General features: G+C 40.9%; 3 protein-coding genes and 1 long non-coding RNA gene across 5 annotated transcripts; all 4 read right to left on the bottom strand.

Moving 5' to 3' along the window:
- Positions 1-9,180: 9,180 nt before the first annotated feature.
- Positions 9,181-10,059, bottom strand: LOC139353746 (uncharacterized). The gene has a single exon (XM_070998068.1). The coding sequence runs from the start codon at positions 10,057-10,059 to the stop codon at positions 9,181-9,183; it is 879 nt and encodes a 292-aa protein (XP_070854169.1).
- Positions 10,060-21,407: 11,348 nt separating this feature from the next.
- LOC139353562 (uncharacterized) lies at positions 21,408-23,318 on the bottom strand. The gene is made up of 2 exons (XM_070997917.1): positions 21,900-23,318; positions 21,408-21,840 (listed from the first exon to the last, which is right to left on the bottom strand). Exon 1 carries the CDS (start codon positions 23,156-23,158, stop codon positions 22,055-22,057), a length of 1,104 nt encoding a protein of 367 aa, XP_070854018.1. The 5' UTR covers positions 23,159-23,318; the 3' UTR covers positions 21,408-21,840; positions 21,900-22,054.
- A 2,985-nt stretch (positions 23,319-26,303) lies between these two features.
- Positions 26,304-27,541, bottom strand: LOC139353657 (uncharacterized). Of its 2 annotated transcripts, none has more exons than XR_011604870.1 (3): positions 27,330-27,541; positions 26,668-26,769; positions 26,304-26,470 (listed from the first exon to the last, which is right to left on the bottom strand). It is a non-coding gene; the product is annotated as an uncharacterized lncRNA (long non-coding RNA). The 2 variants fall into 2 exon arrangements; XR_011604871.1 differs by lacking the exon at positions 27,330-27,541 and adding an exon at positions 27,008-27,053.
- Positions 27,542-41,258: 13,717 nt separating this feature from the next.
- On the bottom strand, positions 41,259-41,971 carry LOC139353745 (uncharacterized). Its single transcript, XM_070998067.1, has 2 exons — positions 41,745-41,971; positions 41,259-41,514 (listed from the first exon to the last, which is right to left on the bottom strand). Exons 1-2 carry the CDS (start codon positions 41,969-41,971, stop codon positions 41,259-41,261), a joined length of 483 nt encoding a protein of 160 aa, XP_070854168.1.
- Positions 41,972-72,089: the final 30,118 nt, after the last annotated feature.

Below are 72,089 nucleotides of genomic sequence, written 5' to 3'. Positions count from 1 at the left end.
AGGCATCTAAATTAAATGTTTCAATATATAAGTTTTCTAACTCGTAAATGCTTACTGAAGTTGGTGCAACTAATTGCAGAATTCTTTCTCTAAAATAGATGTCCCTATCAAATGTGTTTGCAATTGCTTTTAGCGTAGCCATTTTTAATTAATTTGTTTTTATTTATTTATTTGTTTTTTATTCCATTTTCTTTAACTTTTTTTTTAAAATTTAAATACAGCAATATTTTTATAATAATGTTGTTTGTGCCAAAATGTTTAAATTTTGTCCAGATCATTTGCCTGGCTCATATATTTTTTTTTTAGACATTTATTGTGCAATTTTTAAAGTTTATAGAAACAGTTTGCGCACATTATTACAACAATTATTATAAGCAATGTATGAATCAATTCTAAGTCTATGGGGTTTGATTCTACCTTATTAATAACATTTGCAGTGGAATCCACTGTTTTTGTATCTATTAAACCCATCTTTGGGGTTGGTGTTCTTAATATATATCTTGGTCTGTCAAATTCTTTGGATTTTTGAATCAATTCGTAAATGTTGTTAATGTTATTCATAAACAACTAGTTTAATATTATTAATTTTGATTTTACTTTACTTTTACTTTTTGACCAATTATTATCTTATTTTACATATAATTTCCTGCCTATTTTGTGTATGGTTTTCAGGCCATACTTTAATCGGGCAACTTTTATGTCGCTCAATTTTTACAATTGTTTTTATAATATAAATGAAAAAATATGCATCGCAGTGCAATTAAAAAAATTTTTGCAACGCAGTGCAAAGATAAAAAAATTATGCGCTCTTGGTAGCGCTGTCGGTTCACACTTCCTTGGTACCGGTGCTGGCTGCACAGGTGTACTTTATGTTGGGGCACCGGTGCTGGCTAAACAGGTGTACTCGCAGAACGGGGAGCACAGTGGTCCCTCGCAGTCATCTGCGCACGTCTTCTTTAGTTTTGGTATGGCAACTTTATCTGGAGGAGGCAATGTGTTTTTATTTTTTGAAATATTTTGGATTACAGGGTAGGTGGATGTGGCTGTAGCTGTGGTCTGATTTTTTCGTTCTGATAGCAAATTTTTTAGGTATTCGACTTCGGCATGTATTTTTACCGAGTCGTTCCACTGTATTGCTTTGCCGCTGTTGAGCAGCTTCAGTAGATGAGCCTTTCTGGCTTTTAATCTTTTGACCACGCCACTTCTTTTGGCACACATCACACTCTACTCACTGCGTTTCTTCTCTTGTTCCTTTTGTTGTTGCCGTTTTTGTTGCTGTTGTTGCCTTTGTTGCTGCTGTTGTCTTTGTTGCTGTTGATTGCTGCTATCGCCTTAGTTGCTGTCTACTTATTTTTCGAAGTCCCGATCCATGTCCAGATCCAGGTCCAGATCCTTTAGGACCAAAGTCACGGTCGCCATGTTGTGAGGAACTCCTTGTGTTGGTAGTTTTTAAGATTCTTATCCATTTATTGAGAACGCATCTTTTATGGTAGTTTTATTATATTCTTTATTTATTTGGTTTGCATGATAGGAGCAGCGTTAATGCCGCTTCCAACGTAAAGTTGTTTCTGATTTTACAATTTGCCTTAGGATCTAAGTAAGCCTAATTCTCGTAGCTGCGCTGCTTACAGTTGGGCGGCAGAGAGACGGCTATGTATATCTTATGTATATAAAGTGTATTTAATTATGCTCTCTTTGGCTGGAGCGCGAGGGCATGTGTATGTACTTGAGTTTGGCTGAGCGGCCGGCGTGTGCAACAGAATGCTGACACTTGCACTTTCTTTAAGCGCGCCGATCGACTCATGTTTCGGCCACTTAGGGTTTTTGACCGAGCCTTTTGTTTATATAAACACTGCAACAAAGTGTTACAGTGTGTTTGTTTCAAGTACTCTTGGTACAGTAGATATTCGATATAAGTGCATACTACAACATACTTTCCGACGAATCTAGCATACCCTTTTATTCTACGAGTAACGGGTATAAATAACAAGGAAGAACTCTATAGTCGAGTACCTCGACTGTCAGATACCCGTTACTGAGCTAAAGGGACCAAAGGGAAATGGAGATATGCTAGCAACAAAGCGAGATTGAAATGCGCCACCAACCGGCGGTAGTGGGCGTGGCAAACTTTTTTTTGGGTCAATCGATAGGTATCGATACCAACAGAATGAAACATTTCAGTTAAAATTTTTATTCTAGCATCAAAACGGTAGGAGCCGCCGTTTTGGGCGGTTTGTGGGCGTTAGAGTGGGCGTGGCACTCTGCTGAAACAAACTTGCGCTGCGCAGGAATCTCAGGAATCTGCATGCCCAATCCCAGTAACGTAGCTCTTATAATTTCCGAGATATCAGCGTTCATACGGACAGACGGACATGGCTAGATCGACTCGGCTAGTGCGCTCATCAAGAATATATATACCTTATGGGGTCGGAAAGTAGTATACCCTAGTATACCCCTTTTCTCTACGAGTAACGGGTATAAAAATTAAAGTGAAAAGAAAAAGCTGAATTACAAATTCTAATACAAATGCAGGAAGATCTTATGGCAATGTCTCCCTAAGCAGTTACAACCACAAAATAAATCGAAGGGAGAGCTGAGGGCCATCCCGCTTCACACATATTAAAATAACCAAGAAAGAAGGCCTAGCATGAACAATAAAGGAGCACTGAAGACATCCCATTAAACCAAGGAAGAAAGAAGACAATTAGTGAGCGTTTACTTTTTATTTTCTTTAAGCATTTAGAGGAAAAGTTTAATAAAATCAAATAAGGGGAAGACCTAATTAACGATTTTGAAAGCATTCTCACCATGCCTCAACCCCAACCTGCAATGGCTTCTAGCAGCCAAGATAATAACCAAGTGAGCGATTTAATTACAGATATTTTCAAAAATAAGTTGAACACTTTAAGGAATAAGATCGTGAGTATAAAAGCACAACTAAATCATAATCGGGGGTCTCACAGAAATCCCTTTTAACCAAATTTCATTCGTGTTACAGACGTAATTATTGACGGTTTCTGAATCCCTCTACTTTGACAGACGTTTTGATAAAATAAAGGAACTTAGAAATGCTTGCCAAGAATAACACTATAATTAAGACAGCACTAACGAAATCTGTGAACTATCTTCATACTCCAATTTTTATATTGTCGAAGACACAAAAAAATAATTATTCGAACGTTCGTTTCACTCGACAGTTCACACAAGAATGCCTCTCGTATCGATTGCTTAGAAACTATCAATTCGTCTCTCTTACCAGAATTATCGGTAATAAATTGACCATCCGATGAGCCTACTACAATTCGGCCATCCTGCGTATTGGGTCTCTTGATCCTTATGTACGTACTTAAGACTAAAGTTCAATCTAATTACAATATTCTTATGTTTCCTTACATGGTATATTGAAGCTCTGCATTACAATGATTTTCTTTTACCTATCCACGGTCTAATATTTTGAGCAACATCAATGTCTTTCAATAAGAGCCTGGCGTTGCGAAGTATCTTTGCTATAATGCTAAAACGTAATCCCCCTTTGCATAATCCTTCGCCGTTTTTTCATTGCTTTGTCAAAATAAGTCTTATTGTATGCCTGCGCTTGATTTTGATTATATACGTGTATGATCGCATAGCCTTTACTTGAATCTCTTCTAAGCTTTATGTAACAATTGTATCCTGTATATCTTCCAATCCTTCTCTAAGCTCATCTACAATCTCACTTTTCTGTTGTACACCAAATAGCATTTTGCTTGGGATCTATTTACTACTTCTGTGTACAGTTTAATTAAGTGTATACTCTATTTGCTCAAATACAGGTTCAGGTTCCGTAAGTTTTGCGATAATAGGACCAATGCTATATGCAATGGTTGAAACGGGTTATCCCCTTTCGGGGAAGGGTTTAAGAAACCTTCTGATTTTGCAGCTTTCGGGAAAAACGCTACGCATTTCAAGCAATTTTAAATACGACTACAGCTTTTTTCTTTCATGTTCTTAAACCAATATGTTTTTCAAATCGCATCTATCATTTTATCTCTAACGATGGCCCAAATACATTATGGTATTTACTTAAAATGTGACTTTCCATTTCTTCAGGGACATAAAATATCAATCTGTCGTTCTGTCGTTTTTTTGTAGACAACCCCGTTCCTTATTTGAAGCTGATTTTTTTCGAATTGATCCCTTACTTGTTGTATATTTGAGTCCTTTGATTGGCAGATTAACAGATTATCTTCAAAACTATTAGCCTCAACATGACTTGACACCATGTCAACAGATTGTATTTTTTCCCCGATCGGTGAGCCACTTCGTAATCGTAATTTTGAAGTTCGAGTGCCCACCGGGCTATTCTAGGGTTTAGTTCGACCCTATTTATTGTAAAAGTACCTTAAAATGCTTTCCCTTAAGGTATATTCGAAATCTGCGAAGAGCATATATAATAGCCTAGAAACGTTGGCTATTTCGAATATACCTTCAGGGAAAGCATTTTAAGGTACTTTTACATTCTCTCAAAGCTGTGGTATTTTGCCTCCGTATCTGTAGTTTGCTTTGAGAAATAGAACACGCGATGAAATTTCCCATCTCCTTTCTTTTGTATTAACACCGCACCGAAACCTAAAGAGCTCGCATCGCAATGCAAAAAACAGTTCAACTCTCTCTCCTTAAATGAAAATTCTTTGTCTTTCCCTGTCATGTCAAGTGGATTGGCTAAAATAGAAAAGCCTTTTATGAATCGTCTGAAATATGAGCATAAACCCAAAAATCGTTGAACATTTTGCTATTTTTCTGGAATTGGAAAGTTCCTAATTGCATTAAGATGTTTATCGCAGCTCTAACTTATTATTTACTAATCGGATAAATACTTATTTTAATGTTTATAAATGTTGTTCTACATTCATGCTTGCTACCATAATATCATCCATATATACAATAACTTGGTTCTCTCTAATCAAACAGGCAAAAAATGTTTACGAAAGTTGAAATACTGCTGAAGCATTTTTTATGCCCATAGGTATCCTCAAAAATTAAAACTCTTCTAAGGGAGTTACGAAAGAAGTTTATTTTACAGATTCGTCACTCACAAAAACGTGAAAGTATCCATTTTTTAGATCGAGCTTTGAGAACATACTTTTATTGACTAGCTTGTCCAAAAGGTCATCTATTAAAGGTAAGAGATAGTTGTCTTTTATAAGAACTTTGTTTAGCTCCCTAAAGTCTATGCATAATCTAAGATCTCCATTTTTCTTCTTTACTAATGCAACTGGAGAAGTGAATTCCAAGTCGCATTTCGGATAATTCCTTTCTCCAGGTATTCGTCTAACAATTTTTGGAGCTGTTCGTTTTCACTATATGATAGTCGTCTGGGTGAACAGCTGAGTGGCTTGATTTTTCTAAGATAATTTTAATTTCACATCTGGTAAATGGTATTTCTGGTCTTTAAGCAGTAATATATAATTCCTTAAACATCTTGCCAAACCTTGATTTGGTCTCATAGTTGATATCTTTATCATTATATCGTGATGTTTCACATATCCTCCTCAAATCTTTCTTGCAAAACGCTCCTTGGCAGGCTATTAATCTGTTTTCCGAAAAGTTTCTGTTTACATTTCTCTTTTGCCAACAGTCGCTTCCTAACAGTCTCTGAAATAGAGGGTGGCGGCTTTCCTGTGTTCTTCAAGCTTGTAGTGGGGAAATTCCTGGATGAAATATGCTTCAGGGCACAGAAAACTGACTTGGACTTCTTTTCACTTGAAATTCACTTTATTAGCCGCAGCGTGGGCTTTCTTGGAGTGGTAACTTAGAACTGACAGCTTGAACTTAACTCTAATGTTAGGAGAGCGGGGGTGGAGACTGTTAACAGTCCGAGAGCGAGATGAGAGACCATCTGGACGTAACTGCTGTCGTCTGTTAACCACTAACGTTCACAGTAGCACCTCCTTGGCGCGGATATTCTCCCCCCCTTGCGACGACAAACGTAGTTACCAAATCAGACCTCGTCGGGCACCTTAAGACTGTCGACATGATCCGGAGACAATCCAGCCGAACACAGTGCTTTGTGCCACAGGCTACCCCTCATGCAGATTCAGGAACCCGGGCTGGATGACGTCACGGTACACGTCAGAGCCCAACACCAGGGATATAGTCGCCGGTCGATGAAATTGTTCGTCAGCGAGGCGGATATCGTTGAACTTAGCGCGAACATCGTCGGCTAGGGCGCGGATTGGAGTGCGAGTCCGGAAGTTGGGTCTAACGTTCAGCACCACGTCGATTCTGAAGGTGCCCGACCGTGACCTTATAGTTGCCGAACAGACCGTCTCGTCTCCGACGCTCGTAGTGGAGAGGCCGAACGACGCGGCCAGCGACCGGTCGATGGTGCTCACTGGTGTGCACGGGTCGATCAGGGCCCCGCCTCGTACTTATTGGTTCCCGTGTCGAGAACCACGATGGCCGTCGGGATGATTTGCACACTCCGATGCTGCAACAGAGACGCCACAAATGGAGCTGCAGTTGGCTGGTCGGAACACCGGGAATGGTTCCGCGAGCTTGGCGTTGGACTTGGCGAGCGTAAACCTGAAACTGAAGGTCGTGGTGACGTCATCGAGGGTCGGAACGGAGAAATTGATCGGCAGCGCGAACCAGAAGATTCGCGCAAATATAGCAGCGTGTGGTGGTCCTGCCCGCACTTTTTGCACGTGTCTCCGCTGCGACATACTTCTTCGGAATGCTGGTGGGCCAGGCAATTTGCACAATATTAATTTATGAGAACGGCGCGGAGTCGCTTCTCAGTGCTGACCCTCAGGAAACGGTTGCACTTCCGTAGAGGATGGATTCCCCGACAGACTCGGCAGCGGTAGGATCGAGTACCTCGTGAACGTCTGTCGTCCACAGTTTGGGCGCTGCGAGGACGTGAAGCCATGGTTTTAATGCTTCAATAAAAAACAAGGAAGAACGCTATAGTCGAGTACCTCGACTATCACATACCCGTTACTCAGATAATGGGACCAAAAGGAAATGGAGATATGCAAGCAAAAAGCGAGATTGAAATGCGCCACCTACCGGCGGTAGACAGATTTAAGCGTTATGGGCGTTAGAGTGGGCGTGGCAAACTTTTTTTTTGGGTCAATCGATAAGTATTGACGAGAACAACACATTTCAGTTAAAATTTTTTATCTAGCATGAAAATTGTGGGCGCCACAGGCTTGGCCGGTTTGTGGGCGTTAGAGTGGGCGTGGCACATTGCTGAATCAAACTTGCGCTGCGTAAGAAGCAATAGAATAAGTTAGCCGCGCACTTTGCTCTCTCTGAGCGCCGGCAGTGCTTCTTTCTTTGCCGCTAAGTTCGGCCGGCAACTATTTACATACACACACATACACGCGTAAAAACATTTCGCATTGTCTGGCTCTGACGTCATAGCTTTTTTTTCTTGGGAGGTTTGTGGGCGTTAGAGTGGGCGTAGCAGTCTACTGAAACAAACTTGCGCTGCGCTTTTTTTGGGTCAATCGATAGGTATTGACAAGACTAATACATTTCAGTTAAAATTTTCTATCTAGCATCAAAACTTTAGAGTGGGCGTGGCAGTCTACTGAAACAAACTTGCGCTGCGTAAGAAGCTCAGGAATCTCTACGCCAAATCTCAATAGCCTAGCTCTCATAGTTTCCGAGATCTCAGCGTTCATCCGGACAGACAGACGGACAGACGGACAGACGGACATGGCTAGATCGACTCGGCTAGTGATCCTGAAGAAGAATATATATACTTTATGGGGTCGGAAACGCTTCCTTCTGCCTGTTACATACTTTCCGACGAATCTAGTATACCCTTTTACTCTACGAGTAACGGGTATAAAGACAAGCGCATTTAGTATTAATTGTGAATGGATTTTAAAGCACTATTGTGGAAGAGCGGAGGTTGCCTTGGCCTCCATAGGAAGAAGTACTAGCTTGTGGATGGGACGCGTTATAGTCCCTCGAGCGGTAAGGATTTTCTGGAAAGACAGATACAACTCTGCCGAGCCGCCAGTCGTTTGATGGCATATTGTCTTCTTTGACGACCACCATATCATCGACTTAGATGTCTCTGGAAGGATTCTGTCACTTATTGCGCTTGTGAAGTTTCTTTAAGTACTCCTCTTTCCATCGCGCACTGAACTGCTGATGCTGGGCCTTTAAGTATTGCCAGCGATTTATAATCGACATAGCTTCGCCCTTAATTTCGGGTTCAGCTGTGTAAAGGATCGGACCCCCAATCAGAAAGTGACCTGACTTGTAGAAAAGTGCCTTGAAGCTTTTCACTCCAGCCTCGCACAATCCACCCATATGTGCAGCTCCTGGAGGAATGAACCGCCACAAGATCCCCTGATGGCTATAGGTATCACTCACTGAACTGAAATGTAATGTTCTCATCAATACCTATCGATTGACCCAAAAAAAAGTTTGCCACGCCCACCCTAAAGCCCATAAACCGCCCACAAACTTAAAAAAATTGTAGATATGAACGTGGATATCACGGAAACTATCAAAGATAGAGAATTGGGATTTCAGATTTAGATTCCGTAGCCTTATACGCAGCGCAAGTTTGTTACGCGAATATGCCACGCCCACTCTAACGCCCACAAACCGCGAAAACATGTGACGCCCACAATTTTTATGCTAGATAAAAAATTTTAGCTGAAATGTATTAGTCTCGACAACACCTATCGATTGGTCCAAAAAAAATTTGCCACGCCCACTCTAACGCCCATAACGCTTAAATCTGTATACCGCCGATAGGTGGCGGATTTTAATCTCGCTTTGCTTCTTGCATATCTCTATTTAGCTGAGTAACGGGTATCTGATAGTCGAGGTACTCGACTATAGCGTTCTTCCTTGTTTTTTATCTCAAACGGGCCTGCATAATCAATGCCAGTATATGTAAATGGCCTGGAGAAGGAAACTCGATAGGTAGGAAGATCGCCCATTAATTGCGTCTGTACTCTCTTCTTGTAAATAGTGCACACCTAACAGGAGTTTAGCACAGCTTTTACCAGATTCTTGATTTTAGGAATCCAATACTTCGATCGGATGAGGTGTACCACTAGTTGGTTGCCTCCATGCAGGGAAATCTGGTGAAAAAAGGACGAGCAGACGAGCTAGTCGACAGTTGTATGGCAGTATATTAGGATGCCGCTCGTCATACTGAAGGGCTGTTTAGGCTGTAATGCGACCACATGCCCTTAACAGGCCTCGCTGGTCAAGAAATGGAAACAGGTTGGCTATCGGGGTGGAAACTGGAATTTGACGCGTATCGTTTAGGAATTTAAGCTCCTGGGTATATTCCTCCCGCTGGGCATATAGAATCAGAGCTCTTTCAGCTTCTCGGACCTCTTCCTTGGTAGGCCGATCAGCTAGGCCCCTCGGCCTCTTGCTGCAGCGTTGAGTGAACCGTAACACGTACGCAAGGACCCGCAGAGCCTTGTCCAACTTGGAGAACCGTTCCAGAAAATCTTCGGCTGGGGCCTTTGCGAAATTGACCTTCACAGCACGCTGCTCTATGTCTGTGACTGGAGGTGCAAGCCCCAGTGTTGGCCACTTGTCTTTTGGCTGTTGTAACCAATCCGGTCCCTCCCACCAGAGTTGGCTATGAACCAGCTCCCGCAGCGACACGCCTCGACTGGCTAGGTCCGCGGAATTGTGCTCAGATCGCACATGCGCCCAATGCTCAGCGCTTGTCACCTGAGTAATCTTGGTCACTCGGTTGGCTACAAACGTGGTCCAGTGGCATGCCGGTTTATTCAACCATGCGAGGACGATGGTGAAATCAGTCCAGCAGAAAATGTCGGAATTGGAAATTGGAAGGGACACCATTTTAACAGGGGCGACTCGGGTTTTGGCGGTAAGCAGACGTGTCATAATGTTATGGCCTACTTCAACCCGCAAGTATATTGCGGCTCCATATGCCTTCTGCGACGCATCACAAAAACCATGATGCTCTACCTTTACCTCTGGCTGGAAACCAACCCACCTTCGAATACGGATCTGTTCAAGCTCGGAATAGCTGCGCAAGAATTCTTGCCATCTTTGATTCATTTCTGCGGGGATATTTTCATCCCAGACCAACTCTTGCAACCAAATCTCTTGCATAAAGATTTTTGAGCGGACAATAAACGGGGACAGCCATCCGGCTGGGTCAAAAAGTTTCGCGATTTGGGAAAGTACCTCTCTCTTCATATAAGTAGATGGCGGTGGGACAAAGTAGAACTCATCCGAGGTCGCATTCCACCGAACACCAAGTGTTTTGGCAAAACTGTCGGACTTAAGGTCACGAAAGTCGTCGTGGAGTAGATCCTCGTTTGGGATATCTTCGAGTATGCTCTCCTGATTAGCTGTCTACTTTCCTAATGGGAAGCCGGCGCGATTAAAAGCGTGGTGAAGTTCGCTGATCGCAAGTTGAGCCTCTTGAATGGAATTGGCCCATGCCAGAACGTCGTCTACGTACATAAAAAGCCGAACAATATGGCTTGCTTTAGGGATGTCCTTTTCTACGTCATCTGCCAATTGTTGGAGTACGCGGAGGCCTGAACACGTATTGGAAATAACGCCACTTCAAGATCTGAATGGTTAAATCAGATTGTAGGATTGGACCAGCATGAAGAATATCGTTCAAGCTTGTCCCATTTGCTGAAGGGCTATAAGCATTGAATACCACGCGAAGTTTGGTGGTGGTACTCTCAGGTTTGACCACCGCGTGGTGTGGAAGATAATAGCTTGGAGAATCGTAGGACGGGGGGACTTCTCTCATGTGACCCAGATCCAAATACTCTTGAATTACTGAGTCATATTGCTCTTTTAATGGAAAGTCTCTTTTCAAACGGTTTTCATTTCTAAGAAACTGAGCTAGGGCAATGGATCGAGTACCCCATTTTGGATCCGAAATTTTCTGGTTCGCGAAACGGTAAAGTTACCAAGTATCTACCGCTTGCGTCTCTAGTGGTGGTTTGGAGAAAATTGCTCTCGCAATAGGATAACCGAATCGAGTGACAGGGGCTTGGAAAACATACCAACTACCGGGTATGTTTTCCAAGCCCCTGTCACTCGATTCGGTTATCTGGGTCGTGAAAGCTGACACCCGCTTTTGGCTCGATGTACTAGCAACTGGGCCGAAAGGACACAGCCGAAAATAGTTTCCTGACCCAGGAGAGAACCGCAAATGTTTTTTAACGTGCCGCTCAGCAACACGGACGGTAAAATGTCGGCTCCGATCAGAACACCTATCTGGGAACTCTCTAAAAATGTTGGATCTGCCAGGGGAATGGCAGGTAAATAAATCAACGCATCTCGTGGGATTGGGTAAGATGGTAGCTTTCCGGCCAATTCAGGCAAAACGTAAGCTGCTGAGAACTTTTTAAAAATGTTGGATCTGCCAGGGGAATGGCAGGTAAATCAATCAACGCATCTCTTGGGATTGGGTAAGATGGTAGCTTTCCGGCCAATTCAGGCAAAACGTAAGCTGCGGTTTCTAGCTGGAGGCCTGGCTTATTAGGGCCTCGAATAGAAAAATGGCAGAGCCTGGTCGCCTGAGCGGAAACGGTCTGATTTAGGCCCGAAACTTGGGCTTGGATATGGCGGAACGGCAGCTTAATCAGATTGAACAGGCGTTCCGTAATAAACGTAGCTTCAGAGCCCGAGTCTATCAGAGCGCGAGCCCTGTAGTTCGTTCCCAAGTGGCATATGTCAATAATGGCCGTGCCTAGCAAAACCGCTCTAGAATCGGTTGCTAAATAGTTCTGCACACGGGGCAGATTATCTGAACCGCCGGCGGCTCCCTGTACAGCTGGATTTTGTGGGCCTGCTGAAGAACTAATTGCGGAAGTGGATCCACGGGAATTGGGGTTGCCTTTATGCAACAGTGTCTGATGCCGCGCTCGACATGTGAAACAGCTGTGAGTGCTAGTACATTCACGTAGCTGGTGGCCTCTCGCGAAACAATTTAGGCAAAGCTGCTTTTTTTGATGTAGTTCGTTCGTGCATCCACAGAATTCTGGAGAAAACGCTGGCATAAGCGCACTGGATGACTCTCTTTTGAGCACAGATCGCAAGTCTTTGGTTTTGTGACCACCTTAGCTTCGAAGGAGTTAGAGTTAGAGTGACTGCTTTTGCTGGGTTTCATATATCGCCTCTAGCGTTCGGTACCTGTCGCTAAGAAACGTGTTCAATTCATCCCAGGTTGGAATGTCAGATTTGGATGAAAGGGACTGCTCCCATAAGGAGAGGGTCAATTTTGGTAACCTGCTGGCGCACAGAAATACCAGGAGACAGTCCCAATACTCTGTGGAAACGTTGGAATGAGCCAGAGCTATCAAACACCCTTGGATTGTGCTCTGCAGGTCTTTCAAAGCCTGGCCACATTCGGAACTTACGGAACTCAAATTAAAAAGGAGTTTGAGTTGGCTGTTTACTAGCAGTCTCTTATTTTCGAAACGGTCTCGAAGCGCTGCCCATGCTGAATCGAAACCCTCATTTGTGAGAGGGGACTTGGCTACGATTGCCTTAGCCTCGCCGCTAGTTTTAGCGTTGAGTTGAAAAAGTTTTTCGATCGACGTCAACCTAGAATTGTTGACATAAACTGCTGTAAAAAGATCCCTAAATGTTGGCCATTTCAGATAGTCCCCTTCGAATACTTCAGTATCGCATGGCGGTAACCGGCACTTAGATGGAATGTAAGTGGACTGATTATTGGTGCTCGTGGGCGGATGCTGAGAATTGGCTTGGTCGATAAGCTCACTGAGCTGAACCGCTAGCTCCTCGTACACTGAATAGCAATATTCATATTTTCGATGCAGAGTCGCCAGAATTTCTTCCGCCCCTTCAGTCGTCATGCTGGAAATCGTGTCTAGACACGCTTCAAATTCTTTCTCGGCTTTGTCCCAGAGTGAGCGGACTTGTTCCTTACGGACTTTGCAGGTGTGGACGGACGGAGATGACGACCCTGGAGTTTCAATCGTCGCTCTCAAATGGCTCATACGGTCGGACACCGTGATGAACCGCGCGAGGGCTGCAAATGCAACTTCGTTACCCATTTTTTCCTGAGAACGAGTTGCTAGCGACTTTACGGACTTGGTCTGGACTTGTGGCCTAACCTTTGGCGTGAGCGGACTAAGAGACGATCGTTTCTGATTGCTCGTAGCAACAGACAGTTTCTTGTCGTCTTCTTGGATGGCTAAGGAAGTTTCGCTCTTTGCCTTTGTGATCGACTTTAGGGCTACTGGGCTTGGACCTGGCATTCCAGAACTCCGATTATCTGGGCCGCCCTTGTTGCTTTGTAAAAATTAGACCCGCCCGGAAAAGTCTGTCTTAAGTGTGGTCACACTGTTGCGGATCACCGGATTGAATTCCAAGAGAAAAAAAAAGAGACGAAAAACCGTATGGAATTAATTAAATTTAATTTTTAAAAAAACCAAAAAAAAATAATATTTCTCCGTTTTCCCGTTATGGCAATTGCAAGCAGTCCGCTTGTGTTCGCTATTAGTTTTGCAGCTCCGGTCTACGTTTGGAGTATGTGGAAGTGGAACAGTTGCACACCAACTACTTGATTTGCGAGGAAATAACGAGAATTCGGAACGACTGTTCTGCCAGATATTTGCCGTTGTTTGCTGTGCTGCGGAAATGATCGCTAGGAATAGGAAAATAAATATCTATTTCGCACCGTCACGGCTTGGAAAAACAAGTATTTATTTATTTTTATTTAATGGATGCGAATCAGCGCTGCTAAAATAAATATCATGCAAGTTCTGGAAAGGCGTGTCGTGTTGATGGGTTCGGTGGAATCAGGTTATTTTGATTTTTGGTAATATTGTTATACATATAATAAATATCGTTGTTGAAACTTTTGTAGGGTGTGCCTTATGAACCTATGTGCGTTTCTCCTTGAGTACATATGTTGCAGCGGACAGGCATATGTACGTATATTAATACCCAGTCGTAAATGACAGCATTCCAGCATGCGTTCTTTCATTATGAAATGGCATCAAAAAAGTGTTCCGGAAGTGATGAGTCTGTCCATTCTTTTTACACGGGTGCGGGACAAAAAAGAATGCACCCGTTGCATGCTTCTGGAAGCATATATCTGGAATGCACCTGGAAGTAACAAACTAAACACATTCTGGGTGTACTCTTTTTTAATGCACCTGGGAGCAACATACTAAACACATTCTGGGTGTACTCTTTTTTAATGCACCTGTAACATGTACCCAGGAATGCACCTAGAAGAATTCAAAAACCAAATATCTGGAAGTTTTCCCCAGGAATACATAAAACTGGATTTCAATTTCATATTTATTTTCATTTCAATATTCAAAAACGCATCTTATTTTTAATCGGAGTAACTCCCCTTCTGTACGGTGCTTCCTCTTGTTTATGTACTTTTGTCATTTACGCAGTTCAGTCCTTGGTGTGCCCATTCATTTTTTGCGATTCTGAAAAATATAAAGCAAATTGAATATTATATATTTTGAAATATGTGTATATACATTACAAATATACAATATGTTTGTTTTGTATGTACAATTTACATACAAAATAAACATATTGTATATTTGTTTAATATGTTTTTAGTTTGAATGTTCAGTGTACATGTACTGTGTTATTTTATTGTGTTCATATTGAACTAAATTATCTACACTTTACTGACGAGAAATGCAAGAGACAAGAAAAACCGCTCGCTTCCTTGCATGTTCCCTTTTGTCTTTATTATTTGTTTGTCAAAAGAACAGTTCCGAAAAAAGACGATTGTAAAAAAGTGCGCATCGGCAACCTTCGGGTTTGAGTTTGGTTTTTTTACATTCCCACTAAAATGCACCTGGATGCACTATATTGAAATACACCCAAATGGCACGCACAGTTGCTAGTTAAATTTGCATGCGTGCTGTTTTGCGTAAAAAAGATACGACCCAGAACTATTTCTTTCGGAATACGTTCCCGAAACGGGTGTTTGGGCATGCTTCTGGATGCATTATTCTGAAACACTTCTAGAAGGCACCGCAATTGAATGCACGCAGCACGCACATTTGCCTTGGAAAATTTGCATGCGTGCTGTTTTGCGTAAAAAAGGTACGACCCAGAACTATGTTTTTTAAAAACACGTTCCGCAACTTACGACTGGGTAAGCATGCATCAGGATTATATGTGTGTGTCGGCGATTGGTATATCTCAGTGTATAAGGAATGCTAGTTTCTTGTGTCCTCTCTTGTGTCATCTTATGTCCTGCATTTTTGCAATATCATTGTTTTTCTCTGCTCGCCTTGCAACGTACCGTTAGAACTGTTGCCTGTGCGGCGCTAGAAAAAGTGTAGCACGACACACGGCTGCGTAGCAGGCTTCGTGGATTTTGACATGACCTTTTTTTAGAGGAACCGTTTTAGCGAGGCCAGTGGCGGATCTAGGGTTGCTGGCGCCCGGGGCAAAGCGAAAAATTCCGCCCCCTCCCTATTTGCTGTACGAATAACATTTGGAGTATTTAAAGTGTAAATAGGTTATTAATTATTAAAAGCTTATATGTTTGAAGAATTGTATTTCATATCGATTCTTTTGTCAGTTACAACGGAAAAAACATTATTATTTGTGTTTTTGCAAGACAAAAAAATATTACTTTTAGAATATAACTTTTCTGGCCTTGATTGCCGCAAATTCAGCAATAATATCATTGTAGTCGAGTGATGCTGCTACTTCATTTTCGATAGGAAAATATGAATTCTCGAAACATATATTGCTAGTCGGACTCGATTTAGCGCCTCTTAGATTTGGCGCCCGGGGCGCTTGCCCCTTTCGCCCCCCCCCTAGATCCGCTACTGAGCGAGGCGTCAGCGTTGCGGCGCTGTCGCCGTGTGTGGTTCGCAGGAACAGTAGAGGCAGTTACAAGAACGTATAGTAACTCTCTGTAAATCGACGCCTGTGTTCAGACCGAAACGCACTCCGCTCTAATGGAACCCGAACGTCATTCGACGTCAGAAGTGGGATCTGGCCCTCAACCTACAACAATGGATGGACAATGGCGTGCCATCATGGAATTGCAAAATAAAAATTTGATCGATCTTGTGCGAGCCATTAAAACAACGGAACCTAATGCAGGGCAGAGCAAATCGGTGCACCTACCCAAATTCAACCCAGACAAGGTAGGTGCCACCGCTTCGTCGTGGTGTTCAACGGTGGAAATTATATTACAAAAAAATACGTTGAAAAGCAGTGCGTTGGTTGTGGTACCCTCCAGCATTGGAGGGTAGCACTTCGCAATGGCTGTCCCAAGTGTGCTATGCTGATATAACCTGGCTCGAGTTCAAGGAATTGTTCATACAGCGATTTGATACTTTAGAAACACCAGCCGCTATGTTTCTAAATTTGCTGACAAAGCGACTCGCGCTGCTCGCAAGTCGCATGGTTACAGAACTAATGGCGTGAAATGGAGAAAGAAGAAATTGCTGTGTCCGTGACTCTCGCATTGCTGGCAAGCTTTGATAACCGTTTGCAGCGTTTAAGTTTCACATCAAATGTTCGAACCAGAAGCGATCTACAGTCCGAATTAAAAGCGTTCACATTTAATAAAAAGAAAAGTGGCTTTGTGGAGCATCAACCTGAAGTTTATCCAAAACGACAAAAGCAATCTTCGATCGAGTGCCATTTTTGTGGAAAATTAGGCCACAAAATGTTTGAGTGCAGACTCAAGAAACAACAACATCACCTTGCGAATGACAAAAAGCGACATGTCAGACACGATGAACACTGACGTGAAAAATCAAATGTAACTTGCTACAAGTGTGGAGACTGGGGACACATATCTACCCAATGTACAAAGAAGGAAGCTGATAGGAACAAGACATTCAACCAGGAAAAACGAGTGGAGCAGTGCAGCGTTGCAGTACCTAAAGGAACCACAGAGGACACATTTTTGAAGTCACCTTTGATTCCGGAGCTGAATGCTCACTTATGAAAGAAAAGCTAAGTGCTAAGTTTTCTGGTAACGATTAAATAATATTGCTATGTTAAAAGGCATAGGCAGTAATGGAATATGTAGTACAGTACAAGTTTTAAGTAACGTTAAGATTAATGACAATTTTATTGAGATTTTGTTTTATGTAGTAGGCGATGATCATATGGAAAACGATATCGTCATTGGGCGTGAAATACTTAAGCACGGTTTTGATATTGTCATTTCATCCAACAAATTTACAATTTCAAGAGCCAAAATAATTAATTTGTGTACCGGTTCTGAGCCAGCCGATTTTGATACCGAACTGGACAAAGAAAATAAAATAAAACTTAATTCATTGTTAGCAAAATACTCAGATTGTTTTATAAAAGGCATTCCATGTACTAAGGTTAAAGTTGGCGAAATGAAAATTAGATTGATTGATCCAAGAAAAACAGTTCAAAGAAGGCCATACCGATTAAGTCCATGCGAGCGAGATTTAGTTCGAGAGAAAATTGAGGAGCTGTTGAGGTGAAATATAATAAGACCTAGCTGTTCACCTTATGCAAGCCCTATATTGTTGGTAAAGAAGAAAAATGGTTCCGATAGGCTCTGCGTTGACTATAGAGAGCTAAATTCGAACACAGTCGCTGATAAATACCCGCTGCCACTCATACAGGATCAAATAGATAGACTTCGAGGAGCTAATTATTTTACATGTTTAGATATGGCCAGTGGATACTACCAAATTCCTTTGCATGCGGATTCTATTGAGTACACAGCGTTTGTGACGCCAGATGACGCTTAGTAATGCAGGCGCTAGGGGACTTAGCCAATTCTTATGTTGATATCATATGGATGATATCATGATAACTGCCATAACACAATGCGACGCGTTTGAAAGATTAGAGATTGTTTTAAATGTTCTGACAAAGGCTGGGTTTTCATTCAATATTACAAAGTGTTCTTTCCTGAAAACATCGGTTCAATATTTAGACTACAGTGTTAGAGCTGGTGAAATTCGTCCCAACCCTCAGAAAATTGTAGCGTTAACTGCCCTGCCGCCTCCACAGTCTGTAACAGCACTTAGACAATTTAGTGGATTAGCGTCGTATTTCCGGCAGTTTTTAAAGGGCTTTTCACAGTTGATGAAACCGTTATATTTCTTAACTTCAGACAAAAATAAATTTATTTGGAAAGCAGAACATGAACAGATACGGAAACAAGTTATTTCTATACTTACTGATGAGCCAGTCCTTGTTATTTTTGACCCAATTTATCCAATTGAATTTAATACAGATGCAAGTGACAATGGTTACGGTGCAATTTTATTACACAAAATTAATAACAAACCACAGGTAATAGAATATTATAGCAAAACTACTTCACCTGCAGAGTCAAGATATCACTCGTATGAGTTGGAAACTTTAGCGGTTGTAGGTTAGGTTAGGTAGGAGTGGTTGGAGACTAAATATTAGTCCCCTCACTTAGGCCACAATGGGCCCCTTGTGATACCACATGATCTCTGAAAGATCCGTTTCCCTAGCTCATGGGTTTACTGCCTTCGCGAAGTATTCTGTTCTTCTTAAGAAACATAGTAGTTTTTGAATGCTTACGTCCTGAATGGCCGCAAGGTTCGGAAGTGTGTAGCTACCTAGGGTTTGAAAGCGCTTTAGGTTATGCGCTGGGCAGAAGCATAGGAGGTGTTCGATGCTCTCCTCTTCGTCTATCTCTTTGCAGCTGCGGCAGAAGTCGTGGTTACTTAGACCCAGCCTTGTCGCATGAGTCCCTATGAGACAGTGGCCCGTGAGGGCATTTAGGAGAGTGGAGATGTCCTCCCTACTACATTGTAGGAGAGTTTTTGTTCTTTTCGTGTTATAGTTTGGCCATGTGAGTCTAGAATTGTGGCATATTGAGATTGAGTTCCAACGGTTGTTGGAAAGAGTATACAATCTCTGCCTGAGAAGGAGCTTGCAGGTAGCCATGGGCATCCCTACCGTGTCCTTATCACGAAGGATATCGGCGGTTGTCCCCTGTCTTGCCAGCTCGTCTGCTATGCAGTTGCCCTCAATGTTGCGGTGCCCAGGCACCCAGATGAGGCTGATTCTCAGATGAGTGGCCATCTCGTTAAGAGATTTGCGGCATTCAGAGATTGTTTTTGAGCTCGTTGTGTAGGAGTCGAGGGCCCTGAGGGCAGCTTGACTATCCGAGAATATGAAGATATCACTGTCTTTATGTACAGACGTGTTCAGGTGGGTAGTGGCTTCCTGAATTGCCATCACTTCCGCTTGGAAAACACTACAGTGGTCTGGTAGGCGGAATGAGACTTTTATGTCTAGTTCGGGGGAGAAGACTCCCCCACCTGTTTGGGAGTTAAACTTGGAGCCGTCAGTGTATATGTTGACGGCGTTTACGAATTGATGTGGGAGGTTGTCCCAGTCTGAACGGGTGGGTATATGAATTTTGTATCTTCTTTCGAAGTTGACTATGGGTGGGACGTAGTCTGTATAACGTGGTAGGGGTGAATGTTTTGATAGGATAATGGAGTGACCCGTGGAGCCCGTTGTCCAAGCCGCTGCTTCACGGAGTCTCAGCGCTGTTGCAGATGCCCAGCTTTTGGCAAGTAGGTCCAGGGGTTGGAGATCGAGAATTGTGTTTAGTGCCTCGGTGGCGGTAGTGCGCAGCGCCCCACTGATGCAGAGCTCTGCGCTCCTTTGGATCTTGTGAAGGATCCGGAGGTTGCAGTTCTTATCTAGAGAAGGCCACCAAACGATGTTTCCGTAGAGGAGAATGGGCCTGACTATTGCAGTATATAGCCAGTGAACTATCATGGGGGAGAAACCCCACTTCCTCCCTATGGCTTTTTTACAAGCGAAGAGGGCTATGGCCGCTTTGCGTGTGCGATCTAGGATGTTATCAGTCCAGAGGAGCTTTTTGTCAAGAATGACACCTAGGTACTTTGCTTGGTTGCTAAGGGTTAGGCGCGTTTGGTGTAGTTTTGGGGGAACTAGAATTGGTACCTTGTACTTCCTTGTAAAGAGAACTAGTTCGGTCTTTTCCGGGTTAACTCCCAGTCCACAGCCAGCCGTCCACCTGGAAAGGGTGGATAGGGCTGTCTCCATTAGATTACAAAGGGTTTGCGGGAACTTGCCCTGCAGTAGGATAACCACGTCATCCGCGTAGGCTACCACTTTTGTGCCCGCCTCTTCTAGAAGTGATAGCAGTTTGTTGACCACCAAAACCCATAGAAGAGGTGAGAGTACGCCCCCTTGTGGGGTTCCTCTACTGACATTCCTGGTCGAGAGGGCCGATCCCATAGTGGAGTGCACTACCCTGCTGGTTAGCATGGTGTGTATGAGTCCCACTATGGGCCGCTCAATGCCCAGTTCAGTCAGAGCACCAGTGATCGCCGTTGGGGTGACGTTGTTGAAGGCGCCTTCTATGTCTAGAAACGCTGCAAGAGAGTATTCCTTATTGTGGAAGCCTCGTTCTATACTGTACACTAGAGAGTGGAGGGCGGTATCGGTTGATCTACCCTTACGGTACGCATGCTGTGCGTCAGAGAGTAGGCTATGGTCGATGGTTAGTCTGATATGGGTGTCAATTAGCCTTTCCAGGGTCTTCAACAAGAAGGAAGAGAGACTGATCGGGCGGAAGTCCTTTGGGTTAGTGTGGGAGGGCTTGCCGGCTTTCGGTATAAAGATTACCTTGACGTCCAGCCACCTTGTTGGAATATGGTTTAGAGCAAGGCAGCCGTGGAAGATGGCTGTCAGCCAGGGAAGGGACATATCTAATGTCCGTTGTAGCTGGGCCGGGAAGAACCCATCTGGGCCAGGTGATTTGAAGGGCTTAAAAGAGTTAACAGCCCACTGAATGCGGTCAGGGTTTGAAATGTTGGCAATACTCTGGTCGTCTAGATTCACCTCTATGTGGAGGTCCTCCACTACCTGGGTATTGTTAGGGAAGTGTGTGTCTAACAGTAGTTCAAGGGTTTCCTGACTGTTTTCCGTCCAGCCATCAGCATTGGTTTTAAGATAGCCAATGGTAGCTGGAGCTTTAGCTAGAATTCTTCTGAGTCTGGATGCCTCCGCAGTAGATTCTATGCTACTGCAGAAGTTAGCCCAGGCTCTTCGTTTTGATATTCTTATTTCCTTTTTGTATAGGCTTAGTTTTGAATGATATAGATTCCAGGAGGATTCGCTATTGTTGTATTTAGCTTTATTGAAGTAAGTTCTACACTCTCTTTTAAGGTTCGCTAGGGTTGGGTTCCACCATGGGGGTTTGTGCTTTGTTTTGACTGTTCTACTTGGGCAAGCCCTTTTTAAGGCCTCACCGCAGATATCAGTGAAAGTGTTAACTAGGCTATCTAATTCTTGACGGTTGCGTATGTGTGTCGGAGGAGCGGGTAGGTTCCTGTTGAGGAGATTTTTATAGTATCCCCAGTTGGTTAGTCTTAGATTAGTTATGTTCTCGGCGGGAGGATGTTCTAGACTTATTGTAAATTCTATGTATCGGTGGTCCGAGAATGAGTGTTCGATCCCCACCTTCCACGCGTCTAGCTGGTTAAGTAAGGGATCAGATATTAGAGTAATGTCTAGTACTTCCCTCCTATTTCTAGTGATGAAAGTTGGGTCATTACCTTTGTTGCAGATGAATAGATTTGATTGAAGGAGATAGTCGTAGAGTAACTCACCCCTTTCGTTGGTGTTTGTACTTCCCCATTGTGTGTGGTGTGAGTTAGCGTCCCCACCCAGGATGAGTTCCTTAGATGAGTGAGTGCGTATGAGTTCTTGTGTAGTGGTGTTTGGTAGTGGCCCTTCGTGGTCGTGAGCCAGATAGAATGATGCTATGGTGTGATGGGTGTGTTCGTTTAGCTCCAGTCTGACCGTGGTAAGGTCGCCTTCGCTAAACTGTGGAATAAGAAATGTGTTAAAGTGTGTTTTTGTAAGAATGCAGGTTCTGGTTTTACCCTTGTCCTTGGTGTAAAATAGCTTGTATAGGGGGGTTGATAGGCCACAGATGTTGTTACCAACAATCCATGGCTCTTGAATGAGGACTACGTCTATGTTGCCTGTTGCCAGGCGGGTGAGGAGGGCAGCGGATGCTGCCTTGCTGTGGTGCAGATTAATTTGCAGAAACTGCACCATCTTTGGGACTGGGGTCGGGCTGGGTACCCTCCGCTTCCTCCGCTATGTCCTGGAGGACAGAGCGCCCTGGTCGGGTTGTGTCCTGGGTGCACAGCTGTTTCAGGCTCTCCGTCAGCTCCGAGTCGGTTGACACGTAGCCGTTGAGGGTGGCCTCCTCGTGATCTGGTTCGTCGTCGCTCGGGGGTTCGTACGACGCACAGGCAGCCAGGTTGTCTGCCGCTGTTTTATCGGTGTCGTAAATACGAAGCTGCACCTTGTCGAACCCGTAGTTCACTCTGTGCTGCTGGGCTGCGAGGGGTTCCAAGCAGGCCTGGTTTAGGAGGATAACCACGCTCATGGTGACTCGCTCGGTTTTCTCCACCTTGACCACCTTCCAACCGTCTGTTGGCAGTTTTGGGTTGAACCTGGTCAGCAGGCTGAGTATAGCCTCTGGTTCCGATGGTTCCGACGGCAGCCACACCCTCGCTCTCGGTCGAGACGGGATGTCCGCAGCCTCACAAACTGCCAGCTTGGCCCCGGGGTAGACCTCGCCGACTTTGTCAATTGCAGCCTTATAGAGTGCTGCCGATCTCTCGTCTTCGCAGGCGATCAACTTTACGTTGCCCTGGTACCACCCTGCATCTGTGCAATCGGGTGGCGGTCCTGGGTTTTCGTCCAGCACTTTCAAGGCCACTGTCGCAAGGGCCCGTCTAACCAGACCCCAATGGTTTCTTGGGATCCTTCCGCCTTCATCGCTCTGGTCGATGACTCCAATGATCTTCCGATCCTTTACCACCTCCGCAAAGGATCTCGACCATGTGCCGCGGTTGGTTACTTTGGCCTTCTTGCTCGCTGGTTGAGCTGACTCCATCGACCTCTCTCGCTTGTTGCTGGTAGTCATAGCGATGTCGAAATCTGGGATAACTGCCTTCGCCCAGGCTATGTCCTCTTGGATTTTCTGGTAATCCAATTTCGAAGTCTGATCCTCACGTATCGGATTGGTGGCCAGCCGTTTGAGGATCCTAGTAGCCTTCTTTCTTTCAAGAGGTCCTGCCTGGTTAGGTGGTACCCTCTTAAACTCCTTTGCCCTGGTACTCACCATGAGACCGGCTTTGGCGCTCCCCTCAGGTTGGAGTGGCTGGTTAGCCACACCTACGCTGGTGGGAGGCTTGGGCTTGTCACTGTGGCGAGTTGGGCTTAGCCGGCTGCGTTGTTCGCTGGCCTTGGCAGGGGTCGACGTCACGTGGACTGGGGTAGTCAGATCCGTGATCTTGCTCTTACTTTCGTCGTTGGTTACGACTTCCGACTTTATAAGAGTGTCGGGCTCTCGTCTTGTGCAGTCTTTTTGTTTATTAATTGTTAAGTTCTCCATGTTAAATCCCACGAGCTGCGGAGAAAGGACAGGTCCACCCGGGCAGAGATCCGCCGTACCCGGGTAAGGCTGACTTAGAACAGGCGGTCGCCACTTGCCTGAGCTCACCGTTTGAGACTGAGTTATTTGATGACTCGGGCTCCCAGCCAGATTGACTCTCGGCACGGTACGAGTGACACCTTAGTCCAGCCCGGGGTGAGATGAGTTGTGTGGGTGGGAAAGAGGTAGGTTCAAAGAGTGTGGGAAGGGGGTGTGTGTGAGCTATTTGTCGGAGGCGGCAGCACAAGCGCGACGTCGGTACTGCTACGGCGCAGATACCCGCTGACTGTCCGGGGCTACTTATTTGCGCTTCGTGTTGGGGGCTTGGCGGTGGCCGGGCCGTGTCCAACTTCCACGCTTATTCGTAGCTACCCTGGAGAACCAGGGCGCTCGCTATCCGCAACCTGCGACCCGTTCGGTAGCCTTCAGAGCCATCTCACTAGCTCTTTGGCCGAAACTTTACTGTTTAAACCGACTGTATTGAAGGCGTCAAGAAATAAACAAGATCTGACTCCTAGAGTACAGCGTTGGTGGGCTTTCTTACAGTCATTTACATTTGATATTCAGTATAGAGAGGGGAAAAGAACGGCACATGTTGACTTTTTGTCGAGAAATCCTATCTCACCAGGGACTACTTTTGCTCCAAAGGTACTTGAGGAGAAGAGAGTTAACTTGGCCGAAATTTCAAGTAATTGGCTCAGAGCTGAACAGCGTTATTCCTTGGCAGACAATCCACATCGACATAACAGGGAAATTAAGCGGCAAGAGTGACCAAAAGGAGTATGTTATTGTTCAAGTTGACGCGTTTACCAAATATGTCTATCTTAGTCATACCCTTAAATTGGACAGTGAGAGTTGCATAAAGGCTGTCAAGTCCGCTATTTCGTTGTTTGGAGTACCAAACCGAATAATAGCTGACCAGGGAAGGTGTTTTACTGGAGCAAAGTTTAGTGAATTTTGTTCATATCACAAAATAAACTTGCACTTGATTGCCACCGGTGCTAGTAGAGCTAACGGCCAAGTGGAACAAACAATGAGCACGTTGAAAAATATGTTAACGGCGGCTGAAACTGGAACACAGTCTTGGCAGGATGTGCTAGGAGAGGTGCAGCTAGCAATTAATTGTACAACTAATCGTGTGACGAAGGCAAGTCCTCTGGAAATGTTATTGGGAAAAGTAGCACGGCCATTAGGATTACTACCACTTAGTGACATAGAAAATGATGTAGATCTATCGAACGTTAGAGCACAAGCTGAAAAAAATGTTTTAGTTACTGCAGTGTATGATAAAGAACGGTTTGATAAAAGTAAGGCGAAAGTACGTAGAGACAATGTTGGAGATTTTGTACTACTTAAAATCAAGGAAAGCCATCAAACCAAGCTGAGTCCAAAATTCAAGGGGCCTTTTGAAATAACACAGGTTCTAGAGGGTGACAGGTACATTTTAAAGTCATTAACTAGTAAACGAACTTACAAGTATGCTCACGAAGATTTAAGAATTTTACCAGATGGGGAAGTTCCCGAGGAGCTTAATGTGTGTGATGATTATAATAATGTTGAGACCGAAAATGAAAATATTTAGAATGTTGAAGTTGCTGAAGAAAGTGAAGTGGCAAAAGATGTAGTACTGCTGGCCAAAAGGAAATGGCAGAGTACAAAAATGAAATTAAAAAAAAAAAACCAAAAAGAAGAATAAGAAAGCCTCTGTGTAAGAAAAAGTAATGAAATGATGAAAAGAGACAGTATCGTGGCCTGTGAAATATTTGTTTAAGTTGTAAAAATAAAAGGTTGTTAAAAAAAAATAGAAGTAAAAAGAAAGCAAAGATGGTATTTTATACACGAGGTCGTGTTAGCGTCAGTATGGCCGTGTCGGCGATTGGTATATCTCAGTGTATAAGGAATGCTAGTTTCTTTTTTTGCAATATCATTGTTTCTCTCTGCTCGCCTTGCAAGGTACCGTTAGAACTGTTGCCTGTGCGGCGCTACAAAAAGTGTAGCACGACACACGGCTGCGTAGCAGGCTTCGTGAATTTTGTCATGTCCTTTTTTGAGAGGAACCGTTTTAGCGAGGCGTCAGCGTTGTGGCGCTGTCGCCGTGTGTGGTTCGCAGGAACAGTATAGGCAGTTACAAGAACGTATAGTCACTCACTGTAAATCGACGCCTGTGTTCAGACCGAAACGCACTCCGCTCTAATGGAGCCCGAACGTAATTCGACATGTGTATGTATGGACGTATGGTTGTGTGTTTGTGGGAACTTGGAAATTATAAATAATATGGACTGTATGTAAATGTCGCTTTCGAAATGTTTGTAGGGTGTACCGCGAAAAAAGGTACGTGGATTACCGTGCGTACGTTGCCTTACATTGCGCTACGTGACTTTTTACCTTATGTACATATGTTGAGATGGCCAGGCATATGTACGTACATTAATAAGCCTACATCAGGCCCTGCAGTACCATTCAGCGCTTATTGAGCACTCAATCACTGCAAAAAGCTCATCACTCAGCGCTCAATGAGCGCACAATTTGTATGGAGCTATGTGCTGAAATTAACATAGGCATGTCCTAGGGTTCATCAGTGCTCAAAAAATAGCACTCATTGAGCGCTTTTTTGAGCACCCTCCTGAGCGCTCGATTGAGCAGCTGAAAAAGCACACGTTCAGCACATGTTGAGCGCTCGATTGAGCAGCTGAAAAAGCGCACGTTCAGCACATGTTGAGCGCTCGATTGAGCAGCGATAAAAGCACACATTCAGCACACGTTGAGCGCTCATTCAAGCAGCGAAAAAGCGCACTTTCAGCGCACGTTGAGCGCTTAGCAGCAAAAAAAATTTCAGTTGTAATTTTTATTTTTATTTGTTTATTTTAAAAATTGAGCTCGGGGGTTTCCGGTGTTATCGGGGTCGCTGGCACCTCCTCCTCAGCATCTGGTTTTTAACGCACCGCATTGCCTTCTGCAGCGCCTTTTCGGGAGGCTCCGAGGGATCGACCAGGGCGATTGCATCTAGTATTAGAAAAAAATGAGTTTTAAAAATAAAACAAGACGAGAATAAAAACGAGTGACCGAAAGTAATCGTTATTTGTAAGATTTATTTATAATAAAAGAAATGTTATCTTTGGCATTCAATGTAAAAATCCCAGAAGTCTTTTAAAAATTAAACTTACAAACAATAGTTACTTTCAGCCTCAATAAAAACTTACTTAATAAGTAAGTTGTGGGACAGAACAAGTTCCTCGGATAATATGCTTAAGATGGAACGATTTAGCCTTCCATTTTTTTTATAGATTTACCTTCAGCCTTGTCTAAAAATATAAGAAAATGCAAAAAATATCGAGAAGAAATTAGCAAACTTTTGTTTTCGGTCACTTGATTTATTTTATTTTGTTGTAAACAATTATTACGAAAAATAAACCACACATTATTTATGTATTTTATATTATTTATTAAAACATTTATTTATTTTGCAGTTGCGGAAAAAAAATAACACTTTTCCAGGAACTGAAAATTGGAGATGTTTGAGATTTTTATTTAAATACGTACACAAAAGTAAGAATTGTTGTTAAATGTTATTAATATTCATTTTTATAGAATTTTAACCACAAATATAAGTTTTAAAAACAAACATCTCTTATTTTTTGTCCCTAGAAACTTTGCACTCAATAAGATTTTTAAATTCTTTCACAGATTTGTTTATTATATGCACCATTTGTTGCTTTTCACGTCAAAAATTAATATTTTTCACAGCTATTTTTTTTCCGCCACGTGTTATTTTGGGAATCTTGTATTTCCCTTATTTTTAATATAGATTATCTTGTTTTTTACTCTCACTGTTTTCAATATTATTAGTCTGCGACAGACTTACCTGGGAATCGTTTCTTTTTCACTTTTAAGGCACTAATTTAATTTAATTTAGTAAATTGCTGGTATGTTTGCTTCAACTTCTAACTCCTTCACTAAAGTAAACGCAAGTGAAAAGACGAAAAAAGGCGCGTGCCTTCCAGAAAAACAACAAGCAACAACAACAACGGTTCCGCTAAGCCGTTGTTGTTTTTTTTGCATGTCCCGTTTGGTCTATGCATCTTGCACATAAAAGCAGGTTATTTATAGACATATTCGACTATGCAAATCGGTTTATAAAAATATATTTTTAAAACTTTACATATTATTAAATTATATTAATAAACATATAAATTTGTTTAAGAAATACAAATATTTTAAAACAGAAACCTATTATTTTAAATCGTTATTTTAACATTTACGAACAAATGTCGCATTATTCAAAAGGCAAGGGTGCACAAAGGTCTATATATTTTAGTTGCTGGGCCTCCTTCCCTTCACGCGCACTTTTTCGTCTGAGACTTGACGAGAGAGGGAGAGCCCAAAATTACTTTTTTGTGCGTTCTCTTTGCGGACCCGACTGAGAGCGCGTCGCTTTGCCGCCGTTGCGCTCAGCTCTGCCGGCATCGCTGGCTTCTCTGCCGACGTCGCAGTCGGCTTCGTGATGATTGGGCGCTTAACTCAATTTTGGAACTGCAGGGTATGTATGGGCGTATGATTTGTGTGTTTGTGCCCTGCAGTTGCTAATTTTCAGGGGTAAACCTAGGTAAGCAGCGAAAGACGCACTATTCTTGCGATCGTTCTCGCGAAAGACATATCCTTTGCCAAAGGATTTTCTCGGGCCGACCGCGTTGTTGTGACCACTGCTTGGGAGGACTTGGCCAAAGAGTTAAATGCCCATGGACCACCATGTAAAACCGCTGACGGGTGGCGCCGAGTAAGTACATACACACAAGTCTTTTAAATGTGTTTTGATTTTTGGTAAATAAATTAGGGTTTGGAAGGATTGGAAGCAGTCGACAAAAAAAAGATTGCGACCAAGAAGAAGGAGACCAGGGCGACAGGAGGTGGCTCCTTTCAACAGGATTCACTATCGGTTACGGAGGACACCAAAGCAGTCGCTATCGACCTCTGGTATGGTAGAAGGAGTAGCCGGGGCTGAGGCTTTTGGTTTAAGCAAAGAAAGCTTCCATCCCCTTCAGGTAATTACCATATTAACGCATTGCCTCACAATTTTTAATTTGCAAAATATAGTTGCAGCTTCACTTGAATCAGCAGCTAAGAGACCTCAAAAGGTGCTCAGTGATGCTCCCCAAGGAGAGGACGATGATCAGGTCCAAGAACCCGCCATCTTCCATATGCGCTTTAAACAAGTATTCTATTTGTAACTTTGAAAAAAAAGGATAAATTAAGTTTAAATTTTATTGGAAAATGGTCCAAATAAGTCATATAAAATTCCATAATTATTCAATATTCGATATTTATTGTATGTATCCAGACTTGCACATTTTTCGATAGGTTAGGTTAGGGCGGGTGTCGGACTGTAGAACGACAAACTTAGACCTCTGTGGGTCCATTGAGATACCGCATGATTATATGTTTTAACCGGTGTTAACTGATCAGTATGTCTTCCACCCGGAAGATATAATATAAGCACTTAAGCTTTTCAGATTAATCCCCAATATTTCGGTAAGACCGTCGATGAAGGGGTTTCCTAAGTGTTTCATTCTGAGTCTGCATAGGGCTGGACAGAAGCAGAGAACCGTTTCTTCTTCTTTATCCCTGCAGCTTCTACTGAAGTCATTTTTTGGGGGTTTTAGCCTGCCGGCATGTGTGCCAACGAGCCAGTGGCCGGTAAGAGTTTGAGTCAGCATAACACACTCTGTGCGGCTGAGTTTGAGTAATTTGGTGCGTTTTGCCAATGGGTGTTGGCTAGTTTGTTAAAGTAGTTTTTTATATTTAGCTTGCAAGTTGCCATGGGTATACCGACATTCTCCTTTCCTGGGAGGTGAAGCTTGATACTGCCCTGCCTGGCTAACTCGTCGGCTATGCCTACGATATCCCGGTGACCCGTAACCCATACTAGGCTGATAGTAAATCTCGTGAAGAGATCTGCGACAGTCTGCTATTGTACGGGAGTTGGTGTTTGTAGAGTAGATCGATTTAATAGCCGCTTGGCTGTCACTATATATATGGACTTCTGCTTGGAAGAAGTCCGGGCCCCTGAATGACTTCCTGATATATAATTGTTCGCAGTAACTTGTCCTTCTAATTTGGAGCCATCTGTATAGAAGCAGATTGCGTCCGTCGTGCCCTGTCGGCCCTGCTCCCATTCCTTTCTACCTGGAATCAGTGCTTCAAAGGATGTGTTACTATATTCAATTGATTTGCATAGATCCGTTTTCTTCGGAATCGATTTCTCATGCTGGATAATTTTAGTACGGCCATAAAATTGGACTTTCCACTGCCCGGTATCCCTCAGTCGAGTAGCTGGCGATTTAGCCCTTTCCATGCCTGCTAAGTCCAGGCTAGGGAGGTTCAAGATCGCATTCAGCGCTTCATTCGGGGTGGTTCGAAGGGCTGTACTTTGTTTAGAGGAGTCAGTATGCATTGTTTGTGTAGAGCACCACAGCACCACTCCGTATAGTAGGATTGGCTTGACTAACGCTGTGTATATCCAGTTGACTATTCTAGGGGACATGACCCAACTTAGCCCAATTGCTTTTTTACAGGAGTAAAGTGCAATGGTCGCTTTCTTGGTTCTCTCTTGGTTATTTAAGCCCCATTTGAGGTGCCAGATACTAGCCCCAAGTATCTGGCGTGATCGCTAAAAGAGAGATTACAATTGTGAAGAATAGTTTGGTTGAGTTGTGGAATTTGGTATCTATTTGTAAATAGAACAAGTTCCGTTTTTGAGGGATTTATCGCAAAGTGTTTGTGGATATTTTCCATTAAAGACGATGGCGATGCGTATGCCACTACCTAGTTTATGTACTAGCTCTGTGAGAGATTCTGTTGTAGCAATGGGAAGCAGGTTATTGAAGGCTCCCTCTATGTCCAGGAAGGCGATCAGTGTGTATTCCTTCATGCTAAGTGATTTCTCAATGCTTCTTACCACCAAGTGTAGCGCCGATTCGGTTGACTTACCTTTGGTATAAGCGTGTTGTGCCTCTGATATTTGTGTCGGCTCGAAAGTGGCCCTTATTTGTAGGCTTATCATTCTTTTAAAGCTCTTAAGCAGGAATGATGTTAGGCTTATTGGCTTAAAATCCTTTGCTGTGGTGTGGGTGGCTTTCCCTGCCTTGGGAATGAAAACCACCTTCGTTTCTTGCCATTCCGTTGGTAGTTCTTTTACCGCCAAGATGGAGTGGAAGATTTTGTTCAATCAGTTTATGGCTGTTTGACCTGCTTGTTGGATGTGAGCCGGTGCTATCCCGTCCGGTCCCGGCGATTTGTATGGTTTGAAACTATGAATGGAACATTTCATGTTGCGGTCTGATAGGAGGGGATCTAATTCGATTCCTTCTCCTACTCTTCTTTCTGGAGGCTGACCTGTTTGTTGGTTCCCCGGGAATTGACCGTCTAGGAGCAGGTCCAAGGACTCTTTACTGGAGTCTGACCATGATCCATTTGCTTTTTGAAGATAGCCCAAAGGGGCGACAGTCCTAGTAAGTATTTTTTGAGGCTTGCGCCATCAGTCGTTTTTTCTTTGTCAGAGCAGAAGGTCTGCCATGCAGTTCGTTTCGCTCTTCTAAGGGCCTTTTTGTAGTTCTGCCAGTTAGTGTCCTCATATTCCGCCTTTGCTCTGTTAAACAGGCATCTGCAGTTTGTTCTGAGGATTGATAGTTGATGGGTCCACCAGGGGGGTTCTTTCCTCTTTCCTTCCTTAGTTGAGTAGCCCTGCTCCGCCCCACCAGGTGCCTCCAACTCCTCAGCAAGCACCTGCTCGGCTGGGTAGCCGGCAGAGCTGCTAGCGGCGTTGGAGTGGCCCTTGTACACCTTGATGTGGATCGCACTAAACCCGAAGTTCAGCACTCCTCGAGCAGTCTCGATTGGAGCAACTGACTCCTTGTATAGGACCAACACCGCCAGACATCCCCTTCATGCTTCTCCACCTTGACGACTTTCCAGTCCTTCGTGGGGAGGTGCGGGTTGCATTCTTGCAACATGAAGAGGATGTCCTCCGGCTCGGGGCCTACTGGCCCAGTTTAGTGCGACAATGTTCGCCCCTTCGTAGACCTCGCCGAGTTGCTCGTCGCCTGTTTGTACAGGTCAGCCGACCGCTGATTGTCGCAGGCCACCACCTTGACGCTGCCCTGCTACCAGCCCGCGTCCATACAGCAGGGCGATGTGCCTGGCTTCTCCAACACCATGCGCAGGCAAATGAGGCAAGGGTGGGACTTCACTGCCTTCCACTTGTTCCTGGGAATCCTGCCCTCCGGACTGCCCTTGTCTATGAGACCGAGATAGACTCGGTCCTTGGTAATTTCGGCGAAAGAGACCGATGGCTGGATCTTAGATCTCTTCGCCGATAGTCCGGGTAGATCGAGGGATCGTTGCCTTTTTGCCTGAGCCCCTTCTTGTGTGGGCTTATCATGCCCGTAGTCAGGAAGCACCTTCCTTGCCCATTCTACCTTCTTTAGTATGAGAGCGCAGAGTCTGAGCGGCAGTCCGTCTTTCTGCATAAGTGTATTTATTGGCGCCAGCGGGTGGCCCGAGCGCCCTGGCAGTGCCTACCGCTGCCACCCGTCATCTCCAGTTTGGGATGCGGCCCTTTCGAGACCGAGCTGGTGCGGATGTTGGAATCTTTGTTCAGCTTATCCGATGGTTTTTTGAGAGTTCCCGTCTCTGTGTTTGGTTTTTTAATAACTTCTTTCGATTCCATAATAAATTTCACGAGTTTCGGAGAAGGGAAAAAGTCCGCCCGGGCAGAGATCCGCGATGCCCGGGTAAGGCGATAGTTAGAACAGGGGGTCGCCATGTCCCTGAGCACACCGTTTGAGACTGGACTAGTTTTTGATCCGGGCCCCCAGCCAGGCTGACTCTTGGCACGGTGCATATTACACCGTAGCTCGGCCCGGAGTGATATGTTGTTTTGGGAGGGGAGATGGGTAGGTGTTGTATTGGGAGTGGGTTTGTGTAAAGCAATTACTTAGATGCGGCTGAACAATTCGCATCGTCGGTATTGCTTCGTTGCAGTATACCCCCTGGCTGTTTGGGACTGTTTATTTACTGAGGTTTCCGTCCACGATTCCGTGTTTGACTTCTCCCACCAGCTTATTCACAGTTGGCCTCGAGAGAGGTCGTCCGCTATCCGCAACCTGCGACCCACACGGTTGCTCCAGCTAGGCAACTCTGGAACCATCTCACAAGTTCCTCAACAGAGCATTTTTCGGTAATACTTCCGAAAAAAGGAAATCGCTCGAGTTTCTGTGACACCTACGGTTTTGATGTGGTGGTTTCCGTCCCCAAATCCGTCGCCGGTTTCTGTGACACCCCTGAATCTAAAAAAGGTTGAAGATTTTCTAGTAGAAGTTGTTGACCCAAATAGTAATTGTGAAACTTCATTTGAAGTTAAAAAACAAGGAAGAACGCTATAGTCGAGTACCTCGACTATCAGATACCCGTTACTCAGCTAAAGGGACCAAAGTGAAATGGATATATGCAAGCAGCAAAGCGAGATTAAAATGCGCCACCTACCGGCGGTAGACAGATTTAAGCGTTATGGGCGTTAGAGTGGGCGTGGCAAAACTTTTCTTTGGGTCAATCGATAGGTATTGGTGAGAACAATACACTTCAGTTAAAACTTATATTCTAGCATCAAAACTGTAGAAGCCACAGTTTTGGGAGGTTTGTGGGCGTGGCTCTCTACTGAAACAAACTTGCGCTGCGTAAGAAGCTCAGGAATCTGCACGCCAAATCTCAATAGCCTAGCTCTCATAGTTTCCGAGATCTCAGCGTTGATCCGGACGGACAGACAGACAGACAGACGGACATGGCTAGATCGACTCGGCTAGTGATCCTGATCAAGAATATGTATACTTTATGGGGTCGGAAACGCTTCCTTCTGCCTGTTACATACTTTCCGACGAATCTAGTATACCCTTTTACTCTACGAGTAACGGGTATAGTCAGTCAGGGAATTTAAAGGTGAGGAAGACAAGTATGTGTGTTGGAGGAAATCAGCAGAAATAACTATGGGGCAATATGCTAAAGGTAGCGAGATTCTTTTCAGCATGTCAATCTTGAGAAAAAAAATGGAACAGTACTAAATTTTGACGCCATAATGGCAATTTTGGACATTGTTTTTAGCGATAAACGTCCAATTTATATAATTGAATAAGACTTAGGAGTAGTAAATAAAGGAAAACTGTCCATAATGGAATAATATGGACTAGTTAATAAAAAACTAGCTCTTCTAATAAATAAAACCATTATGACTGTTCGTACCCAAAGGTACTCAACATGACCACGCCCAACAAATCAAGCAGCAGCCAAGTTGGGAACAGTACCAGGCGCTCAGTAGCACCCACTGCATATGAGAATGGCTGATCAGCATATTATATGTCTCACTAACTCACCGTCTCACCGACTCAACGGCACACTGACCGGCCAATGCAGTCAGCACATTTTGCAGTGTCTGCCGAGCCAACTACACAAACTGCTACCATAATCAAAACTCCCTGACCTACCTACCTACTTTAGAATATAGCTTACTTCACTAATCATTACACTAAACTTCCGTGTTCCAAGTAGTATATAAACATGTTCCAAATGAAGAATAAAAAAGTTATCAACACACCTCTTAACTCCGCGGTTCTACTTCCTACATCTGGGAATAGGGCTCGTAATCTATCTCAACTAACAGCTAACCACGTTAGCTCACCCTCAGCGCAGCTCTAGCATCGCCTGTGGTCCGGCATCGTAGTAACCATCGTTACCATTGCCGCGACGCGATCGTCCTGCCATCAAAGCGTCCCCGTGCCAGCGACAAGAGCTCATTACCCCCTTATCCCGCGGTGTGACCCGGAAGTGTCTACTTCGGTTAGGCACAAACAATGACTTATGGCAAGAATAAACCATTACCTGCTGAAATTAATGAAAAACACAACAGGACAGCACTAAGAATATTCATAGCTAGCCTCAGCGGCCATATCTTAGACCTAATATTTTCTATGAATCCGCCAGACTTACCGAACGCAATGGTAAAAGTACAAGAACTAGAAAGCATAAATTTAGGGAGCCCAAATCAAAACTCAAATAATAAACACAGGCAAAGTAACCATAATAACTAAAATAGCAATCAGAGCAACACTAATATTGTAACTTGAGTTTTAACAAACCCAGTAGCTAGAATGTTACTAATTATAACCAGAATAAAAATCATAATTGGAATCAGGGCAGTCAGTGTAATCCTTAATATAATTCCTATAATCAAGGAAATTCCAGTTTTCAGCAAAGCAAGCTAGAACCGATGGACGCAGATGAATCCCTACAGGGGCAGCATAGGCCAAGGTATAACAATAATCAGGGTTGTAATAATTATAGCAACAACAACTGTAATCAGAACAGATGGAATCAAAACAAAAAGCTAGAGGCACACACAACTCAGTAAAATCATCCAGAGAACAAAAGAGAACCAACAGGAACGGTTCATCATTTTTTGACCATTTTTTAGGCTAGAATCCGGAGTTGGATTACCCTACTGTGGGATTGGTTTTTCTGTTTTAAATGAAAAGTCTTACTAATTGTAATTATACCCGTTACTCGTAGAGTAAAAGGGGTATACTAGATTCGTCGGAAAGTATGTAACAGGCAGAACAAAGCGTTTCCGACCCCATAAATTATATATATGCTTGATCAGGATCAAGTCCGTCTGTCCGTCCGTCCGGATGAACGCAGAGATCTCGGAAACTATAAGAGCTACAATACTGGGATTAGGCATGCAGATTTCTGAGCTTCTTACGCAGCGCAAGTTTCTTTCAGTCCACTCTAACGCCCACAAACCACCCAAAACTGTGGCTCATACAGTTTTGATGCTAGAATAAAAATTTGAAGTGAAATGTATTGTTCTCCTCAATTCCTATTGATTGAATCAAGAAAAAGTTTGCCACGCCCACTTTAGCTCCCACAAATCGCCCAAAGACTTCAATAAATCGTAGTATGAACGCGGATATCTCGGGAACTATGAAAGATGGAGAATTGGGACATCAGATTTAGATTTCGTAGCCTTGAGCGCAGCGCAAGTTTGTTTCAGCAATGTGCCACGCCCACTCTAACGCCCACAGACCGCCCAAATCTGTGGTGCCCACAATTTTAGTGCTAGATAAAAAATATTAACTGGAATGTATTTGTCTTATGGTTTTGTTAATGATTAGATGTAATACAATTAAGTATTAAACAGACAACCTCCCAATGAACAAATAATAATGCAAGCTTATATTGTGTGAACCGCACGCTCTCAACGCCAGAATCGAAGTGAACGAGAATATCAAGAGAGAAAAAGAACAACGAGAAGATAGGAAAAAGAAGCACGATAGTCCCGTTTCCTTTAGCGGTTGCCTAGGAAACCAAGACATCGGAATGTGCGTCTACCTCTCGTACACATACATTCATGCAAACATGAATTGCACAATTATCCATGTGACTTTTGTATATTTGAACATGCAAACTCCAGCACGCCGCCTCAAAAGTTACATTGATTATCACTTCAATTCCTGACGTGAGTTTGTGCTTTAGTTTTAATTTGTTTCTTCATGTCATTTCTTTTCTTTTTTAATTCTGGGGATACATTAGATCCAGCATTTGCTGCAAGAGTTGGGGAAACCCAGTAAAACCCAACTAGATCCATAAAAAAAATTAACATAATTAAAGCTTTGAAAAATGAAATTAAACAGGAATAAACAGTAAATATGAAAATTGAAATTAATTACAAGTACTTCATGAGATCCCTTTGAAAAAATAAACAAGAATATGAATTCAATTCAATTTTCTAAGTCTTAGTAAGTAAAAAAAATAATCATAAATGACTTCATGGGATCCATTTCATGTTTTGCTTCGATGGATTTTCAGCAACAGTTCACCAGGTTCGTAGTTGGATTATTCAAAAAGACCCAGCTGGCTTCTCAGGGAAATAAACCGGGCAGATGGTAATGGCTTCGTCAATATGTCGGCTAGTTGCAGATCTGTGGGAATATACTTTACACAAATTAGTTTCTTTTCAATTTGCCCTCTTGTAAAGTGATATTTTGTTCTCTTTGTTCTCTTATGGTAAGTAGGATTATTTGCAATACTTATACAACCTTGGTTGTCTTCAAAAATATCAATAGGACCACTTAATTCTAGATTAATCTCATTTATTAGCGATTTTAACCAAAGAGCTTCTCTTACACCTTCAAACAAGGCCATGTATTCTGCTTCAGTAGATGAAGCAGCAACCGACTTTTGCTTCATGGTACTCCATGAAACCAAACAATTTTCAAACATTTTAAAAAGGTACCCCGTGGTACTTCTTCTGTCAGTTTCATTTACAGCCCAATCGGAATCTACATAGCCTGTAAGAATATTATTAAAATTATCTACCTTCTTGAATCTAAGCTTGATATTAACAGTTCCCTTCAGATATCTAAGAACTCTCTTAAGGCATTGCCATAGTTCATTATTGTTGTTGTTTGTATATCTGCTTAGAATACTTATTGAAGTATTGTACTTAAGTCGGCCCGTGTACATAACATTATGTGCATCACGCAACCAATTAAATTTCTACATGGTGCATCACATAATAATTCTTTTGATTGCAGAGCTGTATAGTCTAACTTACTTGGGAGGGGAGTACTAACTGGATTACACTCTTCCATATTAAATTTTCTCAATACATTTTTAATATATGCTGACTGACTAAGACAAATCTCTCCATTAGTTCTATCAATTTTAATGCCAATAAAGTGTCTAATTTCACGTAAATCGGTCATTTGAAACTTGTTATGAAGGTAAGATTTAAAATTGGACATTTTATCAGATTTGTTTGTAGCAATTACTACATCGTCCACATATAACAAGACATATATATTTCTCGAAATATCTCCCTTATCCAAAATATAAATACACCGATCAACTCCTAAGTTTTTAAATCCAACATCCTTCAACACACTTTCAAAAACTTCGAACCAACATCGAGCAGCTTGCTTAAGTTAAGTTAAGTTTACATACTTTATTTTCATAAGAGTGATTCAGGCCTTTTGGAACGCTCATGTAGATTTCATCCTTTAGAGTTCCGTTTAAAAAGGCAGTTTTTACGTCCATATGATGAACCATTAAATCGTATTGATTTGAAAGTGCCAACAAAAATCTAAAACTGGAAATTCGTGCAACTGGTGCAAATGTCTCATCGTAATCAGTCATATATTCTTGAGTAAAGCCCCGCGCTACAAGTCTTGCTTTGTACTTTACTAAGTTCCCAAATTCATCTTGTTTTATACTAAATACCCATCTGCAATCAACTATGTTTTTATTTTCTGGCTTATGCACTAGGGACCAAGTATTATTTTGAAAATGAGAATTAAGTTCATCTTGTATAGCTTTCTCCCAGAAAGATCTGTCCTCACGAAACTTAATTTCATCAAAGGTATTAGGAATATCATTTAAGCATATTTGAGTATTCATGAGACTTCTTTCTAAAAATCGATATGAAAATTTGGGTCTACTTTTAATTCTTTCACTGCGTCTGATTTCTTGGTCACTTTTATTTTCTTTTAATTTATCACCAGCTTTAACAACTGGATCGGCATTCTCTAGACATGTGGAATTTTCATTGAGTTATTCACTTAACTCAGAATCAACAGATTCATTATTTTCTATCAAAGGAAAAACCAACTCTTCATTTCCTTTACTTAAAGATTCATTATATTGTTTAACAGTATTACTTTGAACCTCAGAATCTTCCCCATGTAAAACTCTTGATTTTAACATGTTTATTTCATCCACCACAACAACTCTTGCTGTCATAAATTTCCTCGATTCCTCAGACCACAACTTATAACCATTTGGTTCATATCCAACAAGTATAGCTTTAATTGACTTTTCGTCAAACTTTCTTTTTCGTATTTTATTCAAAGCATATACCGTCGAACCAAATATTTTAAGATATTTCAACGGTGGCTTTTTGTTATGCCACATCTCAAATGGTGTTTTATTAATCTTTTGCAATGCTCTACTTGGGGATCTGTTAATTAAATAGGTTGCTGTTAAAACAGCCTCACCCCAAAAACGCTTATTGAGCTTAGCACAACTGATCATAGATCGAGCCTTTTCGGTGATTGTTCGAATCATCCGTTCTGATACACCCATTCAATTGTGGAGTATGAGGAACCATTAAATGATAGCTGTTGCCTTTTTCGACACAGAAATCACGCATTTCGTTAGAAAGATATTCCCTTCCGTTATCGAAATACAAATTCACAATTTTTAAATTGAAGTGAGCCTCGCTCTTCGCTTTTGAAGTCTTTGAAAACAAAAAACACATCCGACTTATAAGTTATTAAATAGGTCACACAGTAATGTGTATACTGATCAATAAAGACTATATAGTAGTTCTTATTATCAATGGTAGAGGGTGTTATTGGACCACAGACATCGGAATGGACAACAAACAATGGTCGTGTAATATTTTCTTTATTTTTAAATTTTTGAAACTTTAATCTAGCTTGCTTGCCATTTATACAAGCCTCGCATAATTCATGGTTTAAATCAATATTTTTTAATATATTAGTATCTTCAAAAAGACTATTTCGTTTTATTTCTAAAAATTTTCCTACACTTATCTGGCCTAATCTTTCATGCCATAATCGATACTCTGCACTATTAGAAATTTTAGACGTAAATATTTTACTGTATAATTGAAATTTTATAATAGGTACATTACTTGCAAAACTTTAACACTCGTATCCTTGTTTATAGTCCTAAGCTTAATCTCTTGGTCAAGAAGACGTGTTTTTACAAAAGCTAATGTTAAGTTACTTTCAGATAGAGTCTCTATTGCGGTTATAACTACATCATAACTGGGTGGAAGAGTTAGGAGTAAATGGGAAATTTTACCCATATCATCTAACTTTGCTCCTGACGCGATAAGTTCAGTAATGAGATCATCGAAGAAATTAAAATGATTAAGGAGTGAAGTGTCACCTTTTAATTTCATGGCTAAAAGTTTCTTTCGCAGAGATAGTTGCGATGCCAAGCTTCTTCTCTCATAAATTGCATCTAAGTTTGCAAAAATCTTCTTAGCAGTGCTTTCACTGTTAGCGTAAGATAAGAAAGCATCACTTAAATATTCAATTATTAAACTTTTTGCATTTCGTTCTGCCTTTTTTATCTCATCAGTCACTTCTGCATGAGTTTCATCTATGACCCTCAAAAGATCGTGCTCTTCTAACAGCGCTCTCACTCTGAACTTCCATATTGAATATTTTTCACCGTCAAACGGTTTGATATTTCTTTTCCCTTTATCCATTGTATGGTTCTCTATCAAAAACAGCACCCCAACAACTACCTCCTCAGCAACACCAACAGCAACCCTTTACAGCAATGTTTAGCAACAGCGGCCAGAAACTTTCTACAGCATTAACGTCGCTCAACACTGTCCAGCAACAACGTCTTTCAGCAGCAGCACTGTCTGGCAACACTGTCCCGTCGCAACGTGGAGATTTGCGGCAAATTTGTCGAAGCGTTTGTATGTGTGCGTTCAGGAAAGATTTCTCGGCGAATTCGTAAGTGTGTTCTAGAAAGATCACGGCGAATTGGTGATATGTATGCGCTTCTTCCTGGAAATAGAAAAATGTTTTGTTACGAATTTGTCGCAGCGTTATACACAAAACTAATTTAATCCTCTTTATTGTTCAGGAATTCCTTTTTGTTCTTCATGGACCACTCCGCACGCATGTACATATATGTACATACATATGTAGATGCGCATATTCGAATGCACACACACACATATAATTAGTTCACTTTTATGCACTTTCAAATTGTAACAATTAAAACACTATTATTTATTCACTGCAATTGTGTCTGGGCCCATATCCTATGGTTTTGTTAATGAATAGATGTAATACAATTAAGTATTAAACAGACAACCTCCCAATGAACAAATAATAATGCAAGCTTAGATTGTGTGAACCGCACGCTCTCAACGCCAGAATCGGAGTGAACGAGAATATCAAGAGAGAAAAAGAACAACGAGAAGATAGGAAAAAGAAGCACGTTAGTCCCGTTTCCTTAAGCGGTTGCCTAGGAAACCAAGACATCGAAATGTGCGTCTACCTCTCGTACACATACATTCATGCAAACATGAATTGCACAATTATCCATGTGACTTTTGTATATTTGAACATGCAAACTCCAACATGTCTTGTTAATAGCTATCAATCTGGCGCCCACAATTTTCATGCTAGAAAAAAATGTTAAATGAAATGTATTAGTCTCGTCAATACCTATTAATTGACCCCAAAAAAGTTTTCCACGCCCACTCAAACGCCCATAACTCCTAAATCTGTCTACCGCCCACATAACCATATATTGAGATCGCGGGTGGGTGGCGCATTTCAATCTCGCTTTTCTGCTTGCATATCTCCATTTCCCTTTGGTCCCTTTAGATGAGTAAAGAGTATCTGATAGTCGAGGTACTCGACTTTAGCGTTCTTCCTTGTTTTATTATATGTTTACAGTTTTATATAAAAGGAATAGTGATAAGTAGTTTTGAATATAGTTTATTTAATAGGGATTTTAGCAGCGTCGTTCTTTTACTTCGTGTATATTTTACGTCTTTCTTCTCCGTCTCTCTCGTTCTAAGTGCTTGCCGAAGACTTCCTTTTTCATCATCTGTTCATCTGTTCATCTGTTCATCTGTGGTGTGTTCGGCAGACAAGGATGCCAGACCAATTCCCACATCTCGGCCATCCTTCTAAGCATTCGTCCCGAATGTATTCTCGTCGTCCTCGGAGGATATTTTCATCCACGGCTTCATATACTCAGCGCTAGAGGTAGTGTATCTTGGTCCGTCCGTATTTAGCGAATCCTTTACAACATCGTAAGTGTCCTTCGGTTCGACTTTTGTAACAAGGTAGGGATACAAGTAGTTAGGCTTTAACTTAAGTCCACCACCAAGTTGCGTGCGTTTGATAGCGACAATGTCGCCAACTTTGTATGTTGCTGCTGGTCTACGTGAGGTTGTATGAGTGCTTGCTTTCATTCTACAAAGCCAGGATCTGTTGCTTTGCAGCTTTGCGGATCTCGTCTCGATTGTCCTAAAACATTTGTATCAACTCTTGCTCAATCATTTCCATCGACTGGACGTCTGCTTTAGTGCGCATCTTGATGCCTACAAGAAGATCGAATGGAGTTGTGTGTGTACGTCGAAGTAATTGTCTGCTGCACCTGGCTTACTTACTTGCTGGGATCATCTATAGACAGTTTGTACAGTACAGATACAATTGTGGCGTTGAGGCGTTCGACTTGACCGTTTGCTCTGGGATCTCCAGTTGGTACTGCATGAAGTTCAATGCCCTCGTTTTCACAATACTTCTTGAACTCTTCTGAAGTGAACGCTGTGCCTCGATCGGATATTATTTGAGCAGGATTTCCAAATATTGCGCTCTGAGCTCCTAGTCTAGTCATTACGTCCTTAGAGGACGTTGCTTTCTTAGGATATTGCCAACAAAATTTGGTGCATCCGTCAATGACAGCAGGCATGTGCCCGTACGCCTTGTGGTTTGATTCGAAAGGTCCCAAAAAATTTCGAAAAATGTCTTTTTTCATGAGCCTGCCGAATGGTTTCACGTTGAAGGAACGGTGGTACAACTATTAGTTCGTCGTCGTAAAAATATCGTAAAAATAAATTGTTGTGGATAGATTTATCAGCAAGTATGTATATTATGGCTTTTAACTCCTCGTCCTGCGACTGTTGGGAAAGGAAACTTCGTCACAGCTTTCGTCATGTCATCTGAGATGCTAAACGATTGGTTTTCAATACAATGGCCTAGAAACTCGATTTTTCTTTTTAGGAAGCAGCGTTTCTTTAGGTTGTTAATTAAACCATACTCCTCACAAGCAGCATTTCTTTAGGTTGATAATTAAACCATACTCCTCACATCGCTTGACGATTGTCTTGAGATTGGCTACTGCTTCGCCTTCGTCTGCAGCTGGGACAATGATGTCGTCGAGGTAGGGAATCGCAATATCAGATCGGGTCCAGTCTCGGAAAATGGAGAATTCGTGAGGCCAAAAAGGACTTTCAGGAACTGGTACTGGCCATTGTGAGTTACAAAGCATGTTAGCTTGCGGCTTTTTTCATCGACATTAACTTGGAAAAACCCGTTTTTGAGGTCCATCGTGCTGAATACATGTGCATCTTGCAGACGGTCTAATTGGTCTTAGATCAAGGGAAGGGGAAACATTACCTTGTTGATCCTTCTGTAGTCAATGCAAAGTCGAGTTGTGTTATCGCGTTTCTTTAGCAGGACGACCGGACTGCTGTACTTGGATTCAGAATGCTCGATGATTCCGTCCTTGAGCCATTGTTCGATTTCATCATCTACAATACACCGCCCGCTTGTTGTTCCCGAAACCGATAAGAAAAATGTTCATAGCACTTAGTTTTGGCTTGTTCAGGCTTACGTACGTTGTTTCACTTACAATGTTGTATTGGCTGCCTTTGTCAATAAGGTCTGTGTACTTGTTATGTAACATATAAATCTCTTAATACATCAAAAGTTTGTCATCGGATACTTTGCGCGTATTTTTCGGAGTTTTAACCGTTTCTATCTTCCCTATTCTTGGTCCAAGGAACTTGTGAGATGGTTCCGAGGACGCCTAGCTGGAGGCGACCAAGCGGGTCGCAGGTTGCGGATAGCGAACGGCCTATAAGGCCAGCTGTGAATAGCAGTAGGCTAGGTCAAACGGATTCCGCCAGACCGAAACCTCTGTAATAAACAGCCCCGTACAGCCAGCGGGTATCTGTCGCTGTTTAGCGGCAGTACCGTCGATGCGAATTGTTCAGCCGCTTTTAAATAGTTGCTGTACACAACCCTTTTTCCCCAAACGCACAACCTACCTCCTTCCTATCCCACACAACATCTCACCTCGGGCCGGACTAAGGTGTAAATCGGACCGTGCCGAGAGTCAGCCCGAGGCCCGGGTTAAAAACTAGTTCGTGGGAATCAATTATGAATGCCAACAAGAATAAAAATAAAACCACAATGGAGCCGGGCACTCCTAAGAAACCCGTGACGGAGGAGAAGGTGGGTGCGACAGGATCTGCGAGCGTTGGCTCCGCCTGTGCTGGCACCAGCTCGGGGGCTATCCCAAAAGGGCCCCACCCCAAACTGGGGGTGATAGGTGGAAGACAGTGGGCCGCCAGCACCTTTGCAAAGTGCGCGCCGGCGCCAAAAACTGCAGGAGGTATGACTAAGACGGTCGCTCCAACCACCGAGCATAATATGCGGAGAAGCGGACTGCCGCGCAGACACTCCGCTCACATAACAGGAGCAAGATTGCAAACCCCTCAGCTGAATGGCTGAAGAAGGTGGAATGGGCGAAGACGGTGCTCCCCAACTACGGGCAATAGAAGCCTAATGCTGTAAGTGCACAGCCAAAGAAACAACGATCTCTAGAGTTGCCTGGACCTGCGGCAAAGAGATCTAGGGTCCAACAGAACCTGTCATTTGCGGAGATAGCGCGGGACAAGGTTCTGATTGGACTGGTTGACAAGGGAAACCCCGGAGGCCGGATCCCAAGAAACCAGTGGAAGGGTGTCGAGGAACAGCTAGCGGTCATCTGCATGGCTTTGCTCCGGGACTTCCCCCAACCGACGCCATGTTGCAAGGAGGCAGGCTTGTTCCAGGGCAGCGTCAAGGTGGTGTCTTGCGACAGTCAGAGATCAGCTGACCTCTACAAGAAGGCGACGGAGAAGCTCGGAGAGGTGTATCCTGGGGCGAAAATCGTTGCACTAGATTGGTGCGCCGTCCCCAGCAGACCACGAGCGAGGATATGGCTGCCGTCGTCTATCAAAGCACTGGAGGACATCCTCTTTATGTTGCAAAGATGCAACCCAAATTTGCCCACGCACTACTGGAAAGTCGTAAAAGTGGAACCTCACGAGTGGCCGATCAGCCAGGCCATCGTGGTACTGAATAAGGAGTCAGTATCCCCAATAGAGGCCGCTCACGGGGAGCTGAACTTCGGATTCAGTGCCATCCGCATCAAAGTCTATAAGGGAGACTCTAACTCGAAGGAGGACCCGACCGGCAACCCAGCCGAGCAGGTCTTTCCCGAGGAGATAGAGGCTCCTGGAGATGATGAACCGGAAGATGGCTACTCAACCGACGCGTCGCTAAGCAGAGGGATACAGGCGATGAATCCGGCGGACGAAGACGACGGCGACCTCAGCGGCAGCGAGGAAGCGGACGTCACAGTGGTGGAGGGGAACTCGGCAGATGTCGCTAAGACTACTGCAAGTGAACCTCCATCACAGTAAAGCAGCGTCGGCTGCCCTCCTGCTCCGCCTGGCTGACGGCGGGGCAGACCTAGTACTCATACAGGAGCCTTGGGTGGTAGGAGGCAAGGTTGCTGGACTGGGTACCAAAGATTTCAAGCTGCTGCTTGATCCAAAAGAAGGTAAAATTCGAACCTGCATTTTAGCCAAAAGGCACCTTAGCATATTTCTGATTCATAATTACAGCAACGGAGACAACACCGTAGCAAGTCTGGAACTTCCAGCGGCTACAATCAGGGTGGCTTCAGCTTACATGGCCTTCGAGAAGGAAGACCCCCCAGACGAGCTTGTCCGGACACTGGTCAAAGATAGCGAGGCGCTCAAAATAGGACTGGTAATCGGCAGCGACGCAAACGCTCACCACACTCAGTGGGGAAGCCCAACAAGCAACAACAGGGGTGAGTCTCTTTTTAACTTCATCCTTGGCTCAAATCTATTTCTATGCAACAGGGGTAATACCCCCACCTTTATCACAAAAAATAGCCAAACAGGTAATCTGCTAGAAGCAGTCAGAAACTAGGGAAGTCTCAAACGAACACTCTTTCTCTGACCATAGATTTATAGAAACCACTTTATCACTAGACCCTTCTACTCCAGCTGAATTCGTCAACCATAGACGTACCAACTGGCGCGCTTACAGAGAAGCCCTACTAAACATTCTTCCAATAGAACCCCCAAATGACAACAGTGATATACTCAGTCTTGATAACATAGTAGGGATGTTCACGAATGCTTGCAACTCGGCTTTCGAAGCAGCCCACCCTAAACGCAAACCGAGAGGAACCAAAAAGCCTCCTTGGTGGACACAGAAACTTTCAGAACTCAGATCCAGTTGCAGAACCCTTTTTAACAGGGCAAAAGCAGGAAATGAGGATCTAAAATAGCAACAGTACAAGTTAGAACAAGCCTCCTACAAGAAGGACATAAGGAAAGAAAAAAGATCAGCTTGGCAGACCTTCTGCTCAAACATAGAGGAAACAGCCGATGCAGCTCGGCTTAGGAAGATCCTCTCCAAAACAACCCCCTCCTTGGGGTACCTTCAAAAACCAGATGGCTCGTGGACAGACCCTAGTGAGGAGTCCCTAAGCCTACTACTAGACACCCACTTTCCGGGTAGTCGCCCGGTAGAACGTCTCCCAGAAAATCATACAGGTCTAGGCATTGACTTGGAAACGCTTCTTTCCGAACGCAACATAAGTTGGGCCATAAACAGCTTCAAACCCTTCAAATCACCAGGACCCGATCATCTCTCACCTGCGCACATCCAACACGCAGGTCAACTTGCCATCAACTGGCTAAAGACAATTTTCCTTACCATTTTTAGGATAGGAACGTTGCCATCAACATGGAGGGAAACAAAGGTAGTCTTTATACCCAAAGCGGGCAAAGCCTCGCACACGATGACGAAAGATATTAGGCCCATAAGTCTGACATCCTTTCTCCTTAAGAGCTTTGAGCGACTGATTGGACTCACATCAGGTCAGTCATGGACTCGAAACAGTTATCAGCAGCGCAGCATGCATATTCAAAAGGCAAGTCCACCGAATCAGCTCTACACGCGGTAGTCAGCCAAATCGAAAAGTCACTCAATCACAAGGAATACGCACTTTCTGCATTTCTGGACATAGAGGGCGCTTTCAACAATGTTCTCCCTACAGCCATAACCGAATCCCTCACCGACCTGGGTGTTGAGATCCAAGTCGTGGAGTTAATCCATAAATTGCTGATGAGCAGAATGGTAACCTCCACCCTAGGAATCTCAACACAAACAAGGTTCGTGAACAGGGGAACCCCTCAGGGTGGTGTACTCTCCCCCCTGCTATGGAACATCGCAGTAAATAAGCTGTTGTGCTACATGGAAGGGGGTGGATGCAAGGTTGTGGCATATGCGGACGATGTAGCCATTATTTTCTCAGGAAAATTTCCTCAGACACTATGCGATCTAATGACCGCCAAACTTCAAATACTCTCTGACTGGATAGCAGAAAGAGGTCTAGGGGTAAACCCCTCGAAAACGGAACTGGTGCTGTTTACAAACAGATACAAGATTCCTCAACTAAACCCACCAATATTAAATAACTGCCCTCTCTCCTTCAGTGACAACGCCAGGTATTTGGGGTTAGTATTAGATAAGCGTCTGACATGGAGACTAAACAGCCAAGAGAGAACGAGGAAGGCAACAATTGCCCTCTACTCCTGCAAAAAGGCCATCGGAACGAAATGGGGCATGTCCCCAAAAATCGTCAACTGGATACACACAGCGATAGTTAAGCCTATTCTGCTCTACGGAGTGTCAATATGGTGGCCCGCGCTAATGAAGCAGACAACCACAACAAACCTAAACAAGGTACAACGAATGGCATCCTTATGCATAAGCGGAGCCCTTCGCACCACCCCCAACGAGGCGCTAAATGCTCCCAACCAGAGAAGACTGGGAGCAAGGCCAGCCGGGCCCTACAGAGGCAGTCAATTTCTACACTGACGGCTCAAAATTAAATAATCAAGTCGGAGGAGTTATATACTCCGAACAACTTAATATCAGGAAATCCTTCAGACTTCCGGATCACTGTAGCGTCTTCCAGGCGGAAGTATTTGCCATAATTGAAGCTTTGATGCTTCTGAACGATGCAAACTGTCAGAATAAACTGATTAAGATCTATAGTGATAGTCAAGCGGCTATCAGGTCGATTATCTCGACCAATACAAACTCCCACACCATATCAAACTGCCGCAAATCTCTCCACGAGATGGCTCTGCAGTTTAAAATTTACCTGATATGGGTCCCGGGTCACCGGAACATTACAGGCAATTGTATTGCAGATGAGCTGGCCAGGCATGGCACTACCGTTCCTCTCCTTCCGGACAAGGAGAACATTGGTATGCCGATGGCCACCTGAAAGCTTAACATTAGAAACCAATATAAGAAACTTGCGAGCCTAGCATGGACACATGTTAAGCACTGTCGCATCTCTCGCCAGACATGGCCAATCATCGACGCCAAGAGAACTTCGGAACTATTAAGACTAAACCGTACCGAGTGCGGAATGGTAATACGAGTGTTAACAGGCCACTTGTTGGTTGGCACACACGCAAGCAGATTGGGCGCGCGACGAAACGATTTCTGCAGAAGCTGCAGGGACGAGGAGGAAGAGGAAACGGTGGAACACCTGTTCTGTTCCTGCCCGGCCCTGAGCAGATCTAGACTGTACCACTTAGGGAATCCCTTCATGAGCAGTCTATCTGAGCTGGCGAACATAAGTCTAAAACGAATAATAAAATTCATTAAAGCAACCGGATGGGAATTATGCTAAGCCAGCTGCAATAAAGGCAGCAGATTTTAAGGAAAGGGGATACAGATCCACGCGGTACCAAAATGGACATTTTAAGGACTAAGTGTGTCAATGATTTGGCAGCCGCTCTAACCTTACCTAACCTATCTTCCCTATGGAATAGTCCTTCGAAATGTGTCCAAAATTTTTACAGTTAAAGCACTTTCGACCACTGTTTCGATTAGGGCACTGTGTTGTGAGTTTTTAAGATTCTTATCCATTTATTGAGAACGCATCTTTTATGGTAGTTTTATTATATTCTTTATTTATTTGGTTTGCATGATAGGAGCAGGGTTAATGCCGCTTCCAACGTCAAGTTGTTTCTGATTTTACAATTTGCCTTATGATCTAAGTAAGCCTAATTCTCGTAGCTGCGCTGCTTACAGTTGGGCGGCAGAGAGACGGCTATGTATATCTTATGTATATAAAGTGTATTTAATTATGCTCTCTTCGGCTGGAGCGCGAGGGTATGTGTATGTACTTGAGTTTGGCTGAGCGGCCGGCGTGTGCAACAGGTCACCGGGTTGAGTAGCGCTACTCTCAATGATTTCAATATATTATTGCCCATCATTTTAAAATTATCAATTGAAACATGTTCAAAGATATTTTCCCATGGTGCCACTTTGAGTTGGCTGACTTTGTGAATACCGGTCTGCTTTTCAAGCCTTTGAAAGAATTGACCTAAGTCAATGGTTCCATTAGTATACAAATCGCTTACATCATAACTTGCTGTAATTTTCTTTCCGTGCTTAAATAAACACATTTTATTATTTACATGCAAGGTCACTACTTTACGTACTTCATCATTGTTTATGACTTCATATAGGTTGGGCTTTGAAGCTTTTTCTATAGATTGCTTATGCAATTCTATTTGATCTTTTCCTGCGCAGGATTTCTGTCTACTTTGGTTTCTGGTACTGACTTTCAGAACTTTATTACTTGTTTGTATATTTGGTCTGTGATTGTTATTCTGGAGAGCGCATCGGCTACATAGTTGTCTTTACCCTTTAGATACTCCACCGTTAAATTATATTCCTCTAATTCAAGTCTCATTCGTGTTAGTTTGGAACTTGGTTTTACCATTGAAAATAAGTATGTCAGTGCTCTATGGTCTGTTTTGACAGTGAAGTGTCTACCATAAATATATGGTCTGAAGTGTGTTATTGCACAATGAATGGCTGCTAATTCTTGTTCTGTGGTGCTCTTGTTGCTTTCACCTTTCGTAAAGGATCTTGATGCGTATGCCACTGGAAGCTGTAGTCCATTTTCGTTTTGAGTTAGGACTGCTTCACAAGCGTATTTGCTAGCATCTGTGATTATGCAAAATTCTTTGCTTAAATCTGGGTATTGCAACAGAGTGGGATTTATTAATGCTGATGTAGGATGTTCGAAGGCGTTTTGACATTGTGTTGTCCGTTCGAATTTTACATCTTTCTTACATAATCTTGTTATGTGACGGGAGTATTCAGCAAAATTCTTTATAAAACGTCGGTAATAATTGCAAAATGCAACGAATCTTCTAGCGCTGTCCGCATCATGTGGGACTGGCAAGATTCCTTTATCTGTGCATTTATGTCCTAAGAAAGTGACTTCATGCATGAAAAATGAACATTTTTCAGGATGTAACTTCAAGTTGTGTTTCCTTCATTTTTCGAAAACATCAGTTAAGTTCTTGAGCATGTGTTTTTCGGAACAACCTATGACTATTAAGTCATCCATATAAAGAAATGCTTGCGAAGGTTCTAATCCAGAGAAAGCTATAGTCATCATTCTCTGAAAAGAGTTTGGCGCTATTTTTAAACCGAATGGTAATCGGGTGACGCGGTACGAACCATTGCTTGTTGAAAAAGATGTTATATCCCGTGAACTTTTTCCAGTTCAATTTGATGAAAACCTGACATTAAGTCAAGGCATGAGAAATATTTTGCTCTACCTAGTTGATCTAAAATATCATCGATTCTAGGGAGTGGAAATTTATCAGACAAGAGTTTTTTATTAATTTGACGATAGTCAATTACTAATCGCCATTTTTTATTTTCCGAGTTTGGAAGTGACTTTTTTGGTACTAACAAAAGTGGGCTATTATAAGGTGATACAGAGGGTTCCACTATTTCATCACTGATGATATTTTGGACTTGTTTTTGAATTTCGTCTTGTTGACTATGAGGATTTCTATTATTTTTTTATATATACGGGTTCATCATCAATTAATCTCAGCATTTGTTTATAAAAATTATTAGTAGTGATCGATTCGGTTTCTAGTCCGAACACATCACTATACTGGGTGCATAATGCTGTAAGTTGTTTATTGAATTGAGGCGGGAAGTTTTTTGCAAGTTGGGATAATACAATTTTTTGTCTGTCTTCTAAGTCCGTTTTTACTATGTCGTTGTTTGAAAGTGGTTCATGATGAATGTTTTTGATATAGACTACTTGATCTGTGTTTGTAGTATTTAGTAATCTTATATATGTATTTTGCACTGTTGCTATGGTATTTGCGATATAGATACCATGCTGAATTTCTTGATTCGGAATTAATACACTGTCTTCTTCTGAATTTATTTGGATTTTTCGGACGACTTGGGATCTTACTGGCAGAATTAGGGAGTTTTTGCCAGAACTGTATGCTATTGGAACATAAATTGGATATTTTAGGTTATTTGGTCTTATTATAAGCCAGTCTTCAGACGGCTTGAAGTCTAATTGACAGTTGTATCTTTTGATAAAATCGATTCCTAGTATTCCATCACATGGAATAGCGAATTGCATATTTACGATATGGAAATCATGTTGAATTATGTACTTAGAAGTTTGAATTTCAATAGAAGTTAAGCCTTTTGATTTGGTAACTTCCTGACTTATACCCTGTATGTTTATGATGTGATTATCTTGAATGTTTTGAAAATTATCACAATTTTCCTTCAATAAGGATATTTCCGCACCTGTGTCTAGTAAGAGAACTAATTCTTTTCCTGTTGCTACGTTCGTGAAAGTGACAAATGTATTTTGACTGAGATTTAAAGTGTGAATTTTCATGTTGTTTACTGTCGTGTATCTAAAGGTGGTTGGGAGTTTCCCGAATTTGTTTGTGCCACTCTAACATTGTTATTGTGGTTGTTGTTGTTTCCCCCACGGCTGTTTCCGCCGCTGGTGTTTCCACCACGGTTGTTGTTTCTGTAATAATTGTTATTTTGGTTATTTCTGTTATAACCATTGTTTTGATTATATCCGTTATTCTGATAATATCTGGTTTTGTTATAATTACCTCGATTATTACCTCCGCGATTTCCACAGCGCTGCGGGTAATTTTTGTAATATAGGACAGTGTTTGGATATGGCTTCATTCATTGTATTAAAGGTACCGGCATGCATTATAGTTTTTACCTTATCTATTTGGCAATTTTTAGTCATTGCTTTCACTGCATGCCGAGTGGAATAACGTCTGGCTAACTCTAGGGATAAGCCATCTGTTATAAATGCACCTTCTAAGGATTTCGTCATCTGCTCAACCTCTTGTGTGTACTGGCTGGCAGTTTTATTGCGTTGTTGTAGGCTCATCAGTTTTGCTGACAACACTTCTACAGTTTCGCCTTTGACCTTGTTTTTTAATCTGGAAATGACTTCAGCTATTGTTGTTTCATCTCCGATTAGATTTCTGGTGACACCTTTTAGCTTTGTTTTTATAATTGAAACTGCTAATTGTTAGTGTTCGCCTTTTATGGATTCTACTATTTCTAATGCATCCATAAAACTTGTTAAGTTTTCAGATTTACCATCGAAAACTGGTATAAGCTTGGATGCTGTGTTAATGAAATCAATATTAGATTGTGCCATTGTGATATTGTTTCTTATTTTATTTTCTATTATGGAATTATCATCAGAATCTGTAGAATTATCCAGATCTGACATTAAAACAGCTGGAATAGTAAGATTATTTAAATCTTGCTCTTCTATTTTAGGATTTGTTTCTGTAAGGTCTTCTGATTCTATTTGGTCACTGTCAGTTTGTTTTGTTGATTCCGATTCATCACCAGTTTCAACTGCTAGGGAAGTGTTAAGTATAGTTGGTACCGATATGTCCAACTTAAACTTTTGTTTAATTGATATTAAATTAGATCGTAGTCTGATCAAAAATTTTGATACTTGGGACCAATGATCTTGATTTAATTTTTCCCTCTGGCCATATATTAGTATTCGTGCTTCATTAAAGCATTTTACTAGAATTCCCACATGTTTTTTAATGGTATTTTTTTTGAATTGGCCTGTTTTGAGTAAGTGACTTATATGATTTGTCAAAGTCAACTTTTATGTTATTTAGCTGCTTATATAATTCATTCCATTCCATTATATTGTGGAGATGAATTATTTCTTGAAGACCATCATTACTATTGTTTTACCTAGTATTGGGTGTTCGTCTACTACTGATTTAACCTGTACCCCTGGGATGGTTGATAGGACAATTGCCTTTTGGGTGCTTGTGCAATGAATTAGTGGAGAGGCATCTAAATTAAATGTTTCAATATATAAGTTTTCTAACTCGTAAATGCTTACTGAAGTTGGTGCAACTAATTGCAGAATTCTTTCTCTAAAATAGATGTCCCTATCAAATGTGTTTGCAATTGCTTTTAGCGTAGCCATTTTTAATTAATTTGTTTTTATTTATTTATTTGTTTTTTATTCCATTTTCTTTAACTTTTTTTTTAAAATTTAAATACAGCAATATTTTTATAATAATGTTGTTTGTGCCAAAATGTTTAAATTTTGTCCAGATCATTTGCCTGGCTCATATATTTATACCCGTTACTCGTAGAGTAAAAGGGTATACTAGATTCGTCGGAAAGTATGTAACAGGCAGAAGGAAGCGTTTCCGACCCCACAAAGTATATATATTCTTGATCAGGATCACTAGCCGAGTCGATCTAGCCATGTCCGTCTGTCCGTCTGTCCGTCTGTCCGTCTGTCCGTCTGTCCGTCTGTCCGTATGAACGCTGAGATCTCGGAAACTATGAGAGTTACAATACTGGGATTAGGCACGCAGATTCCTGAGATTCCTGCGCAGCGCAAGTTTGTTTCAGCACAGTGCCACGCCCACTCTAACGCCCACAAACCGCCCAAAACTGTGGCTCCTACAGTTTTGATGCTAGAATAAAAATTTTAACTGAAATGTATTGTTCTCATCAATACCTATCGATTGACCCAAAAAAAAGTTTGCCACGCCCACTTTAACGCCCACAAACCGCGAAAACCTGTGACGCCCACAATTTTCATGCTAGATAAAAAATTTTAACTGAAATGTATTGGTCTCGTCGATACCTATCGATTGATCCAAAAAAAAATTTGCCACGCCCACTCTAACGCCCATAACGCTTAAATCTGTATACCGCCGGTAGGTGGCGCATTTTAATCTCGCTTTGCTGCTTGCATATCTCCATATAGCTGAGTAACGGGTATCTGATAGTCGAGGTACTCGACTATAGCGTTCTTCCTTGTTTTTTTTTAGACATTTATTGTGCAATTTTTAAAGTTTATAGAAACAGTTTGCGCACATTATTACAACAATTATTATAAGCAATGTATGAATCAATTCTAAGTCTATGGGGTTTGATTCTACCTTATTAATAACATTTGCAGTGGAATCCACTGTTTTTGTATCTATTAAACCCATCTTTGGGGTTGGTGTTCTTAATATATATCTTGGTCTGTCAAATTCTTTGGATTTTTGAATCAATTCGTAAATGTTGTTAATGTTATTCATAAACAACTAGTTTAATATTATTAATTTTGATTTTACTTTACTTTTACTTTTTGACCAATTATTATCTTATTTTACATATAATTTCCTGCCTATTTTGTGTATGGTTTTCAGGCCATACTTTAATCGGGCAACTTTTATGTCGCTCAATTTTTACAATTGTTTTTATAATATAAATGAAAAAATATGCATCGCAGTGCAATTAAAAAAATTTTTGCAACGCAGTGCAAAGATAAAAAAATTATGCGCTCTTGGTAGCGCTGTCGGTTCACACTTCCTTGGTACCGGTGCTGGCTGCACAGGTGTACTTTATGTTGGGGCACCGGTGCTGGCTACACAGGTGTACTCGCAGAACGGGGAGCACAGTGGTCCCTCGCAGTCATCTGCGCACGTCTTCTTTAGTTTTGGTATGGCAACTTTATCTGGAGGAGGCAATGTGTTTTTATTTTTTGAAATATTTTGGATTACAGGGTAGGTGGATGTGGCTGTAGCTGTGGTCTGATTTTTTCGTTCTGATAGCAAATTTTTTAGGTATTCGACTTCGGCATGTATTTTTACCGAGTCGTTCCACTGTATTGCTTTGCCGCTGTTGAGCAGCTTCAGTAGATGAGCCTTTCTGGCTTTTAATCTTTTGACCACGCCACTTCTTTTGGCACACATCACACTCTACTCACTGCGTTTCTTCTCTTGTTCCTTTTGTTGTTGCCGTTTTTGTTGCTGTTGTTGCCTTTGTTGCTGCTGTTGTCTTTGTTGCTGTTGATTGCTGCTATCGCCTTAGTTGCTGTCTACTTATTTTTCGAAGTCCCGATCCATGTCCAGATCCAGGTCCAGATCCTTTAGGACCAAAGTCACGGTCGCCATGTTGTGAGGAACTCCTTGTGTTGGTAGTTTTTAAGATTCTTATCCATTTATTGAGAACGCATCTTTTATGGTAGTTTTATTATATTCTTTATTTATTTGGTTTGCATGATAGGAGCAGCGTTAATGCCGCTTCCAACGTAAAGTTGTTTCTGATTTTACAATTTGCCTTAGGATCTAAGTAAGCCTAATTCTCGTAGCTGCGCTGCTTACAGTTGGGCGGCAGAGAGACGGCTATGTATATCTTATGTATATAAAGTGTATTTAATTATGCTCTCTTTGGCTGGAGCGCGAGGGCATGTGTATGTACTTGAGTTTGGCTGAGCGGCCGGCGTGTGCAACAGAATGCTGACACTTGCACTTTCTTTAAGCGCGCCGATCGACTCATGTTTCGGCCACTTAGGGTTTTTGACCGAGCCTTTTGTTTATATAAACACTGCAACAAAGTGTTACAGTGTGTTTGTTTCAAGTACTCTTGGTACAGTAGATATTCGATATAAGTGCATACTACAACATACTTTCCGACGAATCTAGCATACCCTTTTATTCTACGAGTAACGGGTATAAATAACAAGGAAGAACTCTATAGTCGAGTACCTCGACTGTCAGATACCCGTTACTGAGCTAAAGGGACCAAAGGGAAATGGAGATATGCTAGCAACAAAGCGAGATTGAAATGCGCCACCAACCGGCGGTAGTGGGCGTGGCAAACTTTTTTTTGGGTCAATCGATAGGTATCGATACCAACAGAATGAAACATTTCAGTTAAAATTTTTATTCTAGCATCAAAACGGTAGGAGCCGCCGTTTTGGGCGGTTTGTGGGCGTTAGAGTGGGCGTGGCACTCTGCTGAAACAAACTTGCGCTGCGCAGGAATCTCAGGAATCTGCATGCCCAATCCCAGTAACGTAGCTCTTATAATTTCCGAGATATCAGCGTTCATACGGACAGACGGACATGGCTAGATCGACTCGGCTAGTGCGCTTATCAAGAATATATATACCTTATGGGGTCGGAAAGTAGTATACCCTAGTATACCCCTTTTCTCTACGAGTAACGGGTATAAAAATTAAAGTGAAAAGAAAAAGCTGAATTACAAATTCTAATACAAATGCAGGAAGATCTTATGGCAATGTCTCCCTAAGCAGTTACAACCACAAAATAAATCGAAGGGAGAGCTGAGGGCCATCCCGCTTCACACATATTAAAATAACCAAGAAAGAAGGCCTAGCATGAACAATAAAGCGGCTATCAGGTCGATTATCTCGACCAATACAAACTCCCACACCATATCAAACTGCCGCAAATCTCTGCACGAGATGGCTCTGCAGTTTAAAATTTACCTGATATGGGTCCCGGGTCACCGGAACATTACAGGCAATTGTATTGCAGATGAGCTGGCCAGGCATGGCACTACCGTTCCTCTCCTTCCGGACAAGGAGAACATTGGTATGCCGATGGCCACCTGAAAGCTTAACATTAGAAACCAATATAAGAAACTTGCGAGCCTAGCATGGACACATGTTAAGCACTGTCGCATCTCTCGCCAGACATGGCCAATCATCGACGCCAAGAGAACTTCGGAACTATTAAGACTAAACCGTACCGAGTGCGGAATGGTAATACGAGTGTTAACAGGCCACTTGTTGGTTGGCACACACGCAAGCAGATTGGGCGCGCGACGAAACGATTTCTGCAGAAGCTGCAGGGACGAGGAGGAAGAGGAAACGGTGGAACACCTGTTCTGTTCCTGCCCGGCCCTGAGCAGATCTAGACTGTACCACTTAGGGAATCCCTTCATGAGCAGTCTATCTGAGCTGGCGAACATAAGTCTAAAACGAATAATAAAATTCATTAAAGCAACCGGATGGGAATTATGCTAAGCCAGCTGCAATAAAGGCAGCAGATTTTAAGGAAAGGGGATACAGATCCACGCGGTACCAAAATGGACATTTTAAGGACTAAGTGTGTCAATGATTTGGCAGCCGCTCTAACCTTACCTAACCTATCTTCCCTATGGAATAGTAATTCGAAATGTGTCCAAAATTTTTACAGTTAAAGCACTTTCGACCACTGTTTCGATTAGGGCACTGTGTTGTGAGTTTTTAAGATTCTTATCCATTTATTGAGAACGCATCTTTTATGGTAGTTTTATTATATTCTTTATTTATTTGGTTTGCATGATAGGAGCAGGGTTAATGCCGCTTCCAACGTCAAGTTGTTTCTGATTTTACAATTTGCCTTAGGATCTAAGTAAGCCTAATTCTCGTAGCTGCGCTGCTTACAGTTGGGCGGCAGAGAGACGGCTATGTATATCTTATGTATATAAAGTGTATTTAATTATGCTCTCTTTGGCTGGAGCGCGAGGGTATGTGTATGTACTTGAGTTTGGCTGAGCGGCCGGCGTGTGCAACAGGTCACCGGGTTGAGTAGCGCTACTCTCAATGATTTCAATATATTATTGCCCATCATTTTAAAATTATCAATTGAAACATGTTCAAAGATATTTTCCCATGGTGCCACTTTGAGTTGGCTGACTTTGTGAATACCGGTCTGCTTTTCAAGCCTTTGAAAGAATTGACCTAAGTCAATGGTTCCATTAGTATACAAATCGCTTACATCATAACTTGCTGTAATTTTCTTTCCGTGCTTAAATAAACACATTTTATTATTTACATGCAAGGTCACTACTTTACGTACTTCATCATTGTTTATGACTTCATATACGTTGGGCTTTGAAGCTTTTTCTATAGATTGCTTATGCAATTCTATTTGATCTTTTCCTGCGCAGGATTTCTGTCTACTTTGGTTTCTGGTACTGACTTTCAGAACTTTATTACTTGTTTGTATATTTGGTCTGTGATTGTTATTCTGGAGAGCGCATCGGCTACATAGTTGTCTTTACCCTTTAGATACTCCACCGTTAAATTATATTCCTCTAATTCAAGTCTCATTCGTGTTAGTTTGGAACTTGGTTTTACCATTGAAAATAAGTATGTCAGTGAAGTGTCTACCATAAATATATGGTCTGAAGTGTGTTATTGCCCAATGAATGGCTGCTAATTCTTGTTCTGTGGTGCTCTTGTTGCTTTCACCTTTCGTAAAGGATCTTGATGCGTATGCCACTGGAAGCTGTAGTCCATTTTCGTTTTGAGTTAGGACTGCTTTACAAGCGTATTTGCTAGCATCTGTGATTATGCAAAATTCTTTGCTTAAATCTGGGTATTGCAACAGAGTGGGATTTATTAATGCTGATGTAGGATGTTCGAAGGCGTTTTGACATTGTGTTGTCCGTTCGAATTTTACATCTTTCTTACATAATCTTGTTATGTGACGGGAGTATTCAGCAAAATTCTTTATAAAACGTCGGTAATAATTGCAAAATGCAACGAATCTTCTAGCGCTGTCCGCATCATGTGGGACTGGCAAGATTCCTTTATCTGTGCATTTATGTCCTAAGAAAGTGACTTCATGCATGAAAAATGAACATTTTTCAGGATGTAACTTCAAGTTGTGTTTCCTTCATTTTTCGAAAACATCAGTTAAGTTCTTGAGCATGTGTTTTTCGGAACAACCTATGACTATTAAGTCATCCATATAAAGAAATGCTTGCGAAGGTTCTAATCCAGAGAAAGCTATAGTCATCATTCTCTGAAAAGAGTTTGGCGCTATTTTTAAACCGAATGGTAATCGGGTGACGCGGTACGAACCATTGCTTGTTGAAAAAGATGTTATATCCCGTGAACTTTTTTCCAGTTCAATTTGATGAAAACCTGACATTAAGTCAAGGCATGAGAAATATTTTGCTCTACCTAGTTGATCTAAAATATCATCGATTCTAGGGAGTGGAAATTTATCAGACAAGAGTTTTTTATTAATTTGACGATAGTCAATTACTAATCGCCATTTTTTATTTTCCGAGTTTGGAAGCGACTTTTTTGGTACTAACAAAAGTGGGCTATTATAAGGTGATACAGAGGGTTCCACTATTTCATCACTGATGATATTTTGGACTTGTTTTTGAATTTCGTCTTGTTGACTATGAGGATTTATATTACTTTTTTATATATACGGGTTCATCATCAATTAATCTCAGCATTTGTTTTTAAAAATTATTAGTAGTGATCGATTCGGTTTCTAGTCCGAACACATCACTATACTGGGTGCATAATGCTGTAAGTTGTTTATTGAATTGAGGCGGGAAGTTTTTTGCAAGTTGGGATAATACAATTTTTTGTCTGTCTTCTAAGTCCGTTTTTACTATGTCGTTGTTTGAAAGTGGTTCATGATGAATGTTTTTGATATAGACTACTTGATCTGTGTTTGTAGTATTTAGTAATCTTATATATGTATTTTGCACTGTTGCTATGGTATTTGCGATATAGATACCATGCTGAATTTCTTGATTCGGAATTAATACACTGTCTTCTGCTGAATTTATTTTGATTTTTCGGACGACTTGGGATCTTACTGGCAGAATTAGGGAGTTTTTGCCAGAACTGTATGCTATTGGAACATAAATTGGATATTTTAAGTTATTTGGTCTTATTATAAGCCAGTCTTCAGACGGCTTGAAGTCTAATTGACAGTTGTATCTTTTGATAAAATCGATTCCTAGTATTCCATCACATGGAATAGCGAATTGCATATTTACGATATGGAAATCATGTTGAATTATGTACTTAGAAGTTTGAATTTCAATAGAAGTTAAGCCTTTTGATTTGGTAACTTCCTGACTTATACCCTGTATGTTTATGATGTGATTATCTTGAATGTTTTGAAAATTATCACAATTTTCCTTCAATAAGGATATTTCCGCACCTGTGTCTAGTAAGAGAACTAATTCTTTTCCTGTTGCTACGTTCGTGAAAGTGACAAATGTATTTTGACTGAGATTTAAAGTGTGAATTTTCATGTTGTTTACTGTCGTGTATCTAAAGGTGGTTGGGAGTTTCCCGAATTTGTTTGTGCCACTCTAACATTGTTATTGTGGTTGTTGTTGTTTCCCCCACGGCTGTTTCCGCCGCTGGTGTTTCCACCACGGTTGTTGTTTCTGTAATAATTGTTATTTTGGTTATTTCTGTTATAACCATTGTTTTGATTATATCCGTTATTCTGATAATATCTGGTTTTGTTATAATTACCTCGATTATTACCTCCGCGATTTCCACAGCGCTGCGGGTAATTTTTGTAATATAGGACAGTGTTTGGATATGGCTTCATTCATTGTATTAAAGGTACCGGCATGCATTATAGTTTTTACCTTATCTATTTGGCAATTTTTAGTCATTGCTTTCACTGCATGCCGAGTGGAATAACGTCTGGCTAACTCTAGGGATAAGCCATCTGTTATAAATGCACCTTCTAAGGATTTCGTCATCTGCTCAACCTCTTGTGTGTACTGGCTGGCAGTTTTATTGCGTTGTTGTAGGCTCATCAGTTTTGCTGACAACACTTCTACAGTTTCGCCTTTGACCTTGTTTTTTAATCTGGAAATGACTTCAGCTATTGTTGTTTCATCTCCGATTAGATTTCTGGTGACACCTTTTAGCTTTGTTTTTATAATTGAAACTGCTAATTGTTCGTGTTCGCCTTTTATGGATTCTACTATTTCTAATGCATCCATAAAACTTGTTAAGTTTTCAGATTTACCATCGAAAACTGGTATAAGCTTGGATGCTGTGTTAATGAAATCAATATTAGATTGTGCCATTGTGATATTGTTTCTTATTTTATTTTCTATTATGGAATTATCATCAGAATCTGTAGAATTATCCAGATCTGACATTAAAACAGCTGGAATAGTAAGATTATTTAAATCTTGCTCTTCTATTTTAGGATTTGTTTCTGTAAGGTCTTCTGATTCTATTTGGTCACTGTCAGTTTGTTTTGTTGATTCCGATTCATCACCAGTTTCAACTGCTAGGGAAGTGTTAAGTATAGTTGGTACCGATATGTCCAACTTAAACTTTTGTTTAATTGATATTAAATTAGATCGTAGTCTGATAAAAAATTTTGATACTTGGGACCAATGATCTTGATTAAATTTTTCCCTCTGGCCATATATTAGTATTCGTGCTTCATTAAAGCATTTTACTAGAATTCCCACATGTTTTTTAATGGTATTTTTTTTGAATTGGCCTGTTTTGAGTAAGTGACTTATATGATTTGTCAAAGTCAACTTTTATGTTATTTAGCTGCTTATATAATTCATTCCATTCCATTATATTGTGGAGATGAATTATTTCTTGAAGACCATCATTACTATTGTTTTACCTAGTATTGGGTGTTCGTCTACTACTGATTTAACCTGTACCCCTGGGATGGTTAATAGGACAATTGCCTTTTGGGTGCTTGTGCAATGAATTAGTGGAGAGGCATCTAAATTAAATGTTTCAATATATAAGTTTTCTAACTCGTAAATGCTTACTGAAGTTGGTGCAACTAATTGCAGAATTCTTTCTCTAAAATAGATGTCCCTATCATATGTGTTTGCAATTGCTTTTAGCGTAGCCATTTTTAATTAATTTATTTTTATTTATTTATTTGTATTTTATTCCATTTTCTTTAATTTTTAAAATTTCAATACAGCAATATTTTTATATTAATGTTGTTTGTGCCAAAATGTTTAAATTTTGTCCAGATCATTTGCCTGGCTCATGTATTTTTTCTTAAGACATTTATTGTGCAATTTATAAAGTTTATAGAAACAGTTTGCGCACATTATTACAACAATTATTATAAGCAATGTATGAATTAATTCTAAGTCTATGAAGTTTGATTCTACCTTATTAATAACATTTGCAGTGGAATCCACTGTTTTTGTATCTATTAAACCCATCTTTGGGGTTGGTATTCTTAATATATATCTTGGTCTGTCAAATTCTTTGGATTTTTGAATCAATTCGTAAATGTTGTTAATGTTATTCATCAACAACTAATTTAATATTATTAATTTTGATTTGACTTTTTTTTTGTTTTTGACCAATTATTATTATATTTTACATATAATTTCCTGCCCATTTTGTGTACGGTTTTCAGGCCATACTCTAATCGGTCAAATTTTATGTCGCTGAATTGTTACAATTGTTTTTATAAAATAAATGAAAAAAATGCATCGCAGTGCAATTAAAAAAATTTTTGCAACGCAGTGCAAAGATAAAAAAAATTATGCGCTCTTGGTAGCGCTGTCGGTTTACACTTCCTTGGTACCGGTGCTGGCTGCACAGGTGTACTTCATGGTGGGGCACCCGTGCTGGCTACACAGGTGTACTCGCAGAACGGGGAGCACAGTGGTACCAGTCATCTGGGCACGTCTTCTTCAGCTTTGGGATGGCAACTTTTTCTGGAGGAGGCAATGTGTTTTTATTTTTGGAAATATTTTGGATTACAGGGTAGGTGGATGTGGCTGTAGCTGTGGTCTGATTTTTACGTTCTGATAGCAAATTTTTTAGGTATTCAACTTCGGCATGTATTTTTACCGAGTCGTTCCACTGTATTGCTTTGCCGCTGTTGAGCAGCTTCAGTAGATGAGCCTTTCTGGCTTTCAATCTTTTGACTACGCCACTTCTTTTGGCACACATCACACTCTACTCACTGCGTTTCTTCTCTTGTTCTTGTTGTTGTTGCCGTTTTTGTTGCTGTTGTTGCCTTTGTTGCTGCTGTTGTCTTTGTTGCTGTTGATTGCTGCTATCGCCTTAGTTGCTGTCTACTTATTTTTCGAAGTCCCGATCCATGTCCAGATCCAGGTCCAGATCCTTTAGGACCAAAGTCACGGTCGCCATGTTGTGAGGAACTCCTTGTGTTGGTAGTTTTTAAGATTCTTATCCATTTATTGAGAACGCATCTTTTATGGTAGTTTTATTATATTCTTTATTTATTTGGTTTGCATGATAGGAGCAGCGTTAATGCCGCTTCCAACGTAAAGTTGTTTCTGATTTTACAATTTGCCTTAGGATCTAAGTAAGCCTAATTCTCGTAGCTGCGCTGCTTACAGTTGGGCGGCAGAGAGACGGCTATGTATATCTTATGTATATAAAGTGTATTTAATTATGCTCTCTTTGGCTGGAGCGCGAGGGTATGTGAATGTACTTGAGTTTGGCTGAGTGGCCGGCGTGTGCAACAGAATGCTGACACTTGCACTGTCTTTGAGCGCGCCGATCGACTCATGTTTCGGCCACTTAGGTTTTTTGACCGAGCCTTTTGTTTATATAAACACTGCAACAAAGTGTTACAGTAAGTTTGTTTCAAGTACTCTTGGTACAGTAGATATTCGATATAAGTGCATACTACAACTGATTAGATGTATGGCCTCCGGCATCACAGTTGAAGCAATGTACCTTTCTTTGCATTGACACTTTTTTATGACCCGCACTTTCTTTACCTATCGGGTATTTCGACATGTCTTCGTAAATTTTGGGCTTTTCAGATTTTTCGCGAATTTTCTCGTAGCACTTCAACTTTTCCTTGAACTCCTTCAAGTCTTTGGCATTGTACAATAACATTGATGGGATTAATCACATATTATTGAGTGCACTGTTGTCTAAACTGCGACTAGAAGCCATTTCTTTCACGTTGAGATGATATTCCTAAACACTTTCATTGTTTTCGATTTTCCTTTCGGATAGCAACTTTTGCAATTGAGCACTATTCACTTCGGCTTTGAACTCTTTGATCAATACGTTTTTTAATTTTAGAGAACGTTTCGCGAAGATGAGTTTTTGCAGGTCATCTCAATACACATGTCATCACCACTGAACGGCCGAATAGAGTCTTCTACATCGCAGAAGTTTATAGAAAACGCGGCGAATTCACAGCGAAACTTTGTACAGAGTCGGAATCGTTATTGTTGGACGCCACTATGCCAGCCAGTGCGTGCGTTGTTCAGTTTTTTCTGCTTCTCTGTGTTGCTTTGCACAGAGCGAAACTCGCCGTCTTCACCGTAAGAACTTTTCTCGTCGATATCTTCGTCATTCTCTTCGCGTTGGGCGTGGCACTCTGCTGAAACAAACTTGCGCTGCGCAGGAATCTGCATGCCTAATCCCAGTATAGTAGCTTTAATAATTTCCGAGATCTCAGCGTTCATACGGACAGAAGGAAAGAGGGACATGGCTTGATCGACTCGGCTAGTGATCATAATCAAGAATATATATACTTTATGGGGTCAGGTATCGCTTCCTTCTGCCTGTTACATACTTTCCGACGAATCTAGTAAACCCTTTACTCTACGAGTAACGGGTATAATCAGTCAGGGAATTTAAAGGTGAGGAAGACAAATATGTGTGTTGGAGGAAATCAGCAGAAATAGCTATGGGAAAATATGCTAAAGGTAGCGAGATTCTTTTCAGCATGTCAATCTTGAGAAAAAAAATGGAACAGTACTAAATTTTGACGCCATAATGGCAATTTTGGACATTGTTTTTAGCGATAAACGTCCAATTTATATAATTGAAAAAGACTTAGGAGTAGTAAATAAAGGAAAACTGTCCACAATGGAATATTATGGACTAGTTAATAAAAAACTAGCTCTTCTAATAAATAAAACCATTATGACTTATGGCAGGAATAAACCATTACCGGCTGAAATTAATGAAAAACACAACAGGACAGCACTAAGAATATTCATAACAGTAGTAGGGAAACGCGGATTCTGGGACAATTAGCATATTAATGGCCCCCGCCCCCCCTCCCCCCTCATTAACGTATGCGGGTTCTGGGACAATTAGCATAATCCAATAAATTAACTGATTTTAATGGGCTTTGAAGTATAAAGAGTAAAATTAATTGACCCCATCGCCCCCACATCCCCATGTGACAATATTGATCATGTATCCTTCCCCTCATTATGTGCAATTAATAGTCAGGTGAGAAAGGTGCACGTGAGAAAGGTCGCACAACCATAGTATCCAAAGGTTGTTATCTTAGAGGAACATATCCGATCATGTTGGGGAAAGGTGTGATCAACTACCCTTTTGCCTCATTATCACAGGTGTTGATGTGCACGTGTGAAAGGTCGCACACCCAAAGTATTCAAAGATGGTTATCTTAGAGGAACATGTCCGATCATGTTGGGGAATAATGTTTCCTATGATTATAAAACTAATTTAGAAATCAAAAGAACCCCAATAAAATAAATCTCACAAGTTAATGATTCTCAGATGTGGAATATTTTCAAATACACATTTTTGTTTCTGCCCCAGAATGTTTAACTGGTAAATTTTCTAAGATTCTCTCCTTTCCACAAATCGGTCATAAACATGTCATAAAAGGGATTCAAGCAAGAGCTACCCGAACATGCGCACCTGTCAATTACCTGACCGCAATAAAAGGGACACATGCACAACCCAACAGGCGCACGCTCATTGACCTCATACGACCTCATACGTCGTTCCCATAATAGGGGTTGAAATCACGACCGCGCAACAACTCGCAAGTAGCCGACATATCTCAGTCAAGGAAATATTTTCCATTCTCCGCCCCTGAAATTTTAACTCGAAAAAAAAAGTCAGAAGTTTATTTTGTAGCATAATAATACATTTATTCATTTATTTTGGTATTGCGAACATTTTTGTTATATATAGAAATTAATTTTCTGCTTTGATTCCGGCGATTTGCATAGAAGAAGCAGGCGCACGTTCCGACGTCATTTCTGGATTACAAAATGTAAAGTGTTTACCATAATTCGTAGTTTTGAGATCATGTCCACCTCGGTTCATGAACATAGTTTTTGTGTTTAGAAGGTATTGAAAATGCTGACCAATTATATCTTCTTTAAATTGTTCAATAAATTGGTCAATTTCCTCATGAAATTTCATTTTGTTAATTTTATTTTCTTGCAGGTCTTTACATGTCTAGTCTCAACTTTAAAATGATGTATAAAAATTATTTTATTGTTTTGGATCTACTTTTAAAAAATGTCAAAATAATGTATGCATTGTTTAGAGCACAAACCCCGCCCTTAAGGTGTGTTTCACAATAGGGAAACCGGTTTCCTTTAAACCTGTTTAATGACGGACAGCCCATTTCATCGATATTAATGAGCTGACGACTCCCAAAAAACTTCTGTAGAAATCGTTTCTTTTCCACACCTTTACAAATAATTTGTTTTCCGCTTGTAATTGTCCTCAGATACTTTCGAGTTTGTGGAAAACTGTTCTCTCCATCGTTCCAAAAAATTTTGTTGTGTGTATTAGTTAACCAAATTGCAGTCTTTCGAGATTTTGTATTTAGCAAAGTAAAATCATATGGTGGTTCTATTAATAAACTATTATTCAAGTTTGGATCTTTTTCGAATACAATTCCAATTTCTTTTAGAATAAAATTATTATTATTATCAAAGAAACCTTGAACATCAATAGAAACAGTATCTTTCAACATTTTTCTAATGTTAAACAACTCGTTGTACTAGTCCGTTTAGTGGGTTATATTCAACTAAACGGTCATGTATGAGGAGACAGTAAGCTTGCGTATTTTCATGACTTGGTGTCTTCAGTTCTATTGAAATTCTCACATCAATAGGACCAGTTTTCACTGATTCGTTTTGATATGAAATCTCAACCAGGTGCCTTCAATTTAAATTCATTTGGGGTCAAAAAAGGTTGTGACTCACGATTATAGTAACTAGGTTGAAATCTTGTATACATTTCATATAGGTGAGCATACTGATTCTTACTAAAATCAACATTCAGATTATCATATGAATATGACTCTGAATTCAAGTGAACTTTCAAGTTTGATAAGTTATTTGTGATAAGTTCTCCATTTAGTGTAAATCCAATTATAGCAAATCTTGGTTTTTCGCGGTTAGCCGACAATTTCACATTCCAGCTGTGTTGACTTCCATACCCCAATTTGGGGTTAACATATGAATCCCAACTCCGGAATGCGATTGGTAGGTTTATACCACTTTTAATAATATCGTACATCTTAATTTTTGCAAAATCGCTCGGAGTTACATGGGGGATTTTCCAGGTTATATTCGTCATTTCCAACTTAAAAGTTTGTTCACTTCTGGTTTGTTCAAACACATCACCAAGATTCTTAGTTAGCATCAACACTAGTTCGTGTTTACAATTTAACAAAACTTTTTTATAATCCTCAGCAAATCCCAATAAATTTTTTAATGGTACAGAAAAGTTAAAGTGGTGTCCCGTAGATATTTCGTCCCCACTGCTCCATCCGGAATTTAATAGATTTTGACTTTGAAGATTATCCAGAGATATATAATTTTTTAGGGTTGTAGTCATACCGACAAATCGTGTTTTATCAATCTCACATCCATTTATTTCGTACTTAATTTCATCCAAAAAGTAAGCCACACAATTATTTTTAAAAAAAGTAGTAACATTTTCAGTTGTAGGTCCATTCGGTGAATCTTTTCTAATAATTCCTTGAAAATTAAAATAACTTTCGTGAGGAAGCACGTACAAGTCTTGATTTTGAATAGTAATTCGAAATTCATCGTTTGGCTTAAATGTTTGATTATACGATGAATAAGTATGAAACTCTTTCTTCGAAATACTCTCATCTGAGTAAACCTTTTCTCGAATATTTAAAATTTCGTTCATTGTTTTCCTTTCCACCTTTTATATTATACTCGAAGCTTCAAGCCTAACGACTTTAAAAATAGTTTATTTTTCAAAGTAAGTGAGCTTCTTTTTACTTTTGATCCTCTTTCTATAGCTTTACAATTAGTAATGCTTGGCTGAGGACTTAAGCTACGTCTTTTATTATAAATAATCATTCTATTAACCGAATGTGCATGCGAATCGAAACGTTTTCACCACGTAAATTCACCAAATCACCGTTTTGATCAACTATGAGTATAGATAGTGTGCTTATTTCGTCACAGTTGATTGGTAAATAAATTAGGTTATGTGGTGTCACTGTCATTTTATACCCAGGCGGAACATTAATGCCAAACTCATGTAATGTATGATTCGGTGTATTATCTACATATGAACCGCTGATTATATTACATTCCAAACGAATTGTATTAATTTTTAATATGTTCACGGTCTGATCTGATCGATAGGTTTTTGTAGGATGTGGTTCTAGTACTTTTTGATGGAAACCAAACAGCTGTCCAACCGATCTTTCCTTATTAAAGTAAACTGACTCTCGCATGGTAGTTATTTCAACTTGAAGTGTATTATTATTACTTTGAATTTTAAATGTATTTTCAAGGTTATAGTCTTTTAGTTTCCTGTAAATGAAATCGGTGATATCATTCAATTCATATGATCCAGTTGGAATTGTAAAAACCTTGTCACCGATGTATTTATAATGGAACTATTTCCATTCAAGGATAATGCAAGTGATCTAGACATATTGAAATCTCTTGATAAACTGTGGGATTGTAAGTATCTAAACAAGCTTTATATTGAAAGTACTCCTTAAATAGTAATAAATTGATCAAATCCTTTTCTGTATCTTCCGTTATCCATTTCGTTATCCTTGCTAATTAATAGGAATCCGTGCTTGTCCTCCCAACATTTTTGACAAATTTTTACAAATGTTTCATAATTCATATCAGTGTTAAGATGGTCCCGATATGGTCCCGATATATATGCCGCATATTTAAATCATCTTGCTTAAACATTGTAATAAAGTTGGCATTGTCACGAATCAGATGTTTAGGTATATGACTATACGTTCGACATAAATAGAGTCGATATTTTTATGTTATCTTGTTTTTCACAAGCTACGTCATCGAATATCATAATGGAATTGTTTTTAGCTCCACTGGGAGAATGTATGATATCCCATTCCTTTAATCGGTTTGATTAATTTCTCCAAGTACTCATATTTAGGTTGATATAAACTTTTTGAAAATATATAAACACTTTCGAATTTTAATCCATTAGGACTCTCTATTAGACTTAACATAATATTAGTTTTACCACAATTCGAAGGCCCAACAATTAGAGCCCTTATTGTGTTCGGTAAGAGAGCACTATGTCGTGGCGGTAGATTTATCTCGTTTTCATCGTTAATCTTTCTAACTACAATTTTTTGTTTCTGACTTATTAAACGCATCTTTTAACCTAATGTACCTCATTCAATGAGAAATCTTTGATGATTAAACATCAATAAAATGGGGAAACGTTTTTATAATCGCATCAGTCGTATTTTTAATTGTAAACACGGTGGTGGTCTTGTCGATAAGCTAATTAATACATTACCGTTTGAAGCCCATATTCCGGGATATAATTTTTGTGGACCGGGTACAAAGTTACAGAAACGGTTGGAACGTGGTGATCAAGGAATAAGCCCATTGGATGAAGCTTGCAAAGAGCACGATATTGCATATTCTCAAAACAAGGTATTGAGTGAACGACATAGGGCAGACTCCATATTAATTGACAAAGCCTGGTCGCGTGTCAAGGCATCAGATAGCAGTCTTGGTGAAATAGCAGCAGCATACTTTGTTACAAATATAATGAAAGCCATGAAAAAATTTGGTATGGGATTGAATAAAACGGAAAAGAAAGGAAGGAAAAAGATATTGAAGAATAAAATGAAGAAGACAAACCTTTCGACTGTAATTAATGCTGCTACTAAGACATTAAAAAAACAAAAACCATTAGACATTATGAGTGCAATTAAAGTTGCACGTAAATCAATTCATCAATCAATGGGTTCTAAGAAAAATGTTAAAGTACCTCGTGTAATTAATGTACCCAAAATTGGAGGTTTTCTACCAATCGTGCCGATCTTGACAGCCCTCAGCGCTCTTGCTAGTATAGCAAGTGGTAGTGCAGCAATTGCAAAAACAATTAACAATGCGAGAATGGCTAAGGAAGATATGGAGGAGAAAAAACGTCACAATAGGAAAATTGAAAGTGTTGCTGTAGGAGAAGGATTATATCTCAAACCCTATAGAAAAGGTTATGGTTTCTTTCTTAAGCCCTATAGTAAGGGGAAAGGAATTAAGAAGCGAAAAAACTAATTTCTCTGCTACCCAATAGACCACTATCAAATATCGACATTATACATTTTGCTAGGAAATATATCCCACATTTTAGAGGGGTGTTTATGAGAGATCTACTCCCAGAAGCACCAAAAAGTAGGGAGTTTGGTATAGTAAAATTAGAAAATTCACGATCAAGTGGTACACATTGGGTTGCATATAATAAAAATAAAAATAATATACATTATTTCGACAGTTTTGGAAATCTTCAGCCACCTAGAGAAGTTAAAATAAGAAGAAATACTTGGGACATAGAATACAATACAACTGCGATAGAGTTCAAGACTTTGGTACATACAACTGTGGACACCTGTGCCTCGCTTTTCTACTTTCTTTCGTAGAAAATGTGGAGTCAAAACCGGTATATTTAAATGGTTAATTTACATTTGGGGGGTTGAAAATCAATGTATGGGTACGTGTATGTGTGAACTCTGAATGGTATAAAAAGTGGACCTGCACGCGTTCAAATTCACAGTCTAAGTTTCTACTTCACATCGAACGTCATCTAGAGGACAAGAATTTTTAATCATTCTTAACAAAAAAAAAAAAAACAAAAAAACCTATAACTGCTCATAGCAGCTCAAAACAGCTGGTGACCAGCTTATAACAACTAGTAAACAACTAGTTAACAGTTACTAAACAGATAATAACCATCTAATAACAGCTATTAACCAGCTAAAACAAGTAATAAGCAACTACGAAACAAGTACTGAACAACTGCTAAACAGGTAGTAAACATCAAAATACAGCTAAAAACAACGCGGAACAACTGTACCAAGTCCAAAAAACTCAACAACCATCATGAATCAGGAAAACCAGATGAACATTGTAGTTAAAGAGTTCAATAAATTTAATAAAAAGACACTGCTATCGAAGACAAGGATGCCTGAAAATGTAAGATTCCCGATCCTCAAGGCGGAGCGCAAAACAACAAAGGTTGGAGAATCTATTGCTCTCGAGTTGGAGGAGCACATTCTGTACATGCCGGAAAGGTACACCTCTCTTCAAGATGATATCATCAATGAAATGGTTGATGGAAAATTTAATATTTATAAAAGTAATGACAATTTGTATTTAGAAATAAGTCAGTAATCATTAAAAAGATTGAGATTCTAAGAATATAACAATAAACACACTTTTTAAAATATAATGAAGAAAATGTATCGAATCTTTTTTTTATTCGGAAATGGTATATAAATATTACAGATCTTGGCGTTCCCTAAAAAGTATTTGTTTAGTAACTGAGGAGTGACTACATGAATTTCGGAAATTTTAAATCTTTCATTTATAAAGTTTGTAAAATATACTACAATGAATATTTTGTCACAGTTAACCAAAGCTAGGTTTGCTTTGAAGCGAAAATTCAATGATCTCAAACAAGTCAAAAATCATACAAATTTACAATTGGAGGAAACTTTTAAACCTATTACTGAACCCTTACATGAACTTGTTAAGGAAAATAAAAAACAAAAGATTTCTAATGTTAAAGATAGTATAAAAGTAAAGCGTGAAATAAAGGAAATTAAACAAGGAAGAACGCTATAGTCGAGTACCTCGACTATCAGATACCCGTTACTCAAAGGGAAATGGAGATATGCAAGCAGCAAAGCGAAATTAAAATGCGCCACCTACCGGCGGTAGACAGATTTAAGCGTTATGGGCGTTAGAGTCAAAAATCATACGAATTTACAATTGGAGGAAACTTTTAAACCTATTACTGAACCCTTACATGAACTTGTTAAGGAAAATAAAAAACAAAAGATTTCTAATGTAAAAGATAGTATAAAAGTAAAGCGTGAAATGAAGCAAATTAAGAAATACGATGATGATGAGAGAGAGCTTGACGATTTCTACTTTACAACTAATGAGAAAGATCCGCAGTCTAATCGAAACATAACTCCACCAAGGTCTTTCGATGATAGTGATTCCTATAATCAATTCTTTTCACAAACGAATATAGAGGAAGATATAGAAGAAGAGAAAAAGGAGACGGAAAAGAGTGAAGAAGAAGGGACAACACCTTTACCAATGTATACAGGAGAGGCCGATATGGGTGTGGATGCAGAGCTAGAAGATAATAACACTAGTTATAATTATGATTTTAATATCAGTAATTTGACCAGAGGAAATGTGTTGGATAAGGGTTATGGACCTAAAAAATGCGCTAACAATTCATTAACTTTGGGAGATAAAGAATTAAAAATTAAAAATAATAAAATAACATTTTCTAGTGGAATGAGTTGTGATCTGTGATCTGTGTGTTGTGATCTAATTTTTCTTAGTAAACCTGAAAACTATGATGATCAAGACTTGAAAATGTATAAAAAAATTATT

Source organism: Drosophila suzukii, chromosome Y (assembly GCF_043229965.1).
Source record: "Drosophila suzukii chromosome Y, CBGP_Dsuzu_IsoJpt1.0, whole genome shotgun sequence".
Lineage (NCBI taxonomy): Eukaryota > Metazoa > Arthropoda > Insecta > Diptera > Drosophilidae > Drosophila > Drosophila suzukii.
The sequence above is the reverse complement of the archived record's forward strand: the minus strand, read 5'-3'. Positions and strand labels throughout refer to the sequence as shown.

What these genes read in the sequence shown, in the direction of transcription:
- LOC139353746 (XM_070998068.1), bottom strand. Translation starts at nt 10,059, where the DNA reads ATGAATCAAAGATGGCAAGAATTCTTGCGCAGCTATTCCGAGCTTGAA.
- LOC139353562 (XM_070997917.1), bottom strand. Translation starts at nt 23,158, where the DNA reads ATGGTGAGTACCAGGGCAAAGGAGTTTAAGAGGGTACCACCTAACCAG.
- LOC139353745 (XM_070998067.1), bottom strand. Translation starts at nt 41,971, where the DNA reads ATGACTAGACTAGGAGCTCAGAGCGCAATATTTGGAAATCCTGCTCAA. An exon ending in TCTATAGATGATCCCAGCAA is followed by an intron (nt 41,515 to 41,744) that starts GTAAGTAAGCCA and finishes AACCTCACGTAG; the next exon opens with ACCAGCAGCAACATACAAAG.